The following is a 72,089-nucleotide window of genomic DNA, read 5'->3' as shown; positions in this document are numbered from 1 at the left end:
AATATGGTAAGCTAGAAAGGCGAGCACATTACAGTGGCTGAGTAATGAGAACCATGGAGCTCCAGTCATTCCCACATTCACACACACACACACACACACACACACACACACACACACACACACACACACACACACACACACACACACACACAGAGGCTGGTCTGTGGGAGTGTGTGAAGCAGTATAAGACTCCAGCAGAGTAGTACCAGTGCTATCCTCTCCTGATGGTGATGCTGTGTGAAGTGCAGAGCTGTTCGACACAGACTCCAGCTGCTGCTGCCCTGTATTCAAATGGCACCACAAGACATCGGCACGCTGTCTCTTGGTTCTTATTAGACTCAGCCTCTCACTCTTTTTGTCTCTTGTCTTTTTTTTTTGTTTTTTCTTCTCCCAAACCTCTCAACTTATGTACACCCGCGGCATCCCACTTTTGCTTTGCTTCCCCCCCTCTCTCTCCGCCTCCCCTTTTCTTTACTTCTTTCCTCTTCTTGTCATGTGTTCTGTGCTCTTGTGACTGTTAGGCATCAATTTGTGGCACATCAAAAGATGTGGAGGGGGAAAAGAGGATGCATGGGGAGAGAAGTTTATAAGTATTCTTAATTTATTTGCTGAGTGCCTTCAAAGGAACATCTGAGAATCTCAGCGCTTTATTTATGTCAATTGCTGTTTTGTTTTGTTTTTTGTTGCTTTTTTTATTCCACAGTCATGCAACTTTTACTTGTAAAAATCGAAGTGGGATCAGTCAGGGTGTGTACATGTGCTAAAAATACACATTGTGCATGCAGTACATGTCAGTGTGTGCATTTGTATTTGTGAGGGGGTGTTCTGTGACAGCAAACATTTTCACGAAGCGTAATAGAGAGGTGAGACACTGGAGTTTGCAGCATGCTGGTTTTCCACTTTATCACGTGCACTCAGGTCCACACAAAGTACAAACAATGAGTCAGCCTTATATAAAGTATATGAGGGATGTATGTGTGCAGGATTATGGTGCACTGTTGGTTATCTAAAGTTTGGAAATAATGTTTAAACAACACATTTACACATTTCGAAACCTTGAAAATGTATTCACAAGTTATATATAGTCACACCGACATATTCTTGCTTACTGTAACATGTTGAAAACTACTTTTAGGGAATTTTATCTTAAAAAAATGACAATATTGCTATGTAAGATGCCTACTGAAGGGGAATTGTTTTATATATATATATTTCACACATGGTGTCAATAGGATCTATATGCTTAAAGGATGAACAAATTTATATAACTGAAAGAAGCAAGATGAAGGAAATTCAAACATGAAAAGTAACAACAAAAAATAATTCATAATTCAAGTTTCCAAGAGGTAATTATTATTATAATTAAATAATCAATTTCATCACTTAAAGCATTAGAAATAATGAAAAAAATACAGGCCCATCAGACTAATGCCTGGTAAGTATAAATACTTAATTTTTTGCTTAAAAAATAAATAAATAAAATGCTCTATAGCGCAATAAAAAAGGTAACTTACACATAATGTATCGCTCAATATTGGAATACGATTATTAATGTCACATTTGAATGCCAAACCACTCTGCATTTAATTATTTGTTATTATTCATTTCCGTCTCTTTTCTACAGGTCACCCCCAACTGGTCTGGCAGATGACCGCCTGTCCCTGAGCCTGGTTCTGCCAGGGTTTTCTTCCTGCTAAAATGGAGTTTTTCCTTCCTGCGGTTTTCTCTGTTTTCTTTATATTATTGTAGGGTCTTTACCTTACAATATAAAGTGCCTTGAGGCTATATGAATTAAATTCAATTGAAACTGGACAACAACAAACATGAAGGGCACATAGAAAAAAGGAGTGTAGAGAGTGGAGTGACGGCATACTGGATGCAGGTGGTCTTATGTAGCAATAGTGAGTTTAAAGACTTACCTGTTCTTCACCTGTTTCTCACTTGAACCGGAAAACAGACGTGATGAATTCGAAGCTACCGGTAGCTGAAAAATGAAGTTGACCTCTGGTGAGTGCGCATGCTCGACGGCTGCCTGAGCTAACTTTACTTAAAATGTTAGCACAATAAGCTAGTTTAAAAAGTCCTCGGCAGAAAGCCTGAACTTCTTGTATTAAAAATGGAACTTGCACAATATATAAGGACAATCTCCTCATCAAAAAACACTAAGGCTCTCAAGACTGTTAACATCTGTAACCGATTGAAACTGCTAACTTGATTTTGGCTCTTGCAAACTTTTGTTTATTTATGTTCCCCTTAATTTATTTTATTTTTTGTACTCACTTTTGTCTCACTGTCCTTGTCACTCTTTCTGTTCCTCATTGTACTACCACAATGTTATCTTTTATGTGATCCCTGTTTTACTTGACTGTATGTCTATAATGTGATAAATAAAGTTAAAAAAAAAAGCTAGTTTAATATCAGTGTGTGTAAGCTAGCAAACCAACAGTCAGACTACGATGTAAATAAATGAGAACCACAGACCGGAGTAAAGTTTAGCTCTGAGGGTGGAGAGTGGACTCTGGCTCCAACCAGCAATACTGACGGGATTACTGTGTATTTCACTGGTGGATGCTGTCATCACCAGTATTGAAAGACGAACAAGGCTAAATTCAACTTTAAATAGACTACATGGTGCGTTTTGGTAAGTACTCTGTAGTGACGTTCAACTAATTCCCGTTAGTACACTGTTTGTTGGGTTAATTGTTAGTTTTTTTGATATAATTGTAGGAAATAAACTGATAATTAATCCAACAATGATTACAGTAACTACAGGATAGTTAAATAAAACACTGATTGGGTAGTTCGGATGCTATTAATTGTATCTTTTTGTCAAAGAGATACATCTAACAGTAACTTACTAACTAATATGGCTGATTCAGGCTAGCTGCTTTGGTCTAGTTGACCAAAAGATGTCTTATTTCCTATTTTTTAATTTCCTATCACAGTAAAATGCAAAACAATTTCTGCAATCTAAAAGAGACAGAAGTTACCAAAGAAAATTTCCCCCAATCTTTTCTGAACTCACTGAAAAACCAAACTGGACTAAAACAGCAGAAAACAAGCAAAACAAAAATAAATTTTGTTTTGAATTTGATAATATCTTCTAGTAGAGCTGTGCCAGCTGTGAAAATTTAGATCAGTACCCATGTTTAAAATAATAATTTGCCCAGTAGCAGAAAATCTTGAAGGATTTCCTCAATTCTTTCATATTTGGAAATTCGATCCACAAACCTGTTGGAACTTAACACAAAACAGCATACAGGGGAATATTGGACAGTATTGACTTACTTTGATTTTTTTAATGTGCTATCCCATTTTTTTGCGCTATCATGCAAGATCACTGCTTGAATGTTGGCATGTTCAGTGGTGTTCAAAATGTCTTTAATTTGGTTAATTTAGTATCTGCTGTCACTTGGCGTGCCTTGCATAGTGGCTGAGTGGAGTTTGCAGTGAGAGGACACCTGAACTGTTTATTATTTCTGAGGCAAAAATAAGATGGAAAACCTTCAGTCAGCACTCAGTCCATCAGAGCCAGACTCATTTTAAAAGACAAGCAGCTCTTCCACTGAAGGATCCAGGGTCACCAGTATATGCTAATAGGAAATCTCTGTGGACTTGCAGTTTCTCATCACATAACCCATCTGCACAACACAGTGGCTGTGTATTTTAGACTCTGCTGCAGCCTGCCTTCCTCTCTTCCTCCCTGTCTTTCTCTCTCCCCTCTTCTGTCTTACTGTCTTTTCTCAGACTCGCATATATGTGGTGGGTTGAGCACAAGCAAGAGCACCTAAACTCACACACACAAAGTGCGCACTCACTCACGCACACACACATACACACGCGCACACAGCAGGAGTGGGGCCTGCAGCTCCTGGGTGTTTTGTGGGTTGGATTCACACCGATGCTTTCTCTGACTGCACTATTGTTATTTAAATGTGGGAGGGCGATCAGCAGCAAGCATTAATGGCATCCTCAGCACTGCGGATTCTGCACAAGACACACACACTTGCACGCACAAAAGCGTACGCACATAGACATGCACACGTGCACGTGCGAGACTCACACTTTCACGCAAACCTTGTGGATGCACCTTGAGGGCCATATGAATAACAAATACCTCTGCCATCTGCAATACCACAGAGTATTCCCGACCATTTCGGCACATTAGTCAGCAGTCCTTTGACTTAGGCTCTCCACGCACTACTTGGTGTATTAGCAGCAATCTCCCTCGCCACGATACGCTGCGTTTAAGAAAGTGCAGTTTGAAGAGAAGTTTGTTTTCTAAGCTTAAACTTTATGTCGCTGCCGATCTGACCTTGTCCTCTCGAGTTTGATGTAATGGGAGGTGCTTGAGTCATTTGCTGCGGCGATGTTTTGTTCTGTCAAGGCCAATCTGAGCCCGGCTCGAATACCTGTGGTGATGGTATCGTTTTAAACTGGTGAAGACCTCCCCCACCTCCCCGACACTGCCAGACCAAATGGGATTAGACAGGCACCCCTGGCCATTAACACTTGATCCTTACCTGATTTCTTTCTCCCTAGGAAACCACGGCTGAAATAGTCAGACATGTTGCCTTTCGATTCCACATGATAAAAGATGTTAGTTCAGAACTGTGGCAAGTGAGTCCAGTGGTGTTATAATGCAGCAAAATGAATTTGGAAGAAAGTTTTGTCGTCTTCCAAGTTCATAATGTAGTAGAAATTATATGCAGTGGAGTATTTTTTTTTTTAAGTTGCAACACAATATTTGAATTTGAGGCTTAGCTCAGTACTGTCATTGTTGGTGGTTGTGATTGTTTGACAGAATTTGGCAGTTGCATATATTTTCATGGGCTGAAATTCACCTAGATTTTGGTTATTTTGGTACCCTAACAATTTATTTTCAATGATGTGTAGACACAGATTACTGAGATATACATCAAACTTACCTGCAAGGTCAAAATAGACATAATTGGTGCTTTTGTATAGTCCATTTTTGCAGGATATTTCTAGTTTTCGGATGAGTGCATATTATAGGTATTAGACACCAGATTCCCTAACAGACTTGTCACATCCATAGATACTCATTTGGAGATGGTCTTGGAATATTTGTGAATTTCAGTCAAAGCATATATGGCTACAGGTCTGCGAATCCTGCTAAACACCCAAGCTGTCATAATGTTATGTCTGTAGACACTAAGGTTTTGTTTAGATGGCCAACATTTAGGTACACTTAGTAAATTTCACTTATTATTTAAATTGCTCTTTTAAGTATTCTATCAGGAAATTATTGAACAGCTCTCCAAGTTTATCATGTGCAGAGTTTAAGTTGTTAGTGTCCAAACTGTGCGGTATTAAAAACTGCAGCGGCATCTCTACACTTTTGCTCAGCCGCTGCAAAGTTTGTGATATGGGGCTAATAATGTTGTAGCCTGTAGTTATTTACTAAGATAATATCTTTCCCACCTGCACTGAGCAAAATTCTCTTGTTTTGCTCTTTTTTTCCAGCTAAAATTTGAATGATTTTAGATGCTTCAAGCCTCGCTGAAAGATGTTGATATCACTTAAATGCTGATGTGTTTAGCACTTTTCTAATATCAGTTTTAGGTCAGCTACATCAATAGATTTTTTTTTGATAGATTACTTTTCATTTTGCCTCTCAGGAATTTGTGTAATTGTTTATGTAATCAATGTTAACGTCAAGATAATGTGAATTTGGTTTATCACAGAACAAATTTTCTCATTTCTGTGTAATTAAATAAGCAGTTATTTAATAATTATTGCTTACAGTATTGGGTTAACTAACTACTTTTGTCTAAAAGAAAGCATAAGAATTAGTAATTACATCTAGTTATTATTAAAAAAAATACTAGAAGGCATTTTTTGTGACAGGAGAGCTGATTTGGAGAGCTGGCAAGCGTTTCTGAGTTTATGAGCACAAGAATCTCCTCGGTTCCTTGGAAGTTTGCGTTTCATCGATGTTGATGTTTAAATGCAAGCGTTTTTGAGGAACATTCACGAATATGTGTTTTTTTTTTGTGTGTGTGTGTGTGTGTGTGTGTGTGTGTGTGTGTGTGTGTGTGTGCGTAAGAGTGCATCTGTGTGAGTCCGAGTGTGTGTTGCAGAGTGTTGTCAGAAGTGATCCTATTTTCATTACTCACTGGCTCAAAGGAGGAGGTGAGGCCCTGGCTTGCAGCAGTGATAAATGCATTACCCCAATAAACCCTGTCTCCACTGAGGTGCTGAATGCTGACACGCACACACACAAAAACACAGACACGAGGGAGGTGGTTGGGGAGGAGGTGGTGACAGAGAGAGAGTAAGAAGGATGTATAGATGGAAGGAGTGAAGAGACAATCAGATAAGGAGAGAAAGACAGTGACAGCTAAGAGGAGATGAGAAAGAGAAGATGGAGGAAGAGAAAGGGAAAAAAAAACAACAGAGGTTGGGATACAGGGGAAAAGTGAAAGGGAAAAGTGACAGGTGCCCAGGAAAACGGAGTGACAGCAGAGAGAGGAGACGGAGGAAAGGATGGAGGCAGACACTAAAGAGAAAGAATGAGAGAGAGTGGAGGGGCAGGTGGAGGGAGTGGTGGGTGCAGAGAAGCAGAAGGTTAGGGGTAGAGGGGTGCTAATGGCTGTATGCAGAGCAGGACTGGAGGGCACGCGGGGGCTTGTGGGAGCAGAGGAGCAGCAGGGTTGGTGGATGGTTTCAGTAGGTATAGATAGGAAGGGAGGTGAAGGATCAGTGGTGTCCAGCTGGCCTCTTCCTCTGCCCCTCATTAGAGTAGCACAGGTCTGTTGAGAATAGTAATCCAGGAGGAGATGAGGTCCATATTCTGTGTGGAGTGTTCATTTCCCCACATGTAGCTTTAAGTTGATTAAATTACCCGTATTCCTGCCTGATCTAACCTACATTAAGAGAAGTTCTCACATATGCACACTCCCATTTTTGGATTCAAACCCAAAAAGCTGAGTTTATTTATCAACGTGCCATCAAATTGAAATATTCTAAATGTCTTCATGTAATATTGATTTCATCCACACACAGCCCGGCGCATTTGGTATCATTAAAATGTGGGCGTCTGCACTAGAAGTGTGGTATTGAACAAAGTTTGGATGCGCAGCACAACTTTGTAGTGATTGACATAAACCTTCAGTACGCCAAAATGTGTGTGTTGTTGATATCATGCATGTTTTTGCTTTTTATTTTGGTGTAGAAACACAGATGTACATGATGTTTAATGTCTTAGGCAGATACACTATATGCGTGTTTATGCATCAGTGTCTGTGGCCAAAAAATGCTTGTGTGGGCATATTATAGGATGAATGTGCGTGCAAAGGCTGTATGGTTAAAAAGTGTGTGTTTAGTAAGAATGCATCTTAGTGTATTTATTTGTAAAGGCAGTTGTTTATGTGTGTGCAGCATATGTGTGTGCATATATGGAATGAGAATATAAAGAATCTGGCCTTGTGTGTATGCAGTGTTTTCATGAATATTTGTGAATGACTGTGGGTGTGTGTGCTCAAACTCCTAATCACCAACTTCCTCCCTCTCTCTCTCTCTTCTTTGCCTCCCAGCCCACCGCCTCTGGTAATGAGGTGAGGGTAGGAGCAGATCAGAACCCTTAGCGAAGTGGACTGGCCCCGTCCTCAGTCGCAGCTACATGCGGGTCAGGCCTCCCTCATTAGCCGCCATCACTGTGACATCACAGGTGAAAGCGGCGGTGTGCAAATTGAAAACACCAAGTTCACCAAATCAAATCAGAACCTGAACAAAGACCTGCCGAGTCTGAGCTTTAAAAAAAGGGGGGGGGGGGGAAAGAGAAAATAGAAGAAAGTGTTAAGCAGGTCTTTTAAAAAAAAAAAATTATTTTATTTTTAATGAATTAGAGGAGGAGCTGGATATTGTGTGTTGAAGTAGTGGGAGGGTGTCTGAGAGGGGTGAGAGGGGAGAATACAATTAAAAGAGAGCAGAGAGTCAGGGGGACTGACCTGGTGATGGGAGAGGAGAAGGGGCAGTTCTGAGTGCACGTGAACCACATAATGAAAGGTTGAACTTTTTGTGGCCAGGCTGGCATACCAAATCAACTCACCCTGGGAGTGTTGAGGGGGACAAGAGGGGAAAGAGTCCGTAGTGCGGCGTGAGAGAGGGAGGAAGGAGAAATGGAAAGATCAAGTGACCTAAATGAAAGAAGCAAAGGCGAAGGAGAGGCACAGACTTTAACGAGGGACAAGGGAGGTAGAGAGGGACTGAGCATGGGAGGGACAGAGGGATGCAGACCAACTAGCTGAATGAGTAGCGAGGAGGAGGCTGGAGAAGGAAAGGAGGGAGAGACGGAGAGAGTGAGAGGCCCCCGCTATGTGGCTGCCATGGGGGCCTGAGTGACAGAAATTAATAATTAGTGACAATGATTGACAGCACTCCCTCCATCTGCGGCTCTCTGCCGCCTCGCAACGCCTGCCTCCGCCAGCGACCGCGGGCACAATGAGCTCCAGAGGGATTGTGGGAGACGCACTTGATTGACAACTGCCTCCTGGAGAGACGAGGGAAGTGGAGTGGTGGGCTGAGGCAGAGGAGAGAGAAAGGAAGGCGTGAAAGAGAGGAGGGTCGGTGTAGGAGAGGGAGCGATGGAGGGAGAGGTGGGTGAAAGGGGCAAAGAGGGGACAGAACAAGAGAGGGGGGTTGGGAATTTAGGAAGATGGTCAGAGATTGAGGGAAGAAATGCTGCCATCAGCTCCTCTTCTATTATCATCCCCACTTTCTCCATCACACCTAGGGTTGCTCATATTGCCATTCCCTCCTCCACCCTGACACTAGCAGCCTTATGCAAAAGTGACAAATTTACCACAGAAGGGAGGAAATGGATAAATAAAGAGGAGAAAATGAGAAAGCGGGGTTGAGGCCTCGGGTTTCCGTGGTGAGAGGGAATAGCCTGTAAATAGTCATCAGCGGGGAATTTGTCACTCTCTGCTTCTGTCCTGTCTCTCTTTTCCTCACGCCATCCTTCTCCACCCTTCCATCACTCCTGCTAGCCATCCCTACTTTCTTTCTCTTTGCTGTCAGCTGTGACACCACGAAGTATCTCGGGTTTGCTGTGCGCCTTTTCTTTCTCTGGAGGTGGAAATGCATCCGTGTAGGCATGAAACCTTGTATGACGATGTGCAAACCTCATGACATGAAGTCAAACAAATGTCATTTCTCCAACACATTTTTTCCTCTCCTTTTTCTTTTATCTTTGTTCCTTATCCGCCCCCGTCACATTTTTCTTCTCTCCCTGCCCTGTTTTTTTCCTCATTCATTTCATTCCCTTTTGATACCCTTTTTCATCTACTTCCCTCTGGTGTACCCTTCTCTTCATCCTTTTTCCTTCCATGCCAGACCCATTTCAGCCTGCCATGACATGGCCTGAGCTAATGTGCTCCAGTACGGCTTAATCGCTGCACAGGTCTCCAAGGCTTACTGCTACACACTGTAACAAAGTACACTACTTACCTCAGGGCCACACAGAGAATAGGCTTGTACAGAACACAGCGAGATCCAGTGGGAATCAGTTTCACATCACAACACATTATTGATTTTTTTTCTTCTCTCCCCCCAAAACAGACACGTTTTTCATTGTTGCTGTAACCTAGCTTCCTATCTCTCTGTCCCTTGCAGAGATGGGGAGGGAGCTTAGGATTAAGGTCATGCCCTAGAGGTAAATGCTGTAATGGGTCTTTTTTCCCAGTTTTACTGGTTAACACTTTTTCTACTGAGAATGAACCCATCACTGGTTAGTTTGCACTTTTTTTTTTTTTTGCTATGTCATGTTGTAACAGCTTATACAGCTTTCTCCCAAGACTTCTGCAGCACTGCAAAGAACTAAGTTGGAAAATAATATTTAAAAAATGATTTTAGTTTTCTTTTTTTGTGCAACTAGAGAGACAGAAGAGAACTTAGAAAGAACTCAGAAATCATTAGTTGTGAGGTTGATAAAAACTTTATTATTTTTTGTTGTTGACATTTTACTGTTCAGGTTGACCTGACTGTGAAGAAGGAGATAGGTGTCTGCTCTTTGGGGAGCTTTCTTAGTACATAACTGTCTCAGTTTTTGGCTTTAATGTGTGTTTGTGGGTTAAGAAATGTTTCCTCCTATCCCTCGTTATAGAAAAAGCAGCCAAGTGCTCTCATTTAATTGGTTTTTGTTGAAACATTTGTTGAAAGCAAGTAAATGTCCTTGAACGGCCCGCATCATTTCTTCTTCTCTGTCCATGGCCCAACTGATGCTTGTAACTTTGCAGCAACCCTGTACTCTTTGTACACACACACACACACACACACACACACACACACACACACACACACACACACACACACACACACTAAACAGACGGCAAAGAGCACGTGGAGTTGACAGCTGGTAACTGCAGGGCCCAGCAGGTGCAGAGTGTGTGTATGTGTGTGAGTGTGTGGTTGGCCCCAGAGGGCCCCTGACTCATGGCCAGAGAGGCAGGCAGAGGTGTGTGTGTGTGTGTATATAATGTGTGTATACATGGTTATAAGGGGGGCCTGGCTGACTGACTAGCCTGGAGTTGACTTCACTTCAGCTCCAGTGATTGATTGCAATAGGCCTGGACATGAGGCGATGTATTGCCCGCGGATACTACCTTTGACTACCTTCATTACATCAATAGCCCTCTCTCGCTCCTATTTCCTGTTTTGTTGTTGTTATTTGTGTGTTCTTATGGCCTTTTACTGAACTTTGAAGAGTTCACTTTATTATGATAATCGGCACCGGACTGCGAACTTTGTGGAGAGACTCACTTGATGAAATGGATCATCGCTTGGATGCAGGAAAAGTTTGACTTGAATGCAGTGAACGTCGAAACTTTCCGTGCACACACCGGAAACTCTTTATCTGTATATCTTCTTTCCTTTACCAGAACCAGCTTGGTCTTGGTCAGTATGCCATTTGATGGAGTGCTCTTTGCCAGCCCGCCCGCCTCTGGCTATGGTGCCATCTTGAAAAGCGCCGCGGCACACACACCTGGCCTGCCGGCTGCGTCTTTGGTCTGCCTCACCTTTTGTCAGCACCATGTTAATGAAGGCCCTGTCAGTGTCCACTGCTCGCACACCGGGGTGCCTTTTAATGAGTTTGCTATTTGATCACTATAGACACCCGGCATGAACCATGTTCCCTTTTTTTTTTTTTCCTTTTCTTTTTTTTTTTCAGATCCCTCATGGTTGCTTCTGCTTCAGTCTTGTATGCATGTTCACAAATTTTGTGTTTGTGTGTGTGTGTGTGTGTGTGTGTGTGGGGGGGGGGGGGGGGGGGGGGGGTTAAAGGGAAAGGAGACAAGGAGGTCAGCTGATTGGGACTAGTTTATAATAAAAGGGGAGGGTGGTTGTCTTTTAAAAGAAGGGGGGAAAAGAAAAGAAAATTATTATTTTTATTCCCCCCTCTCTCTATACCCAAGTGAGTCGTGGCTCTCTCTTTTCAGGGGTAGATGAAAGCAGCTGGGCGCAGGGCTTCCAACAAAAAGTGCCAAGCGATCACAAACAAACCTTCAGATGAATCACATCAAAGGCGCTGCCCCAATTGTTAGCCCTCTCATATCTGCGGAAAATTGGCTCATTAAGGGCAAAAAATGACATTGTTTACATTAGCCGGGGCCCTGATTAGTGCTAGCCATGTTTGTTGTGTTGCTCTGCTGTCCGCTTACCAACAGACCACTTCAGCCGCTCTGCACAATCGCTCCTTTGAAGGCTTTCTTTCTGTGGAAAAAAAAAAGGAGATAGAAAGAGTGAGGACAACAACAACAACAAAAAGAAATGGAAAAACAGAGTGGAAAAATACACCAACATACACACACAAACACATACAACTGCGTTTGTGAACCCACACAAATGGACATGATAGCTTTTTCTCTCTCTCTGCCTCTCTGCTCTCCTCTGCTTATTGGCTTTTCTCTCTTTAGGACTAATTAGGTTGCTTGTGGAAATAAAAGTGATAGGAGAGGACAGTTGGGCCAATGATGAGTCTGTTTGTGCTGTAATTGCACTGATAAAGAGGCTAGTGTTGTTGGCGGCAAAGAAAAGAAAAGAAAGAGCTTGACAATGAAACGCCCGGGGCTCTTCTTTGTGGCGACGGCTGCGTATCTGTGAAAAGAACACCTTTTGTGGAGCAAAGCTTTTGTAAACTGTGATGATTTCTAATCTGTGGAAAGTGCTATGTGTTTTAGACAGGCATGTGTGTGTTTGATCTCATAGATCTAAGGTGTAAGGGTCCTTATACCTTCTCATCTACTACTTGAACTTGTTTTTTCGCTCATCTGCCCTTTTAAAAAAAACAAAACAAAACAAAGCTAAACAAACAAAAAGCATCTAGACACTGTGGAATCATTCAGCGCTACAAAAGAGATGAAATTAGACTGTTTTAATTTCTAATCACCTCTGCACAGACCCTGTCTTGTTGCATGCTATGCCATGTTATATATGCACAGAGAAAGCTGGACTGTGTTTGTATATTCTTTTTTATGGCGTGCTTGAACAGATGCCAAGATTCATAAAAAAAACCACGGCTAAGACTTTGTATAAAGGTCATGGCCTATAATGCATTATGAACACACTCATAAGATATTATAATGGAATTATGGGGCTGGATATAAACTGAACTAGCATGCCCAGAAAGCTTAAATATGAAATGAGCGTTTCAACTGCTCCAATCCACTGCTGGCATGTTTTACAGAACCACAGTGTGGTTGTTAGGCTGTTATAAATTGTTAATAACAAGCTGAAATGAAGGCTGTCTGTATGTATGTTTAATATGCCAGGTATCTTAATACACAGGCTGACAGCAGCAGTGGCCTTGCTCAGCATTTATTGCAGCTATTACAAATCATAAGAAATGCAAAGAAACAGTAAGACTGGGAATGAAGACAAGATAAATACAGAATAATATTTATAGCCGCAGAGTTGAGAGTACCACAGCCACCTGACCGCTGCTATCTCAGTATCTAACAGGTAGGTTTGCTTGCTATTGTCATCCTTGAACGTGGCACCTGTTTGGTGTCTTTAGTCAGGCGCAGGATAGTTTGTTGGGCAAACAAAAACGAGTGACAAGCTCACTGCTGTGTATTTTCCACGGGTTTCTGTGATCTCTACAAACACTTTTCTCTTTCCATGAGAAGGTTTGCACACAAATTGTGAACTATGCTCCTCTTTTTTGTTTTTCTTTTTTTGGTTGAGTGTAACTAATCAAAGCAAGTGTCAGTGATCGTTACCATGGTAACATCAGTCTTAAGCTTTACTTAGCCTGGGGGTAAGTTGTCAATATTTATTTGGTGCTAAATTAAGACAGGTCTAGCCCTACAGGCCTGTCTAAAGTATCCTTGTGAAACCATCAAACCGTCCATTCTCTTCCACTTATCCAATTCAGGGTCACCAGGGGGATGGACTCTGGTATTTGACACTAGGTATTTGACACATGGAGGTAAAAAGCATTGGGAATGCTGAACGTATAAAACCTTGTGCCTATTATATTAGCTATTATGAGACCTTTCATCTCATTTTACTTGAGTAAATACAGATGCTGGAGTTTTAGTTTTTTTTTTACGACGCCCTCACATATTTGGCCCTTACACCCAAGGAGGAAGAGAACAACCAATAGTTGGAATGAGGTTCAAAGCTTTTTGTATTCCTGCTAAAAAAGCAACTTAATTGACACCTCAGTTCGAAGGTACGGACAGACAGTTCTCCAAGATGCTTGGAAGACACGGGTGATAAAGAAAAGAAAGACCTGCATGTGGTCTTTCTAGACCTAGCCAGTGCATTTGGGTCAGTGCTACATGAAGTACTGTGACTGCATATGATTTCTCAAGCGTTCCAGAGAGCATAGCTGCCTAAGCCTTGAGAGGATGTCACTGAGGAGGCAGATGAAAGGCAGAAACTGTGATACGTAACCATAGCCTTTATATTGTGCTATGCTCTCATGGATTTTAACATCTGGTCTTATTAATCAGTCGAATTCAGAACTTATGAAGAAAAAGGTAGAACAGGTCATCCAGTAATCAAAGGGTTGGCGTTTCAATCCCTGTATGGCTAAGCCTCCAGTCTGCATGCCTAAGAAGCTTTGGGATGCTGAACCCCAAGTTGGTCTTCTATGCATTTATATGAATGTGCGTGAATTTTAGATAGAAAGCAGTTAGGCGTAGAAAAAGTGCTTGTATAGGTGAATGTTGTAGAAAAGTACTATTTATCAATCAGGCTGTTTACTACTTTTGCCAATTTCTCCAAGCTTTTCCTCCTGTCTCTGTATCAGTTGCCCTCAAACAGTGATGAGGGACAAGTTTGTCCTATTTTTGATTGTCAGTAACATCAGGAGAATGCAAAATTTGTGGGAGAATAGTCACAATGTGTCTGAAGCATTTTTTTCCCAGCTGAAGTCGTACATGTGGATTTACTTCTTTGTATGTTGCCAGGTTCAAATTCATTCAGTCTTTCTTTTAACACAGACCATGAAACGTCTGCGTATTGTTTCCTATTAAAGTACTTATAATGTATCATACACAAAACATTCATAAAAAACTGTTATCATGGATGCACTCCCCCCACCCACAAAACAAAACATGATTTTCATGCGCAAGAATTCTGTGATCATCTCTATCGTTTGAGTCCGAGACTTTTTTGGCAAACTACTTCCAACAAGTTCCCGCAGTGACACGTTTGACCTATTAAAATTCAGGGGAGGACATTTCATTTATCTTAGCTTGGTCTGGCAGCAGTGAGAGAACAAGACCGTGCATGACAAAAAAAAGATGGAAAAAACTTTGGGAGTAAAACTTCAAGTTATGGGTGAGCAGGTCAAGCTGCACTGCTAACGACAGCCACCGACCCCGAGCTCGCCCTGCGTTACCCTTCACCTTCCTCTGCTCCCCAGCCCAACTCACCTTTGCCCTGGGAGAGAAATGGAGTCTGAGATAGAAGAGGAGGGAGGATTGAGGGAAGGATGGAGAAGAGATCCCCCTCAACATAATGATAACCGCAGAGATCTGGCCACCGTCCCCCACCGGCCCCTGGACACTCAGCCCCGCGGCCCCCAGGTCAGCTCAGCACATTATACTCGCTCTCTCCTCCTGAACTCTCTGACTCTACATTTACATACCCACCACTTTTTTTCCCTCTTACTTTTTCTCTTTTTTTTCTAGTTTGCTATATTTCACCTCCTTTTTTTTCACTACACCTCATTTTCTTTTCAGTTTCTCCCTGAACTCCTCCCTTTCTCCTCTTTGTCTTTTGCATTTCATCTGTGCAGACCATGCGCTGTGCGTGTATGTGTGTGAGTGTGTAATAATTACCATTTAGAATACTAGTAGATCTCTGAGGGAGGGAGCACAAGTTTGCCAACGCTCAGGCATGGTGGGAGCTGTTTGGTTTGTGTTTAGGTGCCCTTGGTGTGCTCTGCAGAGGAATCAGAATTTCCTTGACTTTTGACCGTTGTTCTCCCCAGGGGGGCGGCGGGTGGGATAAAAGGGCACAGACTGACTTCCATTTGCCGTTTAAAGACCCATATGGAAAATATAAATTGATAGCAGCAGGAAAGAGTGAAACCATTGGCATTCCAGGCATCCAGCATTTGAATTCATGAGGTTGTGTTATGTCTCTGCCCACTTCTCGATTGGAATATTTAAGAACGCGTCACACGGGGAAAGATGGATAGAGATGTCGGCAGTGCTTGCTTCTGTCATTGTTTTTTGTCCGAACCTCTTTCTGAATATTTACTCTGTTTCTTGGTAATATCTGATGCATAAACAGAATAAATGTTGACAGCTACGATGAGTTGATTTAGGATCAACAGAGTGCTTTCTATATTTACAAATTGCTGAAGCCTGGGGAAAAGCTTGTACATCCAAAATCTTGTTTGTTTTTATACATTTATTGGTGACATCCGGGAGATGTGCTCATCAAGACAAACTTACATAATGTTCATCATTAAGGAAACATAACTAGTGGAAATAAGTCGGCAGCAAACTATTTCCACAACAAGACATCTTGATCTTTTCTACAGTGTTTACTTGTTTTCAAAAAAGTGTAATCCTTCTAGTTTTTAACCCTTAACAACCTATGAATGACCTGCTCTCTGTTCATTTTTTACGAGCTGACGGTCTGGCGGCAGTGAGTGTTGACGTCAGCCTTTTTTTTGTTTTTTGTTTTTGTTTTCTAATCTGCATTGTTTTCATTTAAACTGATGTCAGCATTGTTAATTTGGAAAATCTAATGTAGTATATTAAACTGTTTGTGTCATTGTGCAGTCGTATAATGTTGTATTGGAAAACATAATGCTTTAAAGGGCTCAAAAAAGACCCAGTAACTAGTATGTTGTTTTCAAGCTTGGAGATGATCCAATGGAAACGAATGCTTTTTACTAATTCGTGTAACCCTGACCTTGTACCTTGAAACATTGCGTATATATATATGTATGTATGTATTTTTTTTATCTTTACCCATATGACTTGAGCTGAATTTGCCGAAGCTGCTATAAGTTTCAAAAATACCGGCAGCCACCAATGCTGCATATATCCTGTCTGTGCAGTTTGCAAAGTGCTGATGTTGTGTTCGTAGGATCTTGTATTTTTGTGCAATAAAAACAAAAGTAATGTCCATATCGCCGCTTAAAGACAAACAACAACAAGCTTAATGATAAAGAAAGAAAAAAGCATTGATATATTTTTTCTCTGTTCTATCTGCCTGTTTTGTAAATAATTCTTGAACTGTTATAATATAAGTAAAAAAATATAATTGTAATTTGATTACTGAATGTAGTATTTAGTTATTTAGGATTTAGTATAGCTAGTGTAGTTCAATTATTGTGTTACTAAAAATAGTAATGTGATCACAGTAACTCATTTTACCCAACACTTACAGTGGACAGTAAATTTAAAAAAAAAACCAGAATAATAATTGTAATAATTTGTCTGTCTAAAAAAAAATTGATGTATTATTTCATTTATAGGTTTTTCAGCTATTTCTTTTGCGAAAGAACTCAAGATTTTTAAATATTTTTTTCCACTTAGATGGCCACACTATGTCGAAATAACCCGTAACTAGTTGATAAAAAAAGCAACACTTCCATGCAACACATTTACGGATGCCATGAGGCAGTGTCATGTTGACACTGTAATAGATTTCGTGTCTTACATTGCTCCTCCTGCTTCACAGAACCACGCTTGACTAGCACAAGGTGGTGGCTGAATGGAGTAAGGATTGGTAGATGGATGAGCAGAGTGTAGTATATACTGTGTGTGTGTTTGTGCTAAGCAGGGGTCGTAGACTGACTGTTTGGCTTACTGGAGGAAGAAGTTCTGTGTGGTTCGTGGGACCACAGACCAACTGACCTTGTGGATCATAACTGCCACCAGGGGTCACAGCCAGCCAGCTAGAGAGAGAGAGCGAACAAAGCTTGATGATGCCCCATTTTCTCCATCTCACCCTCCTTATGTCACTGCTATCAGTTTAAATGGAGCATTATGCAAAATGAAGATGATTTTGGCTTCAGGGGGTGTGATGGGGAGAATTGCGGGTTAATGTAGGGGAGAAAAGAAAAAAAGATGGGGATTTTGTAAGGTGGGGAAAAAAGGGTGGAAGCAATAGTATGAGGTTCTGGGGTTTGGTGGGAGGTGCTGGTGGGGGATAAGGGGTATAAGAGGGTTAATATAAGTGACAAGTGAGTGTTTCATTCTATCTAAACCACCCTCCTAGACAGGTAACTCACTTAGAGAATTTGCTGAATGAGGCAGTCAGGCTATTGGGAAAGATCGTCACTCCAGTGTCTGTCTCAATATCTGCCAGAGGCGACACAGGACCCCGGGGTCCAGCCTTCCCATATAAAAGCCCACCTGAGAGCCAGCACAATAAAGGCCACTCAGCCAGATGCAATATACCACAAAGAGAATTTCCTGAAAAACTTGATTTAAGCTGGAAAGAAATTGAAAGTTATTTGCAAATAGTGATTTCCTAAAATCATATACCCCAGGTTGACTTAGGAGAGTCATTCATATAAGATTGACTGTTATCTACAAACTAAATGGATTTAGTTTCACCTGACTCAAAAGAAAAAGTTATTGGAAAACACTTAGCTGGGTCTCTCGTCTCTTCCTGTGCACTGTTGAGGGAGACTGCAGCGCAGCATATACCCTCAGAGGACTTTCCATTTCCATTGCATACACTGTTTTGAAAGGGACCAAATCTCAGACTTCCCTTTAAGTTTATTCTACCTGCCATGAGTCCAAAATGCGATTACCTAAAATTGTTGTAATTGTATCTCGGTCATGTGTTCAGCAACAGTGAATTCCCGACTTCTTTAATATTGACCGTGTGTCTCTGTTGATTGTGTGAAATGTATGCAGCTGAGCTATTTTGTCAAATGCAGCAGTAAAGTAATTAGTCTGACTCGTTGTAAACAATACATTTTTTATATGGAGCTTATATTAATACTTCAAAGACATGTATTTTATATTGCATTTGTTTTTGCTTTAAATATGGAGGAGATGTAAAAATGAATTACAGGTGAAAAACAGTTTACAAGAAAGTTTTTTTGTTGAAAGTTTTTTAGTTGATTATTGATTTCTTTCTTTCTTTTTTTTCTTTTCTTTTTTTTTTTTTTTAATTCACTTGTAAACTTCTCCCAAGCTCTTTATAACACAACAATATATAATATCTTGCAGTATCTACATAAGATATTTGACTGCCCTTGTCATGTAAAGACACAGGAAAAGTGCAGTCCTCTGTTTAAAAGTAATTTGAACTTCCTGTCGATGTGCTGATGAGGCTGCACCCCTGGGGTGTGTTAAATAGTTTCTGTGTATCACTATTACAGAGGTTAACAATTATTTTCTCCCTTGAAATGAGGGGCATTGACCCTAATATGAGGCCACTTAACATCCATAATAAGATGATAATTGGCCAATGATGATGGCCTTGCCCCTCCCCCACCACCATTGCCGTCAGTTAATTGTAATAGATTACCTGTGTATTAGTTACATTCATCATTTCCAAAATAAAGCACGGGGAGACGTGTGTGCTTTGTACACTGGGATCTGTATTTGACTGATTATCAGTGGGGGCAGGGTGACTGAGACTTGAGATAATAATACTTCAAATCATTTCCTCCTTCTCCATCCTGATATTTTCTTTTTACGCTCAATGCCCCACTTCCTCACATGCGCGGTTCACTGATGACTGTCGTAATTGCGTGTTCACGGGCTCGATTTCCCCCGAGGGGTTCCCCAAATTAAAAGAAGTCATCCCACTCTTCCCTCATCTCCCTTTTCTCTAGCACCCTGTTTTACGCACACATAAACACGTACACAGACGTACACACACAATCACGCACACACTTTATCTCTCCCCCTTCTTGTTCTCTCTTACAATCCTGCTCCAGGGATGCCATGCTTATTTGAATGGAACTTTCTTGTCTTTTTTCTTCTTCCTTTTCAAGCCACGTGTCACTAATGAATAAATAAAACACACACAAGCAGTGGATTGACTTTCATGCATGGGTGCACTGGCTTTGATGAGACACCCCCCCCTTCTCCAATCCTTAGACAAGCTGCTGAGGACAGTCACTCTCTGCTCTGTTAGGCTGCTGTTAAACATTTGTTCTGTACTCAGATGATTCACATTTTCAAGTTTGCACGTCCTCTCCACCTAAGATCAAATAACTGTAAAGACAAAGAAATTCAAATTTTCATTTCGTGTTTAACGGGGCACTTAGGATAATCCCATCTATTAATCTGGTGCTCTAGACTGGTACTCTAGATGCTCTGGATTTGCAGCAATCCAGAGCATGCAGAATTCTGTGCTGCACGCGTGGTGATTATTGCAAAGACTATAAAAACTGCAGCAGCAGATGCTGTGGTTTGCTTTAGGATAAAGTGAGAGTGAGCACTGGCAGTGATAGCTACCAGAGATCAAAGCCTGCAGAAACCAAAAGCAAATTCAAGGACAAGGTCAATCTTGTGCCACGGTTTAGTTGTGAAGTGATGACAGGGAGTCGCACGCACCAAAACAGATTCAAAGAGCTTAAGAACAGATTTCTGCTTTACACCTGGATAATGATTGAAAATAACTTTGATGCTTTTTATGCATGACGTAGAATGTCATTTTGTAAAGGAGCTGCTTGTTTATTCTTAGTTTTTGTTGTGAAAGTGTTTTGCATTGAACAAAAAGTAACTGTCTATGGAGAGTAGCCTTTGCTAGTATTTGGAAACCAATGCCAGGGGTTTGTGCCCTCTTAACTGCCAAGGGCCTGGCGTGCTGAGCAGGGCAGAGGGATCCTGGCACTAATTAGCTTGTAATGGCATCATAAATTATGGACAAATCAAGGCGGTGCATCAGACAGACGCTTTAATGAAAAGTTGTAATGGGTCACCCATGGAGGCCTAAGGGCTGAGGTCCTCTCGCCTGCCAGGGTTATCCATCACATCACAGCTAGCAACAGGATTGGATCCACAGACCGATTCAGAGACTGCATGTGTTGTCTGGAGGCTAAAGTTTTCATTCTCTGTTTTTCTTTCTTTTCTCCAGCGTTACCTGTTTGATTGCTGTGTCACATTTAAGTTTGTCACCCGTGCTGAGCTGATATTGGATATCCAAGCGAAGCAATCTTCTCCCCATTCAGCATTGTGACATCACCTTGCGTCATATTTAAATCCATGTATGCACATAGAGCTTCTCACACATGTCCACACACCACACATGCATGACTTGTGATGATTGTTCCTACACAGAGGGGACCTATCTTTCAGAATGAAATCTTTGAGGAATTGAACATCAATTTCTGAAACGAGTGGTCAAATAAAACAGTTTTGGGACTTATTGATGTTTCTTTTGTCCCTCTGTGCAAAATGCAATAGGGTTCTGGCCATGGCTGCCAGATGAGCGTCTGAGAATCATTAGCAAAGCTGATTTGATTTACGTCCTGTGTAGATGGGGCCATCCAAATGATCTGCTTCACCATTGCCATCATCAATCACCGCCAACCAGAGGGCACAGCCAACACGCATGGGAAAGAGAGCGGGTTGGCACACCAAAGCACCCACAGGGCTGTGAGCATGTGTGGGCACATGTGTACAGACTATACAAATGTACATTTTGTAAATGTTTGTGTGTGATTGTTCCCATGTGTATTTGAGTAGATTTTTGTGTGTGTGTGTGTTTGCTCGTGTGTTTGCTCGTGTGTTTGTATAGGGAGGCGGTGGAGGGTTTGTGTGTGTGTGCATGCATGTATGATTGAGACTGAATATGTGAATATTACTAACATTTAATGGTAAATTTATGTTACTTTGTAATAGCAGCTTTTTTCCAAGAAAGTAAAATCTTGTTGGTTGGTCTGTGATACTTTCATCTCAGACCTTTTGGACTTGAATAAGATGTGGCCTACTTCATATAGTGACTCATATAAGGCTTATGTGATTTACTCATGAAAGTGGCCACTTTCTCATTGCTTTCATATATTGTTTCAGTAAGTATCCAAAACATACAAGTTTCATTTATATAATTTTTCAAGGGATCTTATATCTGTTTTCACTCTTGTATGCTTTTCATACAAGTTTCACACAAGACAGATACAAACTTTATAAGATTTATATATATCTTTTCCATATGGGTAACTAACTCTCTGATAGAGAATGAATATTGGCGCGATTATGACGATGTCTATGCAATAACATACAATAGCTGTTGCTGATTGTGGCTTATGATTTTAAAAATAATAAGGGAATAATAAACATAAACCTGACTACATATAAGGATTTTGTGTATCTGCAATAAATAAGCAGGACTGTACTGAACATAAGCCCTATTGGTGGGTCATTTATTACAACCCCCCCAAGACTGCCAAGAGTTGGTACTGCTTCACGTACTGACATTTCTGCATAACAAATCATCTATCCAACCCTAACAAAGTAAATACAACTAGCCAATCAGATAAGGGATAGGTTTGTCTTTTTAAAGGAGCAAGCCATAAAGCCATCATTAGGGCTGGGCGATATGGCCTAAAATCCATATCACAGTATAATTTGAAGCATGTGCGATAACGATATATATATATAGCGATATATTATTTTCTTCTGTATAACGTATTTTACACACCATAAGGTGTGTAAAATCTTATGGTTAAAACTTAAAATCCTTTAATTTTCTCAAAAATCGACAGTGCTTTATGTATGAATTCTGGTTGTGCTTACTGACCTCAAACCGATTTTATGTAGTACACAGCTCGCAGAAATCTGTCAAAAATGTTTTGAAACGACTTTGGTAAGCTATGAAGGCGCACTGCTTGATGGATTGTCGGAGCATTACGGCTGCCGTAGTCAGGAGCCTTGCAGAGTAATCTGGGTCCAAAACTCCGTCTTCTTCAGGTCCCAACGTCAAACGAACACTGCGGCATCACTGAGAGTTAAAAACTGTCTAAATTCTTTCATCTTTAATAAAATGATAAGCGTTGCTGCTTTACCAGGTGTAACAATTAAGTTTAACATCCAGACATCCATGAAAACAGAATTTAATAAAACAGAATTTATTAAATTGAACAGAGTTAGAAGTTAGCAGGAAGTTAGCTCGCTAGTTTCCACCTAAACATGATATGCCATGTTCTGACTGAGAGATTTCTGAAAAAATGAAAACGTACAGCTCTGCTACCACTTCCAACATAAATGAAGACAGAAAACGCAACAGCAGTGACTTTTGTAGGGTTACTGAAGTCGGAGTAGCTGGTATATAATGATGTCCTACGTGATCGCTAGCAAAACATCTACGTTAGCATAACATTAGCACAGTGAAGCTGAAGGATGAATGCTAATTTTTTTCCACTCGATAAAAGTTAGCATGAGGGTTCCTGGTGGTTAGGGACAAATGCAATTGCATGGCACAATGCTATAAACGGACCAAACTTCAGTTAGGAGAACAACTGAGATAATCCATCCACAATATGAGGTTAGTCATTAATATACTGCAACAAGATGGGAATAGAGCAGCTGCAAGAGAATTCAGCATTAATGAATCAATGGTAGTGAAGTGGAGGAAGCACAGTTTTTGGCTTTCCCCATATTCCAAAAGTGCTTCGTCTCTTTGCTATTACTGTCGCCCGGCATAATTTGCAGATGATGTTGTTTGCAGCCACTGCAATGCTTTCGACCAAAACAGGCGCAACTCGATGACACCATCAACATGTGCTATTGTGGTAGAGCGGTATAGTCACAATCTCTACCGTTGGCCATATTTATCGTTTAATTTATCGTTTCTACCATATACCGTTTATACCCCCCACCCCTAGCCATCATCTTCAGTGTCCTGTCATGTCATCTTTTCGTAGTATTGACAGAATACTTGACAGAGTACACCAGCACAGTAGCTGTTCGTTGTGTAGGAATGCCAAAAATCTGGCTATTTCAAGCGAAATAACATCTCATTGTACTCAACCAAAATAAAAAAGCCCTCAAAGGGTTTTGTAGACACTGAATACTAGTTCGTCACTCTCCACTTTTAAAATAAGAAACTGAATGTTAACATAACCAGAGAGGAAATTTGTATAAGTGGGACAAGGGCATCTCAGCTCAGTGTAAAGATAAAGTCCACTTTTAATTCTGAATATAATTGTAATTAATATAAAACTACTGGGACTTACTAAAGGAGGGTTGGGGGTTGGTACTTGTATAGCACGTCTAGCATTTACCAAATCTATTTAGAATTCTGTCCAGTGAGTAAAATTATTTTCTAACCTGAGCACTTCTTACCTAAGGCAACTGAGCTGGTAAAATTCCCATGCTGCTCATGATATCCTGAAATCTCAGTTAAATTTTGTGCAGCTGCTAGATTAATCAAGACATTCTTATCAAACTTTCCCCTCAAAGTGCTCACCTCCCCCCCTTTGCTTTCAGTGTCTCTGTATATGTGTGTTTGTTTGTTTGCATGTGTATGAATTTATGTCTGTCTGACAAACTGAGTGAAGTAGTGGGTTAGTGAGAATAGGGTGCATTTCCATTTGAGGGCTCATGATTGACGGCCAACTCCAGCTTCCCTGGGAGTATGTTGTTGCTGGCAAGAATCCATGGTGCCTTGTTCACTTACAGAGAGCTGGCACAGGTTCCACTGCACAGTGGTGCACAATTCACATGCCATCGCACTGTTGCATCAGCAATAATCTCTCAAAGCCAACGGAGACAGGGAAATGGATCAACATTTAGTTAATCGAAGTGCTTTTATCCAAGCCTCCTCCCATCGTAACCACCTCCACGCTTAAACAGCATGGCGCTTGTATTATTGGAACATGCATGCTGAAATATCTCTCTGTGATATGCAAATGAAACACTAATCCTTTAGATTGTAGGTCTATTTGCACTTTTATAGCATTCAGAATCCAGCGATTCCATTGGATTCAGGTTAAAGAAATATCAAATTAGATATGCAGTATCAAGTCCTGGATTTATTACTCAAATGTAGGACTATTTGTTTTGTTGTTTCTAATTCACTGGAGCAATAGTAATGAGCTTCACTCAATACTTTAAAATTAGTATAGCACATGCACATACCATGGATATTAGAGACATGAATATTACACATTAGGGAGAGAAGGGTTGTCTGTGCATGTGTGCGTGTCTGTGCATGCACAGGGTGAAGGCCAAATTAGCCAGGTTGTATAAGCAATTATTGGGGCACACTCTGTACCTAAGCGCCCTAATAGGTATGTAAAGAAGGCATTATTCAATTAGAGTGGTGGTTTGCTGTAGTGAGGAGCAGAGCAGTGGTGACAGCGCCGGTGTCTTCTCCTTATGAAACAACCTATTTAAGCTAAATCAACTCCCACTTAAGAGCTACGGTAATAAGCGTGTGGCGACGCTCGCCGGCCCGCGGGGGCCCATCCGTCATGCTGTAATACGGAATCAGAATGAGTGATAACACCTAGTGCCGCTACAGCGCCTTAGCTGCTGCCGCAGGAACGGCTCTCAAACACACATAAGATAACATACACACCTGCACTGACACACTCATACACATATTGCTAGAAGCAGCAATACTGCTGGATGGCTTTGCTCATTTCCTTCTCCCACCCACCTCCTGTTCCTCCAACTTGCATATGTGGAAAGAAATTGTGTTTCTATGGATTTGCAAGTATGAGTTTCTTTTTTTTTTCTTTTTTTTTTTGGTGGTGGGGGGAGTTTTTGGTGTTGTCCAATGTGAGCACACTTTATCTACATGTGTGTCAGTTGCTCCCTTAAAATTAATTAATTAATTATGTATTAAAATATTCTAATAATATGCTAACTGTTTAATATGTTTGCGTTATCAGGTGGTTTTTAAAGGCGTCACACTGCTTTTACGTACTTCACAGTCCTCAGAATTTCAATTTACAATAATAGATTAGAGTCAAAAAGCAACAAAAACAAAATTTTAAATTTTGACCTCAAACATTTAATGAACTCCTAACTGCTTTTAAAAGATTGTTTATTTTTTTGTTGTTGTTATTTTTTTGTTTGTTTGTTTTGGTTATTATTTGCTGTTTCCAAAAAGCTGAGGTACTTATTATAGAATAAGATGATTTCAAAATAATTTAAAGGCAGTACTTTCTTGAAAGGAGCACGGAGATGGATCTTTTTTTTTATTTGTTTCTTGAAAAACACATATGTATTATCCCAGCAACTTCCCAGTGTGTTGCATCACCATGTTTGGAAAGTGAGGGTTTAGTTTACTCTAATTTTCAAAGCCAATTTTTTTTCCATTCTTGCTTGATGCTAAACAGTGTCCTCCTTTGTGTGTACTCTCTTTTAGTATGCTTCAGATGTTTTCAATAGCTGACAGGAGTGCAGGCAGATCAGTTTGGTGCCCAGGCTCTTTAACTACAAAACCTTGCTTTTAAAAAACATGAAAAATGTGGTCTGTCATTGTCTCGCTGAAACAAGCAAATATTTCCCTGATAACGACACTCTCTGCATTTCAGCATATGATTCTTCAAATCTAGTAGATATCATTCAAAATTATTGGGGTCTCCACAGATGTACAAATTACCCATGACATGTCCCTCATCACGTACAGGTATGTGAAAGTTTTCACAAGACTTTTTGCATTCCTGTGAAAAACGAAGTACTGTACACTCTTATTGCTTTCATAAGAATTAAGAGGTTAAGTAGTAGCCAAATGCACTTGATGACTGATCATCATCATCAAATGTGCCCTCCTCTATAAAAGCAGATGTTTTGGTAGCTTGCTACTCCCTAGCATTTAGGTAGTAGTTAACACCATACTACAATCTTCCCAGGAATGGTTATCCAAGCAAATTCACTCCAAGGACAGACCATAATGTTCAGAGAAATTGCAAAATACCCACAAGCTACATGTCAGACTCTACAGACTTTAGTTTGCATGGTAAATGTTAAAGCTCCTGAGAAAATGTGGTTTGTTTAGAAGGTTTGCCAGGAGAAAGCTTCTTGTCTCTAAAGAGGATTTGTTTGGAAAGTTGCATCAGAAGAAACCACAAGAACTCTGGAAAAATGTCCTTTGGGCAGCTGACAGCACATCGCCACCTTGGCAAAAACCAAATGGCAAATCAGCACAAATGCCTCATACTAAGCATGTCAAGCACAGTGATGTTGGTGGGGTTGGGTCATGCAATAGGACAGTGATTCCAACCAGACCAGGAAATCTACAACAAAATGACTGAAAAAGAAAAGTTTCAAGGTGTTGCAATGGCACAGTCAAGGTTCAGACATCAACCGAATGAAATGCTGTGGTGCAAATATCAATGAAGTGAAGTAACGTTGGAAAGAGGAGAGTTTGTATTTTTTATCCAGCACTGACTCAAGACCCAATATTAGTTTCCATTCAATATTAGTTTTCAGCCAAAAAATCTTTGTAATTTTATGTTGATGAATTTATTTCTGAAATATTTAAACGACAGACATTCTTTCACAGAGCCAAGAAACCTTGACTCTCTTTACTTTTGAAAGACTCTGCTTCTCTGGGATGTTTTTTGTGTTCATAATCATGTTACTAATAAAATTAACTAGTTTTGAGACCTTCTGTCACGTCTTTCTTTTACCATTATCAAACTTTGGCAGTCTTTTGTTAAACCAGCGCCAACCTTCTTGAAATGTATTTGTTTCATAAAACTTTTATTTATTTATTTTTATATATACAGCGAATTACATACCAAATGAATTAGTTTTAAAGCTTTAAGTGTAGTAGTTTTGTTTTGATTGTTATTTGCAAATCATTACATTGTATTTTTATTAACTTTTGGCATAGAGTCCCAAATAGGGCTGTTCGACAGGTTGATGATATCAGGGATTGATGATGTTTGGAGTAATTCGAATTTCCAATCAAGGTGATATTTAGCTTGTTTTACCATTAATGCATCATAATTATTGATAAATTCATAGTAAAATCAATCTGTGTTGCAGGTTACATGACAAAGCACTCCGGCATATTTAAAAAGCAAGGCACTCATCCAACACAAGAGGCACTTGGATCAGGAAACAGAGTTGCTACGTCATCACTTTGCCCTTTATCTACTATATTTAAGCACGCAGGTTATTTTGCACAAGTTAGTTTGCACTAATTAGTGGGTATGCACTCCACACAATGGTATACAAGATGCCAGCAGCACAGGAGAATAAAGGCCAGGGATGGAGATAGTTGGCTCCATTCACCAGTAGGAATGGATAGTTCAGTTTCTTGGAATTTTTTAATCTGCTTGCCTATCGATCTTGCTTATTGATTCCACTTTCACTTGTGCTACAATCAGCTTATTTCAGTTTGTGTCCTAAACGAGGAAAAGAGTGGCACAGTCATAGATGTGGACCTTACTTTTATTTTTATTGCACAAAAGATTGAAGATGGGATGGTAAAGTGAAAGCTGCATCCAGAACAAAAACAACCACATTATGCTGCTAACACAATTTTGACTCTTTGCAAGCACCTGCACAGACAGCATGCTAGCACTAAGCTAGCCAAGAACCCAAAGTGATGTTACAGCTGAGTGAATGCTGACCAAAGCCCAGCAGCCTGACCCTGGACTTCAAGAGGTTACAAACAGATGAGCAGCCATATGTGTGTCCCCATTAGAATAGGGATTATTCTTGTGTGTGGGACTGTAGCCTATGTTTTATATTGCTAAATGGGTTTTAGGTAATTTTATAGAGAAACACAAAAGTAATGTTGGGAGAATTGTAATAAATGACTTTCTCCTGATAGCAATTGAGTAATGTACTGCATTACTTTTAAGAAAAGTGTTCTGTGTAATACATAAACGTCTTTTTGAGTAACAACCCAAACACTGATCACAACAAAGAGTGCAAATAATAACATTTGACTACAGAGCATGCATTTTATTTACGTGAATGTAAGGTCTTTGATGTGATGCTTAGAGATTGACTGACTGAGAGTGACTTTCAAAGCGGAGCCGAAGGGAACCCAATGAGAATCGTTGAGTACTCAACTAATATCGATAATTGAATAAGAAAATTCTTATTCTCCCCCCCCCCCCCCCCCATTCACCAGTAAGATTCTGGTCAATCCTATGAAATGTTTGTAAAAGTTAGTGTAAAATAGTCACTCTAGGGCCAATGGGGATGGTGATCTTCAGCTGTCCAACAACTTTAAAAAAGAGAACCGAGGTTGTATTTGCTGAACTATCTGGAAAACTGAAACTCCATTACCCTGTAGGTGTATTAACTGTAGTAACATACTCACATTTGCATATTGTTCTAATGTAATAGGAGAGTTTATGCTGTGGGCACTATCCCTTCACTGAGCTTTGATCCTGACCCCCCCCCAAAAAAACAAAAAAAAAAAAACAGTTTAAACTCTATAAAACAGTACAACTGAGTTTACTATGTTGAATGTGCTTAGAGACAAAACTCTGAATTTCCTTTAGAGAGTCTTGAAGCAGTAGTTATTAAGTCAGTTACACAATGTAAAATGTTGTTGTACTATTTGGCTCATTAGATTTGCAGGGAACAGTAAAGTAAGAAGCAACTCTGGAGCTGGCAGAAACGGGAAGGAAAAGCCACCCATTGGTGTAAACAAAGTCAACCTTAAAAGTCCATAAAGTTGGGAAGATGATCAACTTTGACAGCACTGCCTTAAGAAAAGCCACATATGCACTGCCCACATCACAGACCCACTGGTGTTACACATGAAGCTGTTTATTTTTTTTTCAATAAACACTTGCATGGCTGTAAATGATGCCCTGGGGGTAAAACATTGTGCCATATGTGACCCATTGCTGGTTAATGTTATGTTCTTTATAAAAGAATGTATCAAATTCTTAAAGCGTTCTAATCAATCATAAATCAACCCTATGTAGTGGATGCTCTGCCTTAGACTTTCATCCTATCAGTGGGACTGCATTATTTAAGGTTTCTACTATACATGTTCTTCTACTCACCACCAGCCTGTGTGCAGATAAAACTTATTACCAAGAAACACCAAAACAAATGCAAACAAACAGAAAAACGGGTACTTTCTAGAGTTTAATTATGGATAGTTGAATGTACAGATGAAAACAACAACAGATCATCTACAGTGATGAAAACAGAGGAGGGGAAAACACAGTCAATAAGCGGCATGCTTGAAACATTTGAGAAGCCTGATTTCATGGGCATCCTTCGTTCTTTTTTTTTTATCTCTTGTTTGTTTTTCTGCTGCATTCATCCCCCATCTCTCTCTCTCTTTCTCTAGCTGACTCTTTCCTAGCTCTCTCTATCTCCATGGCTCATCAGTGTGGTTGTTCATCGGTAATGACTCCCACTGTGGCAGGGCCCCTTTAAGGTTGAGGTCCCCCTTCCCACCCCTCCATCCTTCCCCCTCCTTCAGTCCCATCTGCCATGCATTATTCATGGCTTCACAATCAAATGAGGGAACAACGGTTGGTAGCAGGAGACATGGTGCATGGCTCTTCCTCCCCAAAAGTCCCCCGAGGTGCCCCAGTCTGGTACCCACCATCACCCACTCCCCTTAACCCCCACCCCAGCTCAGCCCAGCACTTCATACTCACCCCTCCCGACACAGTGAGTGACTTTTGTTATTTTTTTTTCCTCTTTTTTTTTCCTCTTTTTTTTTTTTTTTGCAATGGTGTGGGGGTCCAGACACATTGACTCCATCCTACTCTTCCCTGGGGTTGTTGGCAGTCACGCTGGTCACTGGTGACCTCCGTTGCCCTTTGGGGTACTCATCACTTCCTCTTCCTCTCCACAGGGATGCACACAAAGTGTCTGGCACCTTTTTAGTAAAGGGCTAAGGATGGTTGGGTTGTTGGGTTGTCATAGGTCTTTCTTCATTTCTTCTTCTTTCTTCTACAGTAAAAACTATACAACTGACAAGCTGTTAAACTAAAGATGTTAGATTGTACGAACTGCTGTTGCTGTCATTGCCCATCCCCCCCTCCACTGTGCTCTTTCTCTCTCAGAGCTTTGTGACAACAGGCATCCACTCATCTCATTTACTAAGATATCATCGTCTAGATAACTCTTCTAACTTCAATTCATCATAATATGCAATTATGTTATCTTTCCGAAACCTGACGGCCTATTTTAAAAATCGAAACAATGAGCATGCGAGGCAAACTTACAGGAGAATGGGGTATACAATTATTGACTTACTGCTTTCACAGGAATTAAGAGAGTGAGTAGCAGTCAGGTGCTGCTAATCAAATACTCTTGATTAACTGATCATCAACAGATGTGACAAACCTCTGTAAAAGCAGATGTTTTGGGAGTTTGCTGGTTTGGAGCATTCAGGTGTATGTTAAGAAAATCCCACAATGTGCCCAGGAGTGGAAGATCCCAATAAACTCACCCCAAGCTCAGATAATCCAATGCTGAGAGGAAGGAAGAAAAAAACAAAAAACGAATAAAAACCACAAAACTTCAGGAACAGCGTGCTATCAGATTAAAAGTGGGAATGTTTGGCCATATTGTGCAGTGCTATGTTTCCAAGCATATCAAGCCCAGCTGTGGAGGGTTGATGAGTTGGGCTTGTTTTACAGCAGTCACCAAGTGGACCGTGAACTCATCTGAACTTTTAAGTATTCTGGAGTCAAATATGGGGCAGTTTTAAGGTCCAGCCACAGTGTTTCAGAGAGCTGTGAAGAGCAAACGTCAGTGAACGAAAACAAAGTTGTTGCCATTTCTCTGGAATGATGTGAGAGACTCATAGAATTATAGATAAAATAATTAATTCAAGTTACTGCTGCTAAAGGTGGCTTTCCAGGCTGTTGAATTACAGGGTGTACTTAGTTTTTCACAGGAAACACAAAATGTAGGAAAACATTTATTTTTCACAAGACTTTAAATCTCTTCTGATCCTCTTAGATTAATAAATGATAAATAAAATTCATGTGTAGCACACACTCATAATGTACCCAATCATTGTGTGGACAGGATAAGGTACAGGACAACAACCAAAGTATCTCTGCCTGGTGGTGGTGGGGTGATGGTGATGATAATGATCACATCTGTACCCAAACATGTGGCTGCTGACTACTGATAAACAAGAGCTGGATCTGGAGGTGAAATTTGTTAATTAATTAATTACATTAATGCTCCAAATATTAATTTGGAAAGTAGAAACGTCCTCTTTTGTTCGAATGTATCAATGCACTCATAGAATAAAAGGATGGGAATTATGAACGAGAATCAGACAGAAGTTTAATTGGTTATTTAATTGTATCGTGTTTCCCATAAATACAAATGGACACACGTATAAATTGTCACTCTTTTTGAAACATAACTCATCTCTCTCTTTTAAATGCTTGCACGGTGCACTTTTTACATTTGAGGACTGTCTTTGAAGTTGATCAGTATATTAAATGATTAGCTGGTGCAGAACTTGCATCAGCGTTTCCCACCATTCATTCTTGTACCCAGTGTGTGGGGGTCAGTGAGAACCGCTACGATTAGAGTTCTAGCAAGACAGACAAAAAAGGAGAAAATTCCTTCAGTGTGATGCCTGTAGAACAGTTGAATGAAGAGGAAGATTACAGATTAACATATTAAATGCCAAGATAGGCCCACCTGGTGTGTGACAGATCTTTCGCACAGCGCAGCCAGTGGAAATGGAAATGTATCATAACTAGGTCTCTTGTGAGTAATTTTATTCTGATCACTCCTGGTCTTCTCCTTTGCTGCTTTTTTTTTTCATTAGAGGCTTTATGTGTGAAGGATTAAGTCCTGTAATCATGTTGCTAATTGAAATCGGGGGCTGTGATATTGTAAATTTCTTAAAGCCGCACAGTCTCTCGCCTGACTCTGGGTCTGAGTTCTCCCGCTTCTTTCGCTCCAATTCAGAATAAACTAAAACATAGCAGCCAGTCCTCTGCTTCTCCTAGCCAACCCATAAATATGCCATTATGGTACTCTTATTATCCTCATTATTGGCATGGCTGGAGTGGCGCCTGCGTCTATCACGGCCCTTTAATGTGGGTCTAATAGTTCTGACCTGTGCGGGACACAGGTGGTCTCCAGAACAGCCTTGATTGGGTCCATTTATTAAGCCGCTCTGGCGCCAGAAACGGTCCAGTTAGTCATTTGCGTGCGGGGCAGGTTCCATTCTCAAAACTGCTGATCGGTTAGAGGCGACCTCCCCCCCTCCACAACATCTCGCCCTATAGCCTCAGCTTTGTTCTTTCCTAATGGCTCAATTAAATTGGTTAATTTGGAATGGAGACCCTCTTCAAATCTGTGATTATCACCTAGCCCCCTTCCATGCAACATAACCAAAGCGTGTGCACGCACACACACACACACACATTCTGCTGTTGCTTCAGTGCCCCCCCACCCCGCCCCAACTGCAAGCCCACACATTTATTATTCATTGCAATCAAATAAGTGAGGTGGTTGAAGAAAGTTGCTTTTCTCTCTCTCTCTCTCTCTCTCTCTCTCTCTCTCTCTCTCTCTCTCTCTCTCTCTCTCTCACTTTCTTTCTTACCTCTCTCTCATTCTCTCTACCTCCATCCCCTCCCTGCACCTCCTCTCCACTCGTCACCTCTCCTCTCCCAGGAAAGAATTGCTTTTATTGCGACAAACACTCTGTGGAGCCCTCGGCTTTCGGCAGTCCCAGCCAGTCATTGATGCAGGCAGTCAGGAAAGCAGGCAGCCAAGCAGCCAGGCAGCCCTCCCCGTCAGGAAAATGAGCAATTCTCTCATTGTAATAATGCGCCTCTGTCATCTTCCCATTATCGGCATGATAAAAGATGAAATATTCAGGGAGGCTGGCCTCCTAACCTGATCTGGGCGCGATATTGGGCCTGTGGAAAATGAGTTTTATCAGCTTTAATATACTCCTTGGCAGACTGACCCTTGAAATTAAACATTATTACAGAGCGGATATTTAAAAAACCGAGGCCACAAATTACATCAAAATGAAAATATTAAGGAACATTACGAATATATCAAGTGGCGCTTCTCTCCCTCTCTTCTCACACTTGCACACCGGCTCTCCTTATACTGACACCCCCTTTCTCATCCAGCCTCACCCGCCCCACCATTTCACCACCACCACTGCCACCCCCATCCTCGATGAGCGTGGTTGGGGATACGGCAGACGACGTTGTAAGTGTCACTGTTGTTGTGCGTGTGTGTGTCTGCAGTGGGCTGGCAGAGAAATAATAACAATGCTGCCTGTCCCACCAGCTTCATACGTCTGCATAAACTAATTAGACCTAGACGCTCTCATCACCTGCTTTATTGAGAATGGAGGCAGAACACTGGCACGAAGTGTGGGACTTGAGTTGCAGAGTGTGTTCCTATACTTGTGTGTTTGCATGTTCTAGAGGGAGTGTGCAATGAAATTAGTGTTCAATGTGCATTTAAGATGGGGAATTGAAAGTGTGTGAGCCTCTTTTACAGTCGCGGTGGGACTTTATGTGGCAGTTACAAATTTGCCAAGTAAATAATTCTTCCTCCTCAAAACACTCCAGGTTTTTCGACTGCTCAGGTATTAGCTTTCTTTGGACTGACTCCTGTACAGCGATGCTCATGGAAAATAATGGAAATACCAGCAGGAAGTGAGTTTCTCTAATCAGTTTAAAAGTAAAAATCCCCCAAATCTATCTGTCCCCCAAAATGGAGAGAAAGTGATGTTGGTTCTGTGAAGTGTGTGGTGATTTGTCACTTTGTGATGGGGGGATATGAGAAATGCAATAAAAGGCGGAGGAGAGATGTGATTTGAATAGATTTCAGAGGAAGTCGGTCCTTGGGGGAGTTGGATGAGTAAGCAGTGTCCCCGAGGACCGAATTAAAACTTTACTTTTGGTCACGGCGCCCCCCTCCTCAAAGTGCTCCCTTTCTTATCGCCCGCATGTGCGAATGTGTGTACGCATGGTTTATAATGTGTGTGTGTGTGTTGGTGTACAAGCATGTATTCGTCTGACTTCTCTGTTTGTGTCCCCGTGTGTGCCAATGTGTTTTCAGATGTGTGTTTTTACTTGTGTATGTGTATCCCACGCAAATTGAGTGCCCTCCCCTGCCCCTCGCCCCGAGGTTATGGGGGGATACACACAGCTCCCTCTGCCAGGCTCAGATGAGTATTCACAGCAGCACGCCCCTCTCCCTTAACCCAGCACAGGGGAGCTTTGCATATTGAGGCCGTGTATGTATCTAAGTGTGTGTTTGTGTGCGAGTGTGTGCACTAGCCTCCCCTCCACAGAAATGAACAGGGGGTCCAGATGATTCCATGCGCATGCATTATTATTATTCCATTGGTGATTCAGCTGGCTTGGTTAGTGCCAAACTCACATAGCTGCATGCATACTTGCACAGTAGCTTAACATGAATTGATGCATGCTACCAGCATATATTTTACTGTATGCTGTTAATGCTCAAAACTCTGATTCTCATTGGCCGGGCTGATGTCGTATGTCCAGAGTAGAGACAGAGGGGGAGTGAAATAAGCTCCTGTGTGCTCTGTCCAGCCAAACTCCCAGTGCCTGAAAGATTGCTTTTAATGCTCTGCTAAAAGAGGGAGAAGCAATCTGATCAATCCAAGAAAAGGGGGAAAAAAAGAAATAAGGGAAAAAAATAGAAAATAGGGTTGAAAAAAGGGAACAAGGCGAATAGAGAGAATAGACACCACAGGGGTTGGTTGCCGGGAGGGTAGAAAACAGAAGAGGGAAAATGGCTTTCTCCATCCACCCTCCCTCTCTCTCCCTCTCTGTTTCTCTCTCCTCTCTCTCTCTCTCTCTGCCACTTGATTCATTATGCTGATATACACAGTATTTGCTTCCTGAGTGAGCCCCCCTGCACTACCGCCCTCCTGGAATGCACACACTGGCGAATGTACACTCGCACACAAACACACAGCAAGGTGGCGGTGGTGCCATAAATATAGCAAACGACACAGCCTAGCAGCGGCGCAAGGTCAGCCGCGGCCCAGGATGACAGTGCCGTGGGCGCTGCACCGAGCTCTTGTTAGAAATGCACACAGATAGCTCATTAGGACAGGCCCCTGAGGCCCCTCAACACACACATGCACACACAAACATATACAAACATTGATCCATTTACTATTTAATTGCAAAGTTACAGAGTACGCCGAAGTGTAGAACACGCACGGCTCTTTGGCGAGTTTTAATCTGCTCACCCCATCAAATGCTGCTTCATTCCGAGGGTGTGTGCTCATAATGCAGACTTGCAAGCATGTACATGGAAAACTCTTTAATTTTTTTTTCATATCTTCAACGTGTTAGACTCATGTATTTACACATTATATTTATTTTCCTTTTAAAAAGGGTTTGCTGCCCATTTTTACTCATATCAAGACAACTTTCACCCAGGAGATTCTGGATTCAAGATCCATCTTTTTTTTGCTTTCATTTGGTTTTGACTCACTGTTTACTTCCATTTTCACTATCTGTTTAGTTTTGTTTGATTGTTTTTAAGCAGCAAAATAGTTTTGGTGCCTACATAAATAAATGGCTCAGGTACCTAAAGATCAGATGTAAAAAGATGGATGTTGTTTTTCATGTCTGAAAAGCGACCACAGTGCAGAAGTGCCTTAAACGCGCTTTTTTTCTAATTGCCTGCAAAGAAGTCCAAGTTTATAAGTTTATAGTCTTACTGATGTTCATTTTGTAGAATATGAAGGAAAAACAAATGGAAAAAGCCGGTGGTGCTTCAGGGGAAGCTTACATCGTGAATATAAAGTCGCCAACCTATGAGCGTGCAGCGTACCTCAGTTTCTCAACCAGTTCCCCACTTTGCTCTTTACATTCATTTTCAAATGACTATGATGGCTGCTTCCATCCTCCATATACAGTTTGTAGTTTAGGTTAAATGCAGACTTTCACAGTGTTATCTGCAAGTTGCTCCCATTCTGATACCAGATTGACAATTCCACCAAGTATGTGACATGCCTTTATTTATTTTACCTCAAGATAGTTATCTTCTGTGTACATTGATTCTCCCTCTGGGCTGGGTAGGTACAGGTGGTTGTCTATTAGGAATGTGTATGGGAGTCATTACAAATTTTAACAGTCGATCAACTGGCTGATAAAATGGGAATCATGTGATGTTTCTGTGATGTTTAAATGATCTCAGTATTTCTTTAGAAACCAGAACAGAGATCTAACCACGGAGCGGTCTCTTGAGTTTTCTTGCCTGTGTGAAAGATATCATGTTAAACAATAAAGGGAGAGCTGTGAAGTGTGGAAAATGTGTATGAGGAAAAAATTGGCAGGCGGGCCTCCATGAGAAAAGGGATGTGAGGACGACTAAAGCTGGGAATCACTCATGTAGGAACAACTGGAGAAAACGGATGAGTTGATTACAAGTCTACATTAACCTTATAATTGCAGGGGAAAAGTTTGAGTGTGTGTCAGGGAAGTGTTTACATTGTGTGTTTGTGTATAAGTGTTGAGGTTAGGGAGGGAGAGAGCAGGTGTGTGTGTGTTTGTGTGTGGACTCGAACATAGTAGAGGTACTTGGCTCATGCTCTGGACACGCCTGAGAGACTCTCTGAGTGTTGCCCTCCTCCCTCCTCCATGCGAGCCTCAGACACATGCTGGGACATACACAACTAGTTTTCCACTCTCCTTTTTTTTCTCCGCTATCTAGTTTTTCGTTTCTGTCACAGATAATAATTTTTTATCAAACAGATTTTTTTCTACAAAGGCATTGTTGCTTCATATTGCATGTATTGCTATCCATCTATTATATGCTGAGTAATTGCTGTCTTGTGCTCCAACCCTCTCCACCCTTCATATACTCCAGTTGTAGGCGCTCTATTGACCCTCTCTTCTCTGAGTGTCATCTCCAACAGTACCCTACTATGTGAAATAGATAAATGCATTGGATACTGATTGTCCCTTATGCCAACCTCCACCTCCATGCACCCCTTCTCTGGCCCCCTCCTCTGCCCCCTCTCTGCCTCCTGCCTGGCCGGCGGTGGTGTCAGTCTGGCAGGCCTTGGGGCCCCGTCAGGTGACCACTGGGCTGTGACGGGCAGCAGCTCTGCGTCCCTCTCCCTGCAGTCTGGCGCCCGCTGGGGTCTCGTCCGGGAGCCCAGCCTGCCAAAGTGACCTCCGTCCAACTGAGAGAAAAAAAACCTCATACAGGTCACGGTTCACTTCATTTTTACTCGGCGAACTGGACAATGCTGCAAACAAATTAACTAATATCAGTTACTTTGTGATAGAAATTCCACATGTTCTTACATAATAAATGCCTTAAATGCAGTTAATATTCCAAAAGAAAGGCTGACTTGTCTGTCTAAATTATTTTACTAATATTATTACATATTGCTCATTCAGTCTTCACAGATATGCAATCAGTGGTTTATGTTTTAGACCCAAACAATAATTTGTGTCTTTTGCGCTTTCACAAGATTGTTTCTCATCGTGATGAACATGTCATTATCACAGTTCCACCAAAATGCTCCAGTAATGGTTTGGAAGTATAAAAAGCCCACAAAAATACATTTTCATTTTGCCAGCAGTATAAATGATTGTAATTCTTCACTGTTCAACATCTGTATGAACATTTGTGGTTATGATCTTTAGTATTTTTCCATCACATTATAGTGTTTGTGTTTCTATGTAAAATTCTAATCACTCGAGAATATTTGCTCTTGTTTGTTCGCAGAGGCAAGTGTTAAAATGTTTGAACTTAAATTTAAATTTTCAGTAAAATTGAGCGCATCTCACGTCTATTCATAGAAGATACATGTTAGTTAAGCAGCACTATAATAACTGGATATCAAGGAGATTTCTTCTTTCCTGCCTACCAGTCGAAATCTTAATTCACGTGTGCGTTATTTAATCTTACGTTTGAAATGCGACTCGCTCATTTTTAACCGTCGTCAAATGCAGATGCTTCAGGATTTGTTCTTGCGTTGAGGACTTTCGAGGCAACATTAAGCTGCTCTTGAGAGGTCTAATTATTAGTGCGCCAGAAAGATCCAGGTGTGTTACACAAACAATTTTCTCTGCCACCATCTCTGGTGGCAAGAACACAACATCGCAGGCTCTCCTGCGACCGAGCATTGAGCTGTGCCTGCTGAGGCGAACCTCCCCCAGCATCCCTGAGAGGGTGATGCAGCGAGGTGACACTGTTAGGGAGGAGAGCTCTCTGTTGTGTGTCTGTTTGTGTATGTGGCTGTTTACCTGCATTAAATGGTAAGAAAGCGTGTGCCTTTTTCGGCACGTGCGCGTTTTATTATTATTTATTTTTTCTGACTTTACATCCAGTTCAAAGAACTATTTCTGATGTGTGTTTCGGTGCAGGCAGTGTGTACTTTATTATCTCGCTGTATGTTTGCAGTGCAATGTACTGTGCTTTACTTCCAACCCCTACCTCCCCGTCCTCTCCCTGTGCCCCGCCCTACCTCAGCCCCATGGAGATGCGTCGGGGTCAGGGAATATGGGGAGAGGAACACAGGGAGGCCGCACTCCACAACTTGAAAGGAATTCTAATGAACCAGCACAGTCGCACTCGCTATTCCCACGACAACAGGCCCCAAACAAATAGCTGCATTTGAAGTCCCCTCGCTTTATGACTTTGAAAATGCTGTGTGTATGTGAGAGAGAGAGAGCTTGTGGTTGTTTTTGTTTTTGGGGTACAGTAAGTGTCTGTTGTGCGAGTGTGCCCATGTGTGCGCACAAATGTCTACCTCCACATTTTTATTTTTTTCCAGAAGAAATTGGCCTGGGAACTGATCGGCTTTAAAGTCTGCACCAGACGATGTAATTATTGTCTGCTATGACCAGAGATAGACTTTTCTGGTTGTAATCACCAGATTTTTATTGGTGTAGTTCCTCCCCCAATAAACACTTCACATGTGCTGTGAGGAGACATCTGCTGTGCATGTATGAACAGATAATTGGAGGCTAATTTGTCTTTTATATTTAACATCCAGATACTTCTTTTAATCCAAGATAAGGTAATCATCGAAACACATTTACTTAGTACCGTATATTTCACTGTCATCACTCTTGGTGTTATTTAATTATTAGATTTGATCAAAATGAGCTAATTTGCAAATTTTTCTCATAATTGATCGGACTTTGAAATTTTCCTACTGAATATACAAACACCACAGAATTGAAAGAAACTTTAAAAGCTTGCAAAAACATTATTAACCTGGCTTTTGTGGAATTAAAACATCTCTGTTCATTTTTTGAACTTTGAATTTCGGGTTCGGCCTTGCTTTAAGGTTTGAGCCTATGTGGCATGAGAAAAAAATTAAGTATTTGTCACTCATTTCCCTCAAGTCATTGAGATTTAAGGGATTTCCTTTGAGTTTTAATTACATTTTGAAGAGAAAATGTAGTTTTATGCCAAACTTGCTATACTCTTGAGCTAAAAAACCACTTAATCCTGGTATGATATCATATAGTCTTATAGTATACCTTTCGCTCACTCTTTGTGCGTGTTTGTGTAGTTTGTAAATGGTTAAATAACTCTTCCATATCTTGTTCACCAGGTAAGGTTCTCACCCTCCATTTCCATTCTTTTAATTCATACACAAAGATTGCTAAAAGAAGATATAAAATTAACAAAAAACATGAGTAAGGCAGATGAGGGAGGTGTTGGCCAGTTTGGTGTCTGCATAAATATTAATATCAGTACCCCTTCAGTGCCCTCAGAACCTCCTCCCCCAACCCTTTTCAAACCCCCACTGTGTATGTGTGTGTTTCTCTTTGACAACCTCAGGATGCATGTACAACGGCTCCTATGAACCGGGATGTCTTTTATTTCTCAGTCCAGTGCCTTTGCATCAACTGAGCGTGGCGTGGAGCGGGTGGCTGCCAGGTTTGGTTGGCTGCCTGCTTCGGCTGGCGGGACCAGCTTGTCTGTCTGCGCTGCTTGTTGTTTCGCCTGCTCTGCGTAGACGGTGCGGGTGAGAATGTCAATCCACAAAAGCAGCATGACTAGAGCTGTGTAAACAGTAAATAATAAACAAGTACTCTAATACATTATTGAGAGAATCACTTTAGGCAACTGGGACAGCATGAAACGCATACCCCCCCTACCCAACACCCCCTCCCTGTCTCTTTTCAAACTCGCACTCTTTATGTTTTGGGTCGGTGATGCTGCAGATAGGCTCTAGCACTGTACTGTAGCTTCATGTTTATCCGTTGACATGTGTTCTGCTCTCTTTATTTTAAGATGGTAATTCATTTAATATTACTGCACTGATAAATGGGGTTTTTGGCCTGCAGATTATTGTTGTTTTTGATGATTAAGTCTGTTAAGTTTGTTACATACAAGAGTCAAAAACTCAGGAAAAATCAGCAAATCTTTACATTTGAGAAGGTTGTTTTTTAACCTTTCTGCTTCACGAATTAGTTTTGATTTTAAATTAAATTAACCAATTGGCGAATTGCTTCATCAGTACTGGCCACGTAAAATGTTCAAATGCTAGAATTTAATGATTTTTTTTCCACTTTGTCATTTTCCAGCAACAGTAAAATGGATAAACAGTTATAATCATGAACTAAAAGCAAAGCGTTTTTCTTTTTTTTTTGGCAGATGTTTGTGTAATATTTCTAGTAGCGAGTTGGATGATATTGTGTGAACATAAAACAGCACCTGAATCTACCTGCTTGTAGCAAATGGAATATCCTCCTCCAGTGGCTTATTGAGCAGAATAATTACATTGCCCATATTGAATTCCACTAATGCTCCAAATGTAGGTCTTATTTAATACCACAACTCCCCGAGGGTTCAGAGAATGATTTGGAGCACACTTCCTTTCACTGTATCTAATGTTCCAGATAGATTTGTATATAAAAAAAACACATCCAGAGTCACTGCAGTGGTAAACCTGGCTGAATTGGCCTGAAAGCTACCTGGGAATGTACTTATTATTTCTCTGAAAATCTCTGCGATAGATTTAACCACGGTGATTATTTTGCTTTCAGCCTGCCGTATATTCATATGGTGACTGCTCTGCTGTTCATTTCTCAGACTTTAACTGTTCACGCTTTTGAGGAAAATCATTAAGGTGCATATAAATCTACAAGAATCTGAGCTGTTGATGTACGTTTATGTAAACACATGCCACACGTAATGATTATGTGTAACGTAAGTCTTAGGGTTACGGTGTCTACAAATCCTTGAATGAAATTAAAAGCGATTAGGGGTGGGGATGTCTAATTTTCATGAAGGAACAATCACCATGTTTAGCTGTAGGGCTTTTAAATCATATCTGTGGCTTGTGGGGAGTAATACTCACAACAGCCTGAAGATGGCAGCCAAAACCTAGTTAGCTGTCATGTGAATTTGCCGGAGCGTTTTCAAAATATTACTTCATAGGTCAAATGTATCTTCTGTGGTAGAATCATGTCTTACCTTCATGTGTTCATATCACGTGAAATACGGCAGTCAGCGTAGCGGCAAGACAAATTTAAGCTTTGTTCGTTTTAAGTGAGATGCATTTTCAACGCGCTGCAATAAAGGGGAAGTTAAACATGATGGATGGCATTCAGAAAATACAGTAAAGTAGTTGCTGCAATGAAAACAGGAGAAAAAAATTGTATGATTGGATGGAAAACAAATTGAGGATGTCTGCTGTTTTATCAACACTTTCAGGGCTGAAAATGTAAAACTTGGGAGAGCGCTTCGGCTTAAAACATGAAAATTACTCGAGGTCTTTGTGCATTAAATAAAAAGGCAAAAGAGTTATGCTAATTTCTAATTAAATAAAGTGTGAATCTGTTTTCAATTAAACAGAAAAAATGAATAGTGGTGATGCAGGTAATTTGCTCCCAAATGGATTTTATCCACTGTTGCGGTCTCACCTTCCTAAGTTGAGTGTTGGCAAAAAACACATCAGCAAACCTCTTCTTTTTTTTTTTTTTTTCTTTTTTTTTCCACAGCATGAAGAACTTTCCAGCAGACACTTCTCTGCATCAGCATCCCTCTTTCACCGGCTGTTCATCTCTCCATTCTCAGCTGAGACAATGGAGGGGAGGAGAGGAAACAATGGGAGGTTTGGGTGGACGAGTGAGAAGAAGGGAGACAGAGGGGGTTCACACACACACAGACACACACACGGGCGAGCACCCAGACAGAAGGAGGGTGGTGAAGAGGGAAAGGTCATGTGGGTCAGCGATCAGGCTCTCTTAATCTGTGTGTGCGTGTCTTTTGGGTGCGCTTGCATGACTGTATGGAACCCAACACACACACGCAGACATAACAGCATGGGCAGTCTGGGTCATGCCTGTCCCTTCACAGTCCACTGCGCCATTATTGACGGCTTGAACTGATACCCCAACAATGAGGGTGTGCACGGTCATATGTTGTGTGTGAATTTATGTGCACACGCTGGTGGATGTGGTGTAAGGGGATTGGTCGTTACTCTTAAAGATGTCAGAGAGATTCAGAGTCCAGATTCCTCTCTTTATTTCAACTTTCTTTTTTTTTTTTTTTGTTCCATCTTGCATTACACACACAAAGTCTCTGCTGACACACCAACTGCTGGTATTTTGCACACATGCACACGCAGGCACAATAGGAGCCGAGTAGGGAGCCGAGGAATGGGGCCCCTGTGGGAGGGGCCTCCTCCTGGTCCGAATCAATATATGAGAAGCCATGCAAGTATAACAGAATCATTACTCTCACAGGGCTTAGGAGGGTACAATACACAGTATGGTTTGTGTGTGTGAGATAGTGTTTACATGTATGCTTTGACGCCTGTTGTCTCCATCCTGCTGGTGTCGGGTTTTTTTCTTTCTTTTTTAATAAAGCCAACTTTCTTTGATATCATTAGTATTAAGTCAGAGGATTGTCATTGTGCAAATTCATCGCTGGCTCTTCAGCTTATTCAGTAGTCTTTCCTCCTACACAGAACAGTATAACAATGTAACCGCACACACCTAAGTACCCACTGTCAAACATGTGCAGTGCTGTGGGTTCAGCGCAAAGAACAACAATCTACCGCTGCCTGAACCTGTGTCTAACAAGACTTTGTATTCTTCTCACTAATCATGATTACTGCCACAATCTTCCCCTCCAGCCCACCTCTTTCTACCCCCTCACACATCAGTGACAACCTCCTTTCATCTGCCGACGTTCAGCCCCACATCTACAATGTATTTACAAGGTCTGAAATGAACAGAGCAATTATTATCAGTCATGCTAATTCTGCAGATAATGATCAAAAGCCGAGTCCTGCTCCTCTTTCTTCTTCCTATCTCCCTCTCCGCCTGCTCTGGGAAGCGAACAGCGGTGACAAACCTCCCCTTTTATTATTTCATGGCCTGTTTAAAGATTTAGTGAGGCCCACAAACCACTACTTTTAATGACCAATTAACAGGAGCAAAGCTCTCTTCGGAGCACCGCGGCCTCGTTCAGGATTTGCTAGAGTAAACAGTGGCGCGGCGTTGGTTGTGCTGGTAGTGGTGGTAGACAGGGTGTATGTCTCGTTACCGGCTCACTGTTCAAACTCGCGCACGTACAACCAGCCATGCACTCACACACACACATACACGCACACACAAGCCCTCTGCTCCACTGCTTATTAAAACCTGGAGGAGCAGCAGTGCTTACCAAAACCTTGAGAGAGAGAGTCAGTCAGCAAGAGACAGAGTGAAGAGTCCCGCTCCCACTGGGTATGTGGTTTTTTTTTTTGTTTATTTTTTTCCACTGCCCCTTTTTTTTTCTTTTTAAGAAGAAGGAATCTAAAATGATAAACCTTGCTACATCATGAGCTTAGCTAAAACTGGTCCGAGAGCCAGTGAAACGGCGTTGAAAAGAGAGTAAATGAGTAGAGCCTGGATCATTAGCATTGCTCAATAATGTAGCTGGGGGGTAGGACAGCACCACTCAAGGCCACAGGCTTTCTGAGCGGCTAATTTGGACCCGTCTTGTTTATGGGTATGGCAAGCAGGCCCCTCAAGATGACTGTCAAGCTGAGGCTCGCTCCCCAAACTAAACAAACACAAATGAATACACACCAGTAGAAATCCAAAACATGCATGGCTGATCAAGCATATTCCGAAGCACATCCATGGATGGTTCACTACTGTAACTTCTTAGCAGCTGGGTTTTGAAGTTTGCACAAAGTTATTTAAACTCGTCCGTGTTGCAGTTTTACTAGGAATACCTTTTAAAAACAGTTTTAGCTCAAAGACAAAGCAGAAATTAAAACGTGCATTTTTGTTATGTGTGGAATTTAATATAACGGCTACTTGTAAAGCCTTTTAAAGTATCTTGCAAAAACACAAGAGATGTAGCTTCTCAGTGATTTAAACTTTGGAGTCTTTTTTTTCTAATTTCTCTCTTATAGGTACACATATGATAACATTTTTTGGATCGCATGCATTTCAATTGTTGTTTTTCTTCTTTCTTCCGTTTATGTCCGCCCTCCTTCTATTTTGATTTTGGATGTTCTTTACTTTGCTGATTAACCTAACAGTCCTTTGCAATGCCATCCCTATGCCTCCTTACCTTTTCCCCATTACAAATCAGTGTTGTACTGTGTGCATATGCAAACCTGTATTTACATTTACTGCGCAGTGTCTCCATCAGCACATTGTAGTGTACAGAACACACAAGGAGACGAGGTATTGTCTAGCAGAAGAGGTGTTGTGGAGGATCAGACAACCTGGTTAATAAGACAGTGTCTTGATTGTATTTGTTTTCCATTTGTCTCTCATGGTTTGCATTAAAGACGCTCAGCGGTAATTAAGCCACTAAGTGAAACTGAAACAGGCGAGTCATGGGGTGAGCTCCAAAGCAGCATTATGAGATGAGAACAACAGGCGCAGAATGACAAGAGCTTGGTAGAACAATGCACGGAAATGGAAATCCCCCCATCAGGAATATCCTATTGTACCAGAAAGACAAAACTAGAATAGACAAAGGGAAAAGACGGAAATAAAACCACAATGTTGAATTGATGCCAAGTGTTTAGCATAATATAATAAAAGCGTGGTGTTTATCGGTGCATATGTGTACCAATATTGTAAGAGGTATAAAAGCAAGGCAGTCAGGTAAATACGGTGTGTGGGAGGTTGCAAGTTGAAAGAGGGCACATAAAAAGCTACATGTTAAATCAATACATATGTAGCAATGCACTGATACTCCAGAGAGGCTGGGATTATGGCCTCTCTGGAGTATAAAGTGTGTGTTTTCAAAGCAAACAACCCTCCCAAAGTCTTGGTCTCTTAGCTTTAAAAATAAAAATCATGTAAACTTTTAACTTTACTCTTCTCCAGTGTACGTTTTACTTGCAGCCAAGTGAAGCAAGTGCATTTCATCCTAAGAAATCTGGAAAAAAATGCCCATCAAATATAGACAAATATTAACAGTATACAGGAAAGAGGAAAACAAATCCTCATTTATGACAATATGATCAACACACCTCAGGGGCTTTTACTTGATAAATTGCTTAAATGAATTATGTTATGTTCTGTGGGTCTAAATGATCTATATTTTTCATTTCAGCACTGATGTATACCTAAAAATGATGAGATAAAACATAGTTTCATTCAGCAACTCCGTCCCAACACCTCCCTCAGAAGGTCCAAGAGCAGGGTGAAGACCCTTCGTCAGCCTTTCTTGGATTCCCCTATTTACTCTACCTTACTTCCCCCTTCTCTCCCCACTTACCCAATGAACCCCAGCAGCAAATCAATGGCCAGGGATAAACACAAATCCCCCACAGAGGTGACTTATAGAAAACAATTTGAACCTGCGGACCCCTCTTAGGCAGTCCTACCCAGCCTTTTTACAGTATGGTTTTAACCTCAAACCTTCTCTGTCTGGCAGTCAATTGAAATTAGATTCCCAGGTAGAAGCGAAGGAGGTGCAGAGATTCGGGAAGAGTGTCAGGAGTGACGTTTCTACTAGTAACACATCTAAATAAACAGTTTGCTAATGGTAACAAATGGTGCTGCATTCAAAGGAAACGGGGCTCTTTTACTTTAAAGTGTCATACAGATAGATAGATAGATAGATAGATAGATTGTCATGGTCGGCTGTGTGGCAGGCAGGATGAGGACCCAATCGCAAAACTCACGGACTCAAGGGATGAACTCAAAAGGCAGCTTTATTGCTGACAAGATGACAGGAAAATACAAAACTTAAACTGGGCACAATAAACTAATACTTGGAGAGAGACACAGGGAAATCCACGCAGCATGAGGGACGACGTCACGCTGAACAGAGGGAGACGCAGACAGAAATACACAGAGGGTTAACGAGGAAAGTGGGAACACACGGGGAACACAGGTGACACTGATAATCATAACGAGACAGGGCGGGGTGAACTGAACATGACATGTACGGGCGTGAGAGTCACAAAGTAAACAGGAAGTGCACAGAGGTTCAGACCGGAGGAGAGAGAGCACGGGGAAAACACAGACATAATGGGCAGGGGAAACATGGAATAAAACATAAGGAGAGACGAGGGCTCACAGATACACAGAGGGGCACACAGGGGGTAAAAGCCATGAAGGGAAAACACTTAGGGAACAACACAACAGGGCAACTCAGAAAACATGGCCTAAGCAAGGAACAAAATACAAACATACAAGAAAACTAAGAACACTGGGCCAACATGGCCCAGGACCATGACATAGATAGATAGATAGATAGATAGATAGATAGATAGATAGATAGATAGATAGATAGAAGGGGTGCAACAATACTCGTATCGATATTAAACCGTTCGATATAGTGCTTTCGGTTCGGTACGCATATTTATCGAACGATACAAAATTTTTTATTTATTTTATCAACTTTTCTTCTGACGATGCTGTCTGTGTTGAGCGCTCAGTGGATCTGCGTTCGACTACTCCGCCTAGGCTGCACTGTCGAGTGCAGATCCACTGAGCGCAGCGCAAGCTAGCGAGACAGCTAAGCTCGTTGCAACATGGCAAATTGAACCTCCCCCACCCTCATTCAGATGTGACGTTTGGAACTATCTTGGTTTTCATGTGAAGTATGACCCTGATGGTAAGCGCGTCATGGACAAAAGTAAAACAGTATGTCAGATGTGCCACGCAATGCTCAATTGGTGGGAACTAGTGCGTTAGCGCAGTTAGCTTGTTAACGTGTTGACGCCGCCCAGCCCCACGCACGGGGCGATCCACGGTAACTTGTTAACGAAGATTTGCCGCGTTATGGCGTTAACGTCATTTTAACGAGATTAACGCTGACAGCACTAGTGGGAACACAAAGAATATGACTGCACATTTACACCGACATCATCCTAGTGCAAAGACAAGTGGAAGCAGACAAAAACAACAAGCACGCATGCTACAAACTTTACCCGAGTCCTTTAGACAGCCGTTAGTACATGATTCTATTTATGGGGACCTGATATGTTTAATATGCTGCTGAGAATATAGCCCAGAAGAAGCATATGGTATAGCTTTTATTTTGGAAAGACCCATTTCTCTGTAATAAACTCTCTTTTCCAAAGATGAGCGATTTCTCGATCAGATAGATTTATTTATTTTTGTTATTTTGTTGTTTCAGCAACACAACATTTTAAAACTGTACTTTTGAGTTAAAATATATATTTATAATTTTAATAAATGAAAAATAAAAAAATGCATGAACATTTTTTTGTATCAAAAAAATATTGAACCGAACCGTGAATTTTGTGTATCGTTGCACCCCTAATTAGTAGATAGATAGATAGATAGATAGATATAGATATATATTAGTAAATATTGTAGATATTGAGATTATTGAAGAAACAGATTTTTTTAAATTACTAGAAAATAAATAAAAATGTCTGTTCAGCAAAGTGACAGTATTAGTCTCATTCTTTTGCACACACACACAACAATTGTATTGGACCCAGTGATATGCAAAAATAAACATGATGTGCAAGATCTAATGAGATCAAGTTTGAGGAAGATGCAGAGATGAGGCCTTGGTTTCCTCAAGGGAAGACCTGGGCCCAGGGGTTGCACCGGGTAACTCTGGTAGGCAGCAAGAGAGTTAGAGGAGCTCAGGTGAAGAGGCTGTGAGGAGGAGGTGGGTAAGAACAGGACCTTGTGCTGAGTGGGCCCTCAGAGGGCTCCATCCCCTACTTCCAGATTTAGTGAGGTGGTGGGAGGGTGGGGAGGAGGGTGGGTTTGCATTACCTATTTCTTTATTCTACTCATCCCCCCCCCCCCCCCCCCCCCCTTACTCTCTCTCCCTAAGTCTCCGGCTCTGTCTCTCACTCTCTCTGGTCATGCTAATTGCTCCCAAGGTCAGAGCTTCGGCTGCTCTTCACCGAATGCCCACCCCCAGCCCTGGCTTTGAATGGCATGTTTTGATCAGGCCTAATTTGATTGGTCGACGCTGTCTGGGGTGGATAGGGACAGCACTTTACAGCCCACTGCTTTTGATGTGTGTGGATGTGTGCATGTGTGTGCGTGTCAGGGTGATGCATGTCAGGTTATGAAGTGTCTGTGGATGAGTGCATGAGAGTGTTACACGTCAGTAGGGAAGTGTTTTTTGAGGGGTGTCAGAGTGTGTAAAGGGGAGTGTGTGTAAAGGGTGGTTTATGTCACGGGCGAGGGTGATTTTGTGTACTTGAGTGTCAAGGAGAGTTTGATGTGTTTTGATACAGCATATGGCAAGGATATTGGGAAATGTGGGCTGACATGTGTTGAAATGCTGCTGTTCAAATAGCAACCTTCATGTTGTCGATACCTGACAAAACTCGAAGCGTGCAGTGTGTACCACGGTGTAAGTTGTATTAATAAACTGCTCTTCTGATAAGGATTGAATGCTGGGTGAATGGTTAACGTTCACCACTTCATTTCTCAACAAAAAATAAAACTGTGATTATGAAACAGTAATTTACTTGAATAGTAACATCATTGCTGAAATAATCCCTTTATTTTACTCTGGTTGGCATTTTTTTTAAAGAAGTGATTGTTTATTGGACAGAAAACTGACCCACAGTAAGTTCCACATGCTTAATTAGAATTCAAATTAATGTCATGTTAATAGAATCATCAGATTATTGATATTGTGTTTGATGTGATTGTTTAGGTTACCCTTGACTCTAGTATAACAACTTTTAATACCCAAAAGACAAACTGTAAAGGAACTCCAGTGATACAATGTCAACCATTTATAACTGCAAAGATTGCTGAATTTGTTCATCTGAAAGTCCAAGTTGCCAAAATATTAATCAAATCAGCAAATTCAAAATTTAGCATATGGATCTAAAATACTCAAAGTAACTTGAATGGTAACAGGACACAGAAGAAGGAATAATAATATCCCGTCTTCCACTAATGGCAGAAAAATTGTTTGAAAACGCAGACCAACTTTTTAAAAGTGTATCTGAACTCTGCACATCACTTCCACATAAAGCCAGTGGAAAAGAAAGGAGTTTTGTTTTAACTCATTTCACCTCTGTCCTGCCAGTTACGTCTGGATGCCTTAAGTGTTTCCCTCCCTGGGGTTCAGAAACAGCAACATCCCTTCTGTGGGTCTCCCTGTCTTAGCTACACTCAGTTCCCCTGTGAGTGCTAGTGCACTAGGTACAGTAGGAAGTCCTAGCATTTCAAACAGGCCATGTGTGTCTGCTATCTGACAGCAGCGCTGATCCGGCCCCTGTGAGTGAGATTGATAGGGCCTGTGATCAGGGACGCCGCGCTCCCTCCATCGCTGGCGAGATGGATCACATCACACTGCCGTCTCCTCTGCTTCCAGGATAAATGAACTGAGGGGGAATCTATCACTCCCCACGAAAGAGAGGGAGAGAGATCGGGGGACAGAATACCTTACAGAGATACTGAGGAGGATGCAGAAGTAGGAAGTGTAGGAAAAAAGGTGGGAAGTACAAAAAAAGCCCAAAACTGAGACAGAGGGAATAGTGCAAGGAATAAAAAGTGATTTGGGCCGAGGCAGAAAAGGGAAGTGGAGGAAAAAAAGGTTGTATGATGGCGACTGCCCCAGCGGCCTGCTGCTAGGTCAGCCCCCTTCCTTGCCCCCAGTCCCCTCACAGGTTAGGTGTTAGGGTGTGGGCTTTTTTTGTGCTCGGCTGTCAGCCAGCTATTTGTCACGGTGAGCGATCTGATGCTCTGCTGAATCAATCACACAGGAGCGCTGTGGGTTGCGCGTGCTATATACATGTGTCTGAACATGAAATCGTGTTTGTGCGTATAAATACATGAATATATGTGCATAGAGGCACAAAGCCGCGAAAAGAAGCACATTGCTCTCAACAGGAGGCCATAGCGGACATGCTCTGCTCTTACTTGCACCGGGAAAAGAAATGCATTAGGTCTAGAACAGGTGTTCTCGAACTTCTTCTTCTTTTTTTATTATACTTTCCAGTGGTCACAATCATTACTCAGCCCCTAGACTCCCCTCTTGCTCATTTGGCCTGGCATAAATTAGTCTTTGTCATGGCTGATTGGGAATAGGCACCTTATTGCATTAGGCCATGGCTTATTAAGCAAATGCTCTTAAGACAGGCCTTGCTTAACTGGGTGACAGCTTCTCAATTAGGTCGTCTGTGAAAAATACCCAAGCTAATTGCCCACAAACGTGAGGCTGAGAATCGGATTAGAACTTATTTTGTTTGACTTGTGTGGACATATTTTCCTTTGAGTTGACAGGTGTCATGGAGCTCAAAGTGGCTGTGCATGCATCAGTGAGTGCTGAAGCATTTGTAGTTATTTAGACGCCCCCCCCCCCCCCCCCCCCCCTTACCCCCTTTTTCTATTTTTTGTGTGTGCGCTCGCGTAAGACAGTGCACTTCAGAGTGTGTTTATGCATGTGTGTGAAGAGATAACTGACACTTTCTGCCTTTGCCGGATATAGTGCTCATGAGATCCCCTTCTTCTCCTCTCCGGTTGAAATGACAGCTTCAAAAACCTTTCCTCAATGATAATAAGTGACTGATTGGTGAGTCCTTAACTTCCTCTGCCTCCTCCAATAATCCCAACATGGCTCTCAAGTGGCTCTAGGCTGTCTTTATGAGTGCCTGCTTGCGTACTTTATGATTGCCTGATGTGAAAATGGCAACGGTGGTATGAGGGGGTAATTTGTCGGAACCCAACAAAGAAATGTTGTAACAATTAATCACGGGGTGAATACAGAAGAACGTGGTACAGTAATTATGTTCATTAAGTGGCGAGCACAAGAGCAATTATCTGGCATCAGCTTGGGTTGTTACAGTCATGTCAGGCCGAGATGTTGTAATAACTCACTGCTTTCAAAGGGTTATCCCCTCTCATTTAATACCGTGCGATCAGCAAGAAAACGTATGTGTATCCAGTTTGGAGCAGGATGGCCACAGTTTTGTCACGTGGTTGAGAAGATATGCTGCTATATGCCCTTGAGTTTGTATACAAATCCAGTGAACTGTGCATCATTACTAATAAATAGACTCTGAATGTGACTAATTGCTTCTCCTTCATCTCCATAAGAGAAATGCATTGTTGTTATACAATAGATGTAGTGTAACGGCAATTTGAACCACTTTCACTCCAAGTACGTGCAGTTGAGTTGTGTTTATTGCAAAGAGTGCCCCTTTGTTAAAAAAAAAAAAAAAAGTAAAAATACTTGAAAAATTAAATATTCCAGCTGGTGGAATGTTTTATTCCTTGCTGTGGGAATTTTTCCTTGCTGTTGCTGTTTAAATCCAGTTTGAATCAACACCTGTTTAGATTCCTTCATCAGCTGATACAGTGTGCACTACTTATTGAGATACAGCTGAACACTTTGTCTAACATCTGCCTCAACTCCGCTATCTAATACCACCACATTCTTTTTAAGGTCCTTACTGTATAATTTTTATATGTTTTATTTATTTGAATCGTTTTTTTCAGGCTTCAGGCTGCTGTAACACGGTAATTTCCCAACTTTGAGGTTTAATAAAGTATTTTTTGTGCTAGTTTATTTTAATCTTTGTCTTCTTATCTCCTTCTCCCTTTCTTTTTCTTCTTTTTTTTCACCTTATTCACCTTCTTGATGGGACAATGAAAGGACTATCACCTTGAGGTTAGATTTTGGTGTCCCCCAAAACTAATTCAGGTCAAACTACTGTGCCAAACAGCATGACTCCATTAGACAGATGATTTTTAAAATACCATGCAGGAACTTGTATACGCATTTGTTCATAAATGGCATCTAAAATCTAAATAAATTTTTATTAGATAAATAATCAGTGCATTACAAATTGCGATTTGGTGAATACTTTTTTCTCCTGTCACTTTTACATGAATGGTTGCTCTGTTAGGGAAATGATGTCAACAGGCGTGATGTGAGGGAATAGAAAATGATATCATGCAAGAGTTGAGACCTGATTAGTTAAAAATGGATACTGGTGAATAGAAATTCCAGTTTTTCATGAAAGACATTCATGATGTAGACACAAAAACCCATTAAAAGAAATAAGTCTGCTTAAAGGAAAAGTTGAATACTACACGTTCTCTGCCCTGTAGTGTGCGAAGTGGGCATGACTGGTTGTGATGTAGGGAAAGGAGCTATTCAGCAAACTGACAAGCATATTCCTTTAGTATCATACTGTATTAAATAGTTCCGAGTGTGGCACAGAGATAAGAGTTGTTGTCGACAGAAAACAGAGTTATGACTCATTTCTGTTCTCTCCTAAACAAATAGAAAAAAAGATGAGTTACCACCACACCTGCAGGAAAAAAACAACAAAAAAACCCACCTCACTACACCTGTATGAAACTCCTAGCGATGCTTGACTGATGTATACCTACTCCCCATCTGACTTACAGTGAAAGAGACCTGCAAGCCCCAGTGAATCTTTAAACAACGGGCTAAAACTTAAATCCTTACTCACAAATCCCAGCCTTGTAGATACAAAACCTGGAAATAGCATTGGACTAATTAAGCTGATTGGCTCTGTCTGTCCTGAAAGAAGGGCGGCCTGCCAATCAAACATGGATGTTTCTGCTGTAACAAACTCTGGCAACATTTTTTCTTCTCCACTTGAAGCCGGGGGAAGAATCAACCTGACAGTGGAGCGTGTGATTGGACAGAACAGTGCAGGCTGTAGCTGTCAATCAGTCAGTGAGGAGTTGAGTATTTCTGACCCTTCTCACCACGCTGCACACCTCTGAAGCTTCCAGGCATGAAAATAATAGATGCTTAGAATAAGGACTCCCAGTGTAATTATACAAACCTGCAGAAGAAGCGCAGTTCTCCACATTGTGAACACATTGTGCGCTCAGTTCTTTTCTGACATACTCTCTCCTCTTTCTGTGGTTGAGAAAACATCTGCAGGTATCTGTGCTCTCGAGGAGGGCAAGGCAAGAGAAAGATAAATAGCGTGGGCTTTTTATCACCAAAGCCCTCTTGCAAACAGACAATAGCCACACAGGTCTTATTTTAGTCACTGTCTTCTTTGGCTGCCAACAGTCTCAAGCTCCCTCTCTCCCATTTCCCTTTTATTTTCTTGTGTTTTTCCTTGGGCACAGTTTTCTCTCCCTCTCTTCCCTTTTCTTCCCTTCTCTCTCAATTGCAAGCCTATTTGGAACATGTTTGTTTTCACGCTTTCTCCTCTCGTTCTCAATCTCTCCCTCCCGCTCATTTCCTCTTGCCTTCCCCACCTCCCTCTTCTCCTTCATGTGTGTTTGTGTGTGTGTGTGTGTGCGCTGTACATCCATCGATGGATGCGAGGCGTGTATAACCTCAGGTAAGCTCAATGAAGCAGCCTGACTAGCCAGTGTGTCTGTGGGAGGCTCTGGCTCATCTCTGCCTGCATCCCTGTAGCCTTAATCTGTGACAGACCATTTCATAATCACAGCCAAGGGGGCTTCTCTCTCTCTCTCTCTCTCTGTGGCTCTCGCTCCTCCTCCTCCACCTCCTCCTCTTCTTCTTCTTCTCCTTCTTATTCCTGTGCTCCTCATCTCCCTCTCTGCCTCTTCCTTCTTCTCTTTCTTCCTCTCCCAAAGTGCAATAATTCACAGGCATGCACCCTCCCACAGGCGGATTAGCAGGCGGCGTGCTCGTCCTACATAATCCCAGCACAATGAGCCCATACGTGCTGCCGCCACAGCCACGCCATAGGGCACAATGCATCTGTGCCGTCCCCCCCGCACCAAATGACATGGGACAAAATGGACCCCATCTAGCTTCCACCACCTTCGGTGCAGGCAGGCCAGCAAGGAATCAGCGTTCCTATTTGGTCCCCTGTGGACTAAATTGGAACTGGATGCATTAATGAAGAAAGACGTACTTTTACAAACTCTTTGTGTTTCACTTGAAGTCACTTCTTACTAGAGTCACGTGTCAATAGTTAGATTCTTAGACCTTGCCAGTCAGACTCTGAATTAGTTTGTGTCTCCATGTGTTGATAAGTTTGTTACAAGTAAAAAAAAAAAAGGCAAGGAAACAATTTTGGTGGGCATTGTTTTGGATTTCACATATGACAATTCAGCGAACACACTTGACTGCACTGAGCTTGCCTCTAAATTCTTCCGTGAGCCCAGCTGACTACACTGTGTAACATTAACATATTGTAAAAAAGGAACAAGCGTCTTATGATTCATTTTCATTGTCAGAATAATAGCTGAGCCGATTAGCAGCATTGTTGCCATTGGAGAGGCAAAACATCATTACGCTCCTCAATCTGTTTGAGTAATTAAACCATTTGGGAGAATAATTTCATGTGTTTGCTGATTCAGTCAGAGGAGGGAAAAAAACTGCTGTGGAGCACTGCAGCTATATGTAATGTTACATTTATGTATTAGCTTTAAAGGGCTTAAGTGTGAAGCTGTGCACAACTGCTCTGGTAACGGAATGTCAAATAGGATCCATCGCTCCATTCCAATGCGTTTCATATAATACTATAATGAAAGGCAAGGATTTATACCGCATTAGTATCAAGCTCCATCAGATTTAAAGCCATAAATCCATTCTATATCCTCCAAGTTTTCCTCTAACATTTTCCGGGCGCTTAATTTAATTTTCTCTGAAAGTGCCAGGCAACCGCTGTTCTTTGGTGTCAGGTGAATGAAATAATTTGCACATACTTTGTGCCTAAACTGTGGAAATCCAGAAGGCAATTGCTTGCTTTGCTTGCACACAAACACACCAGATCTCCTTTTTCCTGATGCTCTGTTGTTGAAAATGTGCTATTAGGCTTACTTTCAAAGTGTGCAGCTGGAATAACTGTGACTATCCTATTTGATTTATCCAGCTTCATCTAAACCACATCTGCTGTGGTACTTCTGTAAAAGCCATTCTCTGTCTTTCACGTTCATTCTATAGCATGAGACATACATTAATCTCTCTTTCAGCAGGGTCCAAATCAGACCGGTACAGGTTTCTTGAAGACTTGGCCTGTATGTAAAACACAGACACATTCAGCGTGGTATAGCTTCCTCTCCTCCTCTTATCCCTTTCTATTTTGCCAGCTCAGCACAAGCCCACACTGCGGTAATCCCTCACAAGTCAGGACAAAATGAGGGACACAGGGTGGGTTGCAGCTGGAACATGCACGGCCATGCATAAGAGATCTCTTAGATTCTGCCCCTACCTTAGCTTACCGACTGACGGAGAATGAATTAGCAATTAGGCAAACCATGTGGCCCAGTGTGTAAGTGCTTTCTACGGTGTGGGACTTTTCATGCATGCAGGTTTAAACACAAAGGACTTCATTAAAAGTATCACAGCCCGATGATGCTCGCTATATGTAATCCACATGCATGTTCACCCCTTTCTGCTTTGCAGCTCCAAACAGGGTTGCTAATGCTTATTTGTGTAGAGGTAGACGCTGAAATGCACAGCCATTAAGGACGCATGTATGGTTTGAAGATGTGCACATTAACATTTAAACACATAAGCACTGTTTCGCATGGATATTGATGAAATATTTCTAAGAACCCTAACAAATCTTCTCTTTTTTTAATAATAATTATAGTTCTAGTGTCAAATCTGTAAATTAGTAAAGGCAACGTTGACAGGGTCAGTGTGGCCACTTATAGGATAGTGCTGTACATGCATATTAGCTAGGTTAGCTAGCCTTTGTACTAACAAAATAAAAGAACATCCAGTTTAGAAGTACAGTATATGCAAGTCATAAGAGTTAATCTTGTAGGTTGGTGCGGCTAAACATCGGTAATGTTATGCTGCTGTTGTCTCACTTTTTGGTTTTGCTCGTCTCTCTCGCTTTCTCTCTCCCTCCCTCGCTCATGTCAGTCTGCTGATTTATGGCTCTGTTTAAGTGAAGGCCACACGTATCTCCAGACGCTGCTATTTGTTTCAGCTCGGCTTCATTTTTCCACTCTACCCCCTTTGAAGGCAGCGAGGAACTAACAAAAATTAACCCTTGGCTCTTACGCACGCAGCAAAGTAGGTTTTGTGGCTCTTCCCAGGGTTGTAGCTGCATCAGGGAGCTTGACAGGGCTGCACGGCAACTCCTTGGTTGCTCTGACAAAGCGCCTAGTAGGCCCGGTCCTCTGCTTTTATTGTCAGGAGTGCGTCGGAGATGTAGAAAAATGACATGCCACAAGGATGCCATTAATAATGCTCACACACACGTTTTTCTTGACGTGGGGAAAAATGGCCGACGTCACAAGGCCCTTTTATCAGCCTAATTTCATAAGAGGATTTCATGTCTGAGCAGGGAAAAGTGGCTATTTTTCCTCTTCTTTTATCTTGTAAACAGCCATTACTTGGAGAGGTATACAGGCCTGCTCTGGCAGTAAGTGGATATGAATTTCAAGACCAAACCATCCTTTTATATCAGCCACTCTCACAAACACTTTGACATAATCGTGACATCAGATAGGCCTTACTTGTTTTGTTTTTTTAAACTGCACTTGAATTCTAGCCGTGCCATAATTCAATGCATTTTCTTGATGAGACTTTTTTCCCTTCCTTTTGGTGATACTGAAAATTAGTTCTTATTGATTTTTCCAGCAAACTAAAGCAATTGTTTGACTAAATCAAAGAGGCAGCTGGAGCCACAATTACATATTGTGAGTGTGATTGTGTTGCCATTGATTCTAAATGTCTAAAGCACTGAGAGGGATGTGTCTGAGTTGGCTTTAGGTAGTATTGTGGCTGTTAGTTTCTTCTGCTATGCAGTATTATACTATATTTGCACTTCTTCTTGTGCTTTTCTCATCTGTACCTTTTTGTAGGATGGTATGGAGGAAGCTGTTGTTTACCAAGATAAGCTGCCCATTGTCTCTGGTGGGAATTCCCTGTGGGAAAGAGTGCCACGGGAACACGACTTCAGCATGGCATGAGAAACTAACCGCAGAGCTGCTAGACTCACGTGGTGGGGCTTCTGTCTATCCACTGGGATCTGGTGCCAGGGGTAAGATGTCATCCCCTGGGACAGCGAGAGATGGTAAGATAGAGACAACAAAAGGGAGAACGGGAAAGACTGGCACAAAAAGAAGAGAAAAGGGGACGGATAACACATGACAGTAAAAGGAAAATCAGTATAACTGGCAGGTAGGAGCGGACAACTATAACAAATTTAGATTTAAAAAAAAAGGGAGATATAAATAGATGATTAACTGAAGAAGAAAATCAATGACAGGACTGGAATTAATCTTTATTTACTTGGCATGTTTAACTAATATAGGACAACAACAGTAGAGAGAGGAAAAGAGATGGACAGGGATACATCAGAATGGAATAAGAACCAAAACGCCAGTCTAAAATATTCCACTCCCCCTCCCATCATTTCTAAAACAAGGCTTCCTGTTGTATGACCTAACCCTCTTGCACAATAGAGTTAGCTAGAGCCTGGCTATGCCTGGGGCTGGAGTAGAAGGTGTACCCCAGCTCAGGTGTGTTGGTAGTAGACGCAGGGCACTGACATTGTGGGTTAGTCTCCTGTCTGGATGCAACTTGACAGCAGCAATGCTTGCAGGGCCCAGTTGGCAGGTTTGGTGCTAAGGGCCTTATAGTGAACCCGAAGTGCACAGGACTCAAAGGGGATAAAAGCGCACGAAACATAACTGAGTCACATCTCAAGTCAAACAGGATGAACTGTTGGTCAATCACTGTCAGTCCCCGTTGCTCTGCCGATTCATAATGACAGCAACAGACAGCCTAGTAGACTGCGTGTGCTCAGTTTTGAAATTAAATTCAGGTAGCGTTATTAGAGCGAAATTGTCTACTTACTTTTGTATGACATACACCAGTGGCAGTCATAGAATCACATTACCATACCCTTGTTTGTTACTGCGCTTTTTTCCTTTCCCAGTTCACAAATGAAAATCACACTTGTTTTTTGAAGATGGAGATTTAATGGCTTTGCGTAGTTTAGCAGCATTGCACTACTTTGGAAGAGGTTGAAATGCCATTGGTTAAGATAATGGAAGAGAGAGATGTAAAGTTCAGTGGAAGAGAGCCTAATGCCTTCTTAAGGTGAGCCATTTTAGCACGCAACCACATTTGTATACGTCTGTGTATTTACCCGCAAAGGGAGGGAGGTGACCTTTCCATGTGGAGATGGCGTCTGCATGGAAACGCTGCTTGCTGCATCCTAATGGCCACCTAGGGCCAACTCGCCTCCACGTCTGTCCTGATATTTGCCTAAACGTGGGGTGGGTGAAAGTTTTTTTTTTCTTACCCCTCCCAGAAATATTTACTGAGAATTACTAGTCAACAGAAGTGAGGAGAGAGGAGTGAGTAGATGGGAATGAGTGTTATAAGGTAAATGTGGTATTAGGCATTCTGTGAATCTGTTAAAGTTAACAATGTTTACAGTGTATTAATTGGAGCTATAGTAGCAAGTGCTACTTGTTTAGTTTAGTGGAAAGATACAACAATGTATGCACAACTGTGTTTATGCACAGCTGAGTGAACTCATTTCCAAGGTTATATAACCACTATTGCTGTATTGGCAAGTTTACATACATTAGTAAACTATAACTGAGCACACAGTCAAATATTAGGCTGATGAATTGGTTTGTACCTCCTACCTGAACATCGTGCCACTAGTTTCATGTCCCTCTCACCCTGAATGTGTGCTCTCTCGCTCTCTCACATATTCTCAGGTGTTGAAGAATAACATGTAAAACGTGGTAATTTAATATAGATAATTTTATGTCCTATATTTCTAAAAAGGAAAACAAAAGAAAGTTTTCTAATCATGTTGCTGCAGATCTGCTAACAAAGGAAGGGTTTTGTCCAGTTAATATGTTAGAGTGCTTTAAATTTAGTAAGATAAAGGAAGTGCTGAGATTTTGCTGACATTATAATGCATAAACTTTAACAGGGCAGGAGCATAGCAGATACTAAAATATTGTTCAATATCTTTTTTGCCTTTTAAACACTATGAAAAGCTGGGCATGCGGATGCATGTCATTTCCTGTTTGAGGAAATGCAGTATTCATATAAATGAATGATGTATAAAATTCTGTTATATAACTGCCATCAGTGCACTATTTCACCATTTTAACAATTCTGAAAAATGATGATACTGTTTTATCTTTAATAATTAGTGTAGATTAGAGAAACTGACTGAATTTATTGGACTTCTTATGGAATATTTTCTCGCATGTTGCTCATTGCATGAGTTTGTCATGAAACAACAAACAACGGGTGAACATACCTGAAATATGACTGTTGCTTGTGTTTTATTGGCTGTCTTGCATAACACATGCTTTATTGATGATTCGATCTTTTAACGCATGTGAGCAAGATGTAACTTAATTATGTGGGATTGTGGGAAATTTGGATCATTCTGTTTTTCTCACGTGGACAGTTGAAGTGCGATGCCTGTAACTCGTGTGCATCGTATATTAGTTCACGTGTATTTCTTTTTTTTTTTTTCATTTCTTAAACTAAAAAGTTAAATCACAAAAGTTAAATTATGGTGTGTGATTAGTTGTTGTTTCAAATGACAGAAGAGAAGTTTACAAACTGACCAACATGCTCAGCAGAGTAAGACTGACACGCTATCATTAGTAATGCTGCCCTGAGTGAGGGTTAAGGCAGAGGTCTCCCAGTCAACATGGCTCCCTGCCTCTAGCTGCTCTGCAGATCATTAGGAAAATGAACGACTGGAGAACTGTGTGTGTGTGTGTGTGTGTGTGTGTGTGTGTGTGTGTGTGTGTGAGAGAGAGAGAGAGAGAGATTTCTGTGCCACTGGGCTATGGACAGCCTGATTACTCTGCCCCGTCTCCTACTTACCTGCCTGCCCACTGACTTACCCTCAGCATACTAACTCCCTCAAGTTCCTTCCTCGCTCACGACACACATAGACACACACAGACACACACGGTAAGGAATCACAAATGCATTAATTTGTCAAGATTATTTTCTGCAAAACTTCTGAATGTATCACATCTTGACAGATGAGCCTAGGCCAGTAAATCTGTTCCTCGGGGTATCTATGTGCCTTTGGAAAAAAAGAAAAATCATTTGGCGCACGAAACCCTTACCTCCCGTCTTTCACCTGTGTTCATATCTGTTGTATATTTGGAAGAAAATGGCACAGATGTATTTAAAGTAAATAAATGACTGGAGCAACAATCCTGAAAGGTGAAAAAAAAGTTATTGATGTCAGAGGGACAACTTGGAGTAGGGGGCTAGACATTTTTCACTGCTGTATGGGGGACTGGTGTAAGCTATCCCCACTGGCAAACTGAGGATGAAGGCAATGTAATGCATTAAGCTACCAGCTCTAACTTTATTTCAAAAGTAAAAATATTGTTTGGAAAAATGTAGATAAATGCTGCATGCATTTAAATCTCCAAACAGAGCAGGAAAAATACATGTCCTTTTTGCTACCTTTGTAGAAATTGCAGAAGTATCTTTGTATCTATTCTGTAATTTAAGGCGCCGGATTACAAACCCTCATCTTCTTCCTCTATGTTTATTTTTCTAAAGAGTACAAAGCAATCGAGTTGTCTTCTTTTTATAAATTCCCATCATTCCTTATTTTGGAATGCAAACAAATTCACACATTGCTGTTCACACATTAATTATGCAGTTAGAGAAAAAGCTGTAATGGTGGAAGGGAAGGAAGGTGAAAATGAGGAATTCAGTTTCTTGTCTTCCTTTGTTGAATATTCATATAAGATCAATTTTTTTTGATGCTTTCGGGCATTGTTTGTTCCAGGGCGGAGCATTCACTTCCTATTTGCGAAGCTGTTAGGTCCCAGGAAATGGGTGAATCTGATTTGGTGAGAGGGGAAAGGTGTCTGTACTCTTAGGTTGACACATGTGAGGTGTCTGTGGCAGATTGTGTTAGATTTTTAAAGGGCGGTTTGATCCCCAGTGCTTCTCCTCTCCTACCCGAATTGTACCCACAAAATACCTGCCTAAATTTCATTTGATTTTTAATATAAAACCTATTGTCGGTGCTAGGGGGATGTTGATTTTCTCTGACACTCAATTCGGTGCATGTCTCACGACCACTTTTGTTGCTCTTTCTAGTTACCTGTCATAATTTTTCTCTTGGAGATTTGCACAGTTTGTTTCACCTCCGAGATATTTGAGAGCACTTAAAGATAATTATTGCCAAATGATGCTCTAATGAGGGGAACAACTGTCCTCGAGTCTTTGCTTGAGAGCTCGGCCTGCTTGCAGTTACGCTGCTTTTTTAGGCTTCATTTTGTTTCCCTGTTTGACAGTGTCAGACTTTCTATAGATGTTGCCTCAATCTGACGCATGCCATAATAATTGGCCGAGCGCAGGAGATGCAAATTGCCAAGGAGTTATTAAAATGCACCTTAAAGGGGTTAGAAATGTCTGTTCGCGAGTCAAATTACCATTTTGCCTCTCTTTGAGTCTTCCTTTTTTTTGTAAACCTCTCTTAAACTTCTTGCGCTCTTGGAAGAGGTCAGACACAGCCCTTCATTTGTGGAGGAGGATTTTCGTCTCCTGTGGAAAATTGCAAGGCATTTAGAGCTATCGGAGAGGGTCAGGGACCTTTCCTTTAATTTCCCTTTATCTTCTCTACCATGCTGCACGACCCCAAGCACATCACAGTACTGATGTCTGGCCTGTCTCTATGCATGATGTTTATTTGTGTACCTGTTTTTTCCTCTCAATCAAACAGGATGGAATTTTATTGGCCTGTTCCTTTAAGATATTTGGATCATTTTTGTCTTTTCCGAGTGTTTTAATATAATACAAGATGATTGTTTAATTCAAATCACAAATGTTACCTTTTATTGTTAATTCTTGTGAATTCAATTTTAGATTTGGTGACGGGATCAATGTTAAGTGGGCTGAGGTGATGCATTTGCCTGGAGAGGCTTCCTGCAGGTGAAGCTTGTATATCTGCCTGAACCTCCACGAGAATATTAATGACTTCGGTCGATTGTTTCTTTCTACAAGCTGCCGTCTTGTGCTGCTGTGTGTCTGTTTGGTGTCTTGAAAAGCCACGGTTTCTACGGGAACACAGATATCGTCACTGGTCAGAGGTGAGTGGCAGTTGTTTCTCATCAGTGACATAACGGGATAGTAGCAGGTACAGAAGCTCTCTCAGAAGCTTTACAAGAGGATGTTAGCACAGACATTTTCCCCAGTAATCCGTAGCTGAGACTCGCAAGCAGGGGACTGGAACTAATGAAGACAACAATTCAATTATGAGCTCAATTAATGCCAGTGCCTGGAAGCACAGATCACAGATGAACTGAGCTGCTAGCCCTAGATATTGTGGTCTACTGTTGCAGGCGAACAACACACCGAGAGATTGAAATTCTCCCTCAGTCCCTTGGCTTAGCAGTCATGGCTGTCTCCACTTTAAAATGGCTTTATGGGCTCATGAGAGGCACCTAAGAGTGTGCCTCAAATCTGTGCCTTTGTGCCTTCGTGTAGGGTCATAAGGACCTGAATTGACTATGTCTAGCTATCGCTTCTTAAGTATTACTCTGTTATTGCCATTCTCTCTTGAGGTTCATCTCCAGCTGCACGATATTTGACTGAGCAAAACAAAAATTCCAATTTAGGCTGATTTTCCTTTGATTCTTTCTTTGGCTCATATTGATTTCGTACAACTTGTTATGTTCTGTTTCTTCTCTGTTTTGTTTTTGGATAAATCCATGTTGTTTACAGTGTGCAATGACCCACGGGGCATCAAGATTATTCTTAACCCTTCTTTTCTCACTGTGGTTTTGTGGTGTATTGATAGGTAGCCAAGTTTGCTTATAATTAAGTCCCTACCATACCACAAATGGGACTCAGACCGGACCTCTTGGCCCAATTAAAACAAATCTTCCTACTTCAGGACCACCTGCTTTGTTATATCTATATATACGCACACACAGACAGACACATTATATATATGTGTGTGTGTGTGTATGTAGAAGTGAATTAGTTTGATAATGAATGTATTAGTTTGATAAAGAGGGTTACGGTATTTAGCTATTAATGCAGGTTGATACATGATGCTTGCATCCTCATGATGCAAAGCAGCTCTGGATTATCACAGAATATTACATCCTACTATAAAGCACCTTTTTACCCAAAGGGAAATGTTCCACACTGATTAAAGATTAAACATGGAGGAAAAAAAACAGGAGCTTTGCAAAAAGGAAAAAAAAAACTAATTATTTCTCTAGAAGTAAAATAAAATGGTTAAGCCACTGGGGAGTTGGGTCTAATTATTTCATTTATCCGTAAAGGGCCTCATGAGGATGTTTCCTTCCTTTACTTTAATTTTTCTCCTCTTTTACACCTTTAGCAGTCTTCCATTGTTGCATTATATTACATTACATTATTCTTTCTCTGGTTTCATCTTTGCTGAACACGTCGAGGATGATAATTGATCTGCATGCATGCACTGGATTAGGAGACATTGATGGTAATTTGTTAAGGTGACTGGGAGTAATTCAAACTGGTCCACAGTCCTCTGGGTCTCATTAGCTGAAGAAGGCTGAAGATATGCTCTGTAGACCTTTGCTAAAACCACTGGCAGAAAAACGGGCCATCTTTGTCCTTGATCATGCATTAATGCTTTCATTTACACAGCAGTGTTTGTTACACATTTGATAGCAATGTGTCAGAGAGTAAGTGAATACTGGTAACTGATCCGTAAATTTGCCCTCTTTACACAACTAACTATGAAAGTGCAAAATAACTTGAGGCTTTTCATGTCCAGCACTCTTTCTTACACGATTATAGAGATTGATGCGTACTGTGTTTTTGTCTCTTCTGCAAGCAATACAACCCTTTAAGTACTGGCGCTGTACTCGACTGAATTTACGCAACTGAATCTGATTTAGCCGTTGCTTTTTTTGTTTTCCTCAAACAGACTATCTGACAAACAGAAGAATTTCAGCTCTGATTGTTATCACATTAACAGGATCTTAGATCGCCACAGTAACTTCCACATTGTTTACTACACAAGAGGTACAAACATATGACTATAGGTGTACGTAGGTGTGTCCTGTTAAAATTTTGTAAAAGCCGTGCTGCTCCTCTTCACCCGCAAAATCAGCTGTGTTGCGTGTTCAGACAATGGAACTGTTTTGGAGGTGAGGTTTAATATTGTTTCTGCTGCTAATGTTTGACTCATTACAGGCACCTGTGCTCTTCCCTGACTAATTAACTGAACATGTATAGCCTACACACCTTCCTCAGTTCATTTGTACTATGCCTCGAAGAAGGCACACGCCGGTACGCGTGGGCATTTTTAATCGTAAAGCGCGAATATGTCAATATAATAAAGACATTTTAACCCTGAGCAGTGCTTTGATTCAAAGATTTTTTCTCTCCCCTTCTCTTTATGCATGGAAAATTTTAATGTTTATGCATTGCTTCAAACAAAAAGCACAGTTTTTCTCATAGCCTTTGTTGTCAGTAAAGCCAAAAGATATTCCCTTGCATGTGCTTCTGCAAGATTTTTACAAAGTAGTTGGTGTGAAAGCCAGTCGACACTCACTATGCACCTTGAAATGCTTAAATTGTATTTTTATATTTAGTTTGTAAAATGCAAATTTGCTTTTTTAAAATAAAAAATAGTATCCTATTTTGATATTGCTTCTGATTACTGTGCTTTGTTTGTCTACAGATATTGACTGCTACATCAGCACAGGGCCTAACTATGAACAAGCTCGGTCCTCCGTAGCTCAGGGCGGTTGTGTGGTTATGGCACCCAAAGCAAGGCTTCCCTAGTGAGGTGACAGAAGCAGCTAAGCCAGTAAACAACAATGACAGTAATCATATGTTTGTGGTGCTATGCTTCATCACCTGTCTAGCACCAAGGCTTGTTAAAGGACAAATGACTGTTAATAAAGAATATTCTTTCCCCTCATCTCTCCCTCTTCCTCTTCTCTCTGTCCCCCTTGTCAGTGTCCCTTTGCTCCCTGCAGCCCTGCCCCCACCTGGGGAGGCCAGGTTGCCAGGCCATGGGGCGGTGGGATTGGCCGGCTCCACGCTGAGATTGATTACCCCTCTAATCTTAGGACTGCCAGTGTGTCTCCAGGGCAAAAACTCTGGCTTGAATCCCCCTCTCTCTGCCTCAACTCCCACCCTTCCTCTGTCTCTGTACCTCTTCTCTACCTCGTCCTCCATCCCCTTCATCCCTCTGTCCCTGTGCTGCCAGAGGCACTGAGGGACGACACTAAGTCACAGCTTCAGACAGGGCCACTCGCTCGTACTGACTGCCTTGTTCGTCATATGTCACGGCAAATGGGGCTCCCGTGGACTCTGCCATGAACTTACAGTAAAAAAAAGAAAAAGACAAGGGGGGCTTGAGGATGAGGGGTGGAAGCTGCATGAGTTGGGCAATAGGTTAGAACAGAAAATGCCAATCCAACTAATACTCAAAGATCATTAAGAACTGCAGTCTTCTTCTGACAGTTGTGCAAATGTTGGAAAAACTAAGTGTATAGAACCTATACCCACTTGGTTTTGAGCGTTGATGCTCAGTGTTTTTTTGTTTTGTTTTTTTCTATATTCACGCCGCTGAGGGGTGCAGGTGATGACGTGGAACCCTTTCAATGTGCATTATCGCAGCATCAAGGACACAAGATTCATGACAACGTGTAAAGGTGACAATTGTGCTTGGTGATGGTAGGACCTGTCATCCAGATGCTAGTGAAATGAGCTCTCTTGCTGCTACTCCGGCTCTCACTGGATTTCGAAAGACTTCATATATGGCTGGGTGGTGACATTACCTTTCAAAATGTCAGTTTGGCATTCGGCTTCTCTTGTAAAATCTGATTTATTTAGAACAAAGGTGGGAACAGAGTGGAAATCCTATGACAGTGTAATTAACACTGTCGAGATTCTGCACTTAGAAGAAGCAGAGCAGAGTGGAAATTATAAATAAGGCCAGAAAAAATCCCCTAACTATTGACTATACAATATGATGTGTTATTCCACCAATTGCCAATTGTCACATAACTTCGGGCCTTTTACTTGGAGCTACTTTAAAGCCAGCTGTTCTTTTAAGTGCATGAACTCGCATGAACTTTTAAGCGGCACAGTGACTTGCTTTTGTTGTTTCTGATCATCTTGTTCATACTGACCAAATATTTTTTGTCTGATTTGCCTTCTTAACTTAATCTCACCGTGGTTTCACATTGTATAGGGTTAAACAAGGTATAAACAAACCCCAGCACCTGATTGCCTCAGTGACAACCATTTGCACCAGTATTAAGAGTGGAAGGTGTGTTGACGTGATGATGTTGCGATATGGTGTTAACACTTAAAGACATGACAGATATTTGTCAGAAAGAAACACTTTTATTTCAAATATGTGGTTTCTTTTCTAGAATATATGGATATGAGAATAGTCGATGCTGATCATAATTGGAAAATGAGACTTTTTTTTATTACATGTAAAGTGGAAACAAAACAAAAACTCCTCTTTTCAAGGTGAAACTTTGTTTACTAAACCACCTGCACATGGATGAGTAATGCTTAAAAGCTGAGTTTATTTCATACATATGAGTATGTCCCCAAAAGCACATGGAAAGGGCCAGACAACCATCAGAAGGCTCTTTGAAGTGCTCCGTCGGGCCACCATGGATTACCCACACACAAGTATTCACAAATGCACTCTTGAGAAAGTCATTGAGGGCACTGTTTTCTCATTCACCTCTGCACCTGTTTATACCTTTCCCCCGTTCTTCCTTTTTTCCATGTCTGAGTGAGTCCGAGTCATCGGAAAAAGAAAAAAAGAAAGAAAGAAAAACAGCGTGGGTGAATCTGAGCAGAGAAACATCCTCTGGGTCTTTTTCCTTTTTTAAAAGAACTCCTCCAGATCTCATGTTTAATTTATGAAGGAGGACTCAGGCGTGATACGTTCTGGCATGACAGGCAGAGTCCATCTTTGACTGGGAAACGTGGATTGGACCGGACCAGGGGTGATGTGCCAGTCTCCGTCAGGGCCCCGGGGAGCCACAGACTGGTCAACAGCTGGGGGCGAAATCAACCCTTTCATTGGAACCGGAGCGTGGTTAATTAAACAAGTTCCCCTTGGTCAGAAAGCAGCTGGAGTTGGTTTACTCCATGTGCCAGTCAGTGCCAGGCTGGCTGGAAGGCACACTCCACCACACAAAAGGAGAGAAGATGAGACACTGTTCTTCAATGTAGGAATGTGCAGATCACAACAAACAAATGAGAGGATGTTAATGTTTGGGTGTATTCAGATTTTAAGATTCTGCGCCTAAGAAGAGGAGTGGGATGTGCTTCCTTTGGCTCACCCACATCCTACTGTAAGCATCAGTCCACAACCCACACCCTTAAAGCCAACTCCACAGTTTTATGTGCAAGCGCACGATGAACAAATCTAATTTGTTTAAGGCTCTCCAGATCTGCATATTTACAGTGCAGACAAACATACCAATACGCACACATACAGGCTTAAACAGCCACAAACAAACTCAGACGAGTGAAATCTTGTCAAGCTGAACACCGAGTAAAGATTAGGCATCCTTGTCCGCCTTCACAGGCTGAGATGTCGTGGTCAATCCTGGGGCAATTTCAGGGAGAAAGATGGCAGCTGATAGTTGATGGAGAGAAACAAGCTGTAGTCTGAGTGCTAAATCAGTGCTAGGGTTGCAAACTGGGGGAGGGCAATAAAAAAAGCAAGAGAGGAAGCGAGGGGGGGAGCTGGGTACAAAATAGCCAATTTCATAGTACACATGTGGATTAAGTTCCCTTCTTTGAAAATGCTCTGGAATGCCCATGTACCAATTACACCCTGGTGGTACAGGCGGGAGCTGTGGGGCCATGTTTTTGGATGTTCTTGCGCCTGTGTGTGCTCGGGCTTGCCAGATTGTCTGCGGGCAGCATTTGTGCCTGCTTTGATTCGGTGCCAGTGAGGCCTCGCAGGCTCTTGGCATCCTGACACCTCCCCATCAATACGCTGGCACTATATGGTAGGGGGTATCAAAAATGACCCAATTAGAGGATGGCAATGTGTTCTGACAGGCACTACCTGCTTGGGTGTGTTTAACCACCCTGCCGTCTTTTTCTTTCTTTCTTTCTGTTTGCTGTGCACTTTCAAACTCTTCACACTCTGTCTGTGTTTCCCCTGCTGAAATTTCTGCTCGCAACTGGTGACAATGGCACAGAAGTGAGTGGGTCTGCCTGTCTTGACACCCTCTTTTTATGTTTCTTTCAGCTGTTTGCTGTAAACATCCCAGCACTTTGCAAGTGTTCAGATACGAGGGGATTGGTTTTGACTAAGAACACTGTGATTAGAGCTCTCAGTGACAGAAACATTATCCACAGAGCTGGCTTGTCAGTGTTCATTGCGCTGACTGACAAGTCTCTGGATTTCCCATTCTCTTTTCCTATGTCTCTGTTTTTCCCTGCTTTTGATTTTCTTGATCTGACTGCTTTTTCCACCAGCTGCTGGAGTTCAGTAGGAATCTCTGCCAGTGTGTGTCAGTGTCATTTGATATCTGTTCAATATGACTGCGGCTCCTTAACAAATTTAAAAACATGTTATGCTGCGTCTTACAAATACATGAAGCTATTAAGAACACTTCAAGTAGAACTAGTTTATATGTTGATGCTCTATAATTCAAAATTTAGCCTAAATTTAAGTTGCTTTTGCACTTCCTTCCTTCAGTTAATTCATGAAGGCAGTCCCCTTGAGTTCTCTTATTGAAAACAATTACCAGCATTAATTTCTGTCCTCAAGTGACACAAACCAACTTGCTTTTTTGCTCTTCTTTTACATTAGTTCCAGTCTGTCTAATTATATTTTTTCACCTCTTTCTGGAATTACTTTTAGTTCTTTCTCATTAGATTTAATGCCTTGCTTGCTCCATCTGAGAGCAGACTGTGAAGGTTTGGCATCTGATGCCCTCTGGCATCATACTGGTCGTGAGCCGAGCCCTCACAGGTCTTGACTGGCATGTTAGAGCAAGCTGCCAAGCTAGATGGGCAGTTGGCTCCAGGTCCACTACCAGCTGGTGAGGTTCTGTGCCATTCTCAGGGCCATCACGCTCATCTGTCAAAACTCCTATGACTTCTCCTCCAATTTGTATTTAACACGAGTGTCATTTGCTAATTTGCTAGTTCAAAATTTGCATCTCAAAATAAATATATTCTCACCGAAGTAACAGAAAAGAATATATTCCTGTACATGAAATCCTTTGCTCTGTGAATCCTTCGCGGCAGCGTCCCTACACTCGACCCCCACCCGATTCTCTCACACCAACTAACCTTTTGTGCCGTATTCTGTACTTGTGTGTATTTGTGTATTTTCTGTGAGGGTGTGCTTGTAAGTCTGCTTCTCCTGCTGATTGATTGGATGTGCAGGTTAAATGACCAAAAAAGCTTTTAGGAATAGGACAACTCCTTTTTCTTAAGGCACCTGTTAAGTTGTTTGTTGCCAGGAGAAACAGACACTTCATCATGCCGCCGTAAATTATTTCCTTGCTCTCTCACCCCGAGCTCCCTTTTCCTAGTTTCATTTTATTGGGGGGATATTTTAGCCGTAGACCCTCCATTTGTTAGTGCAAAAAACCGGGGCCACTAAAAAGGATGCAGTGCTGTTTCAGGACAATAGCTTATCTACAAGTAACAGAGGCCTCGGCTAATTTGTACGACTCGCCACAACCTGCCGCAGCACAACAGCTGAGTGCTTTCAGAGAAAGACTGATTTGACTTTGGCCATTATCTTTTGATAGATAAGGGGTCTGCAGGTGCTTTTCTCGTCCCTCAGGGTGTGGTTTTGAAGATGGAGGACATGTTTTTACCCACTGACATTGATGCAATACAACCCAGAAGCAAGGGTACTAATGTCTATATGGAGTCCACTCAATCCTGATGCCTAGTGTCCTCTTCTTGCCCCGGCCACAGCCTGCGGAGCCCTATAACCAAGGAGCGTGCCCACCAACCATGAGTCATTAAGGCCTGTGTTTAGACAGAGCTAGGGGTCATTGTGGTGGATGGTAATGTATGGTCTCAGTATAATCTCACAAATCAGAGATGGTCCACTCTAAACTGCTTTCTTTCTCCTAGAAAACAAAGAAAAGAATGAAAAGAGAAAAGTAAGGGGTGGCAGATACACATGTCTAAGCAAAAACAATTTTGGGTACATTTCAGAACTCATTTAGTCGCAAATTATGTGTTGATTACTCCAAAATATCTTTAAATATAGGCAAAATGTTTTGGTGAAATGATCATATTACTGTGTCTGCAAGCAAAAAAGACTAAAACTGTTATTTATCTCGGATAAGTGGAGCCATTCCTGTAGGTAAGTTTTGAATGGCAAGAGTTCACGGGTATGGGGGGGGGGAATCCACACTTTGCAATTAATTAAAGTAAATCCTTTCAGTGTAGTTTTTACCACATTTAAAAGCTCGAAACTTGACCATTAACCTCCAAATGGATGTGAAACACCACTAGTGTTCCCCTTCGCCTTTCTAAACACAATGTGCCACAGAAAGGACTGTAAAATGAAATGATGAGTTTTAAATGTACTTTTGCAGGCAAACTCAATTAGCAACATGTTTTTTTTCTCCCCTTTTGCAAAGAGCCCTACATTAGCACCAAGGCTAGTTATTATTTCCAGCGCGGACATCTTTACAAATCATTTCTCTTTGCCTTTCCGCCGCAGCCTCTTGTGTGCCACTATGTTCCAAAGTAGGCTCCAATTATGAAAGCATTAAAAATGCTGGTGAAGGATTTAGGTACATTACACCACTCAATGACATTCTACTCGCCATTATGTTATTAGCGGAGTGCTATGTGTAAAAAGGGCCTTTAATTGAGAAAGTGTTGTAGAAAATAAATTTAAAACAGCCACTGTTCCCCTCCCTCTCAGCCTCTTTTACTGGCAGCTGTGCTCACTATGAAAAGCTTCTCATCTCGGCCGATTTGGCTAAAATCCCTCACTCATGACAAGTCTTTAAGGGTAAGACCTAAAGAAATGCAGGTATTCACATACTCGGGAACAAATGTTCAGGCTTATCTTTCGGTTTAAAATTCTCAGATTTCTTCCATACAGGCTCTTTATAAAAAGTCAGCTATGTTGATTAAGATCCTGAAAATACAAAACCCATTGTCATTGGGCTCTTTTGTAATTGTGTAAATTATTTCTGGATGCATATTGTCATTACCAGCGTTTCCCAATACATATGCGCGTTGGATATACTTGCATGGTAACTTTTTTCCTCATAGATTTATGCAAATGTCACCATACCTCAATTTTTGTGATGGCTGCTTGTAAAAGAAACAATCTTTGTCAGCTTAATTTTCTTTTCAGATGAAAACTTAGCTCTGCTGTTCAGTGTTTGACATAGTAAA

Source organism: Rhamphochromis sp. 'chilingali' (genome assembly GCF_963969265.1).
Source record: "Rhamphochromis sp. 'chilingali' genome assembly, chromosome: 11".
Lineage (NCBI taxonomy): Eukaryota > Metazoa > Chordata > Actinopteri > Cichliformes > Cichlidae > Rhamphochromis > Rhamphochromis sp. 'chilingali'.
Note: the sequence above shows the minus strand (reverse complement) of the source record.